Genomic DNA, 72,089 nt, shown 5'->3' on the forward strand with positions numbered 1-72,089 from the left:
TAGAAGGCTAGTAGATAATCTCGTTTATCCTTTCATATTAGTAGTCACATTATCACGCTATAGTTTCTTGTGCTTTGATTTCTGCTACTATTTGTTATTTCCTGTACCTTGATTATCTTATTTTATCTGCGGTAGCTACTGTCCCTTTGCAAACTGCTTCATCATGGCTTAGTTGCTTTCGTTATTTTCATTTTCATATCGCTTTGAATTTTTTGGCCTTATGTGACCTCTTTTTATGCTTTCAATTGAGCCGAGGGTCTTTCAGAAATAGCCGTCCTACCTTGGTAGGAGTAAGGTCTGCGTACACTCTACCCTCCCCACACCCCATGTTGTGGGATTTCACTGGGTTGTTGTTGTTGTTGTATGGTGGTCTCTCAACCACAAAAAAAAAATGTTTACTTCGATATACAATAATAACTACATCTTAATTCTAATCAAGTGCATTAATTATATGAACTTTCATTGATAATGTTTTTCCATTGGGCATGTTTAATCCAATACCCTTAACATTATTTATCAAAGTAAAGTAGATGTGGAGAGAGAAACTTGATTTTCTCAAAATTTTCAAACGTAGATTAATCTTTGTTCAACTTCTTATCAATATCACACACTGTATATGAATAATAAACTTCTTTGATAATGTAAGTATTATTTATTGAGTTTTTTTTTAGAGACTCATGGATATATATTTTATGATAGACTGGTGATTGTTTATTAATCTTAAAAGGGTAAAGTTACGTACCAAATTGTTCCTAATTGCAGATGCAATTTGAACTCTCTTGCTATAATTGTATAATTTTGTTAAATAAATGGACAAAGGTCGCTCTTTTGAAAATCTTTATCAAGTTGAAGAACATGTCAAACTTTTTGAGCACAAGTGATCCAAAGAAGAAATTTCTGCGAGGTCGTGAAAGGTTAAATAATACTACTAGTCTACTACCAACATTTAACTAAAAAGAATAAACAAGAAAATTTCTTTTTAGTGCCACAGTACTGATAAGATATGAAATTGAGATATAAGTTAACCTACACCATATAAATATTTTAATAATCAATAAATACATGGACATACACAAATCCGTATCCAAAAGGGGATTTGCTGACCAATTCAATAGAGCGTCCATAAATATAGCACTGAAGTTAGGTTTAGGGTTTTGATCATACCATGAAAGAATTCATATATTTACTTTTTGTTTAACCATGTGATATGTGAAACTCACCATATTAACTAATTCAGATTTGCGCCGCATAGAGTCCCTTAAAGGGAAGTGCTCCTTACTAGAGATTTCTTCTAGTAAATTGACATATAACCACTTTTTTGCCCCGTTTTTGAAAAATAGCTATTGACATAGAGTTTCAACTTCCACGGGTAAAGCTCAACATTGTTTGGGAGTTTCAGCTCTAGAAAATGAAATTTTATGACAGTGACCATTTTTTATTGACAAGGCAAAAAGCAGCTAGTGAACGCTATGTTCACAATATCTTCATTCCTGAGGCTGTAACCCAATACTTCTGGTTATTGGTGGAGCTAGGGATCTGGTCGATCACAACATATCCCTTAGGTCGTTTCATCAGTAGAATTTGAAACTTCATAATAATGATTATTCTTCAAAGACAGGTGTAAAGTAATGGAATGCTATTGTTCTAATATCTTCATTCTTAAGCCTAAACCCGACACTTCTGATTTATGGGGGAGGGAAACCATTATAGCACAATATCTCTTGGTAGTTCATATTTAACCAATTGAAAGCTTTCAATCATCTCATATAATTAGTACCTAGTGGCATTCCTGAAAAGAACAAACTTTTTGTGGTCCCAAATTTCCATAAATAAGATGAATTTGAACGGATTATACTCCCTATTTGTATTGCTTCATTCATACTCTGTCTCAATTTACATGACACTTTTAAGAAAAATAAAAAATTATGATTTATTTTAGACCACAAATTTCAAAGTCTTCATTTATTTTTTAAATTTCATATCAAGTCAAACACCTTCGTATAAAATGGGACGGAGGGAATACTTTCCTAAATTGCATGTCACCATCATCCAAATAAAGGTGAAACGCTTAATATAATTTATATAAAACATAGTCCCATCAAGTAGCCTTGCCTAGTATGACATGATCCGCCAGGCTGTAAGCAGAGCAAAAGAGGATACTTAGTAATGATTTTTTTTATGATTTTTTCTATCTACTTTAATTTTTCACCCAAGTAAAATCCAAACAAAGAAAGGGAAAATAATCTAATGGGGTGATTTTCCTGATAAGTGGATTTGTATACATAGTGACCGCAACATCAAACAAAATAAATTAACCAAAGTAAAAGTTAGCTATCTAATAGTATATCCTTATGCTTGATTCAGGAGACAATGACCTAATTGATTTAAGTTCTTGGACACCCTTTGAAAAAGACATTGAATAGACTTTAATTATAAGAATATTTGCAACTCCACACCCCCCCCAACGCCAACCACGTTTTAGCTTCTTTCAATAAGGACTGTTCAGGAAACACTCTAATTATTGGAACAGTAAGACCGAATTTGGAAGAAAAAGGTAATAAAAGCTTTTTTTTCTTTTAAATGTCAAATACTCCTATGTTTTATTCTTTCGGCAAAAGGTAGATTTTTTTCTTTTCTTTCCAGAAAAATGTTGCATCATGAATTAAGAAGCAGCCAATGAGTCTGCAAATGTGTGCTATAAAATATGGACAAGAAAGAGTCATTATTGTTTGCCTCAAGCAAATCAGATTTAATTAAATGACGATATCAAGTTAGTTCCACCTTATGGGAATTACTATTGAAACTAATGGATGCACCAAACTGATGCTGATGTTTAATGCAAATCAGTGGGATCTGACTGGTGAATCCATGCATTCCATTTATATGTACGGATAAGAATTTTATTCTATCTTAATAAATAAAAGATAATTGTGCTTTGGTAATCCATTAAGTTGGTGTTTCCAAATTTGTTCCTTGAGGTATACCACTAGGCACATTTAATGTTTAATTAATTTAAATATTTACTTTTGATCTCTCTTGTAAGTCCCCAGAAAATTTTCTCAAAATATTACGTATTTGCGCAAGCTCTAAATTAGGCATAGAGATGTTAGGAAAGTTGTGAGGATGTGGAATTCTAAATCTTACGTTCATACGGTTGTAAGGATGTTTAGAAGAAGGGAGAAGTAGTTTGAAACAAATTGAAATTGTTTAAGGGAAGAAGACGATCTAAGTTGAATATTCTGTAAATTCAAACAACTACAACTCCCAATAGATAATAAGGAGTTTAGTCATGAAATAATATAAATTAAATCCCTTGAAGTCTAGATTCTAATCTTTCAAACCTAGGCACTGGTTCGGGATACGATAATTAACAAGTCACAACATAGATAGAGAAAACAACTTTATTTTTCAGACCTTGGTCGGAAATTATATTTTGGAACGTTTTGACCTAGGCACTTCAAGATGCTCAAAAAGTGAGTAATTCTATCATTAAAGTTAGAATTTTTGGCCATATTACGATTATAGAAAGGACATATAAGACCTTGATGAAGGAATTTGGGTTGGATGAATAGTTTTGGGTTAACGATTTTAACCACTCAATTTTAGATTTTAGAGAGTTAACTATACGAATTGTTGAGAGAGGATATGAACAGTTTATTTTGAGGTAAGTTGAGCTTATTTTTTCCAAGTCAAGGACTTGATTATGATGTGAATATTAAGTGTTTGATAGATCACCTAAGTATATAGTCAAAGCCTCTATGTATTTACAGGCTAGTAAGCATTTGTAATTCGGGTGTTGGAACTACCAGCTTTACACTTCAGATTAAATAATATAAGGAACTCAACCATGTAAATACACTTAACCACACTACAGGAAAAAATATATCTGGCAACAAATTTTTTTTTGTTGCCATACATTGATTATTGTTGCAAAAAGTACTTTTCGCAACAAAAAAAAAAAAAATTGTTTCATAAACTTTTCCCAACGGCTGTTATTGCAACAACGTGCAACAATTTTTTTTTTGTTTGTTGCCAAAAGTAGTTTTTGCAACAATAGTCAATACTATGACAACAAAATTAAAATCTTTGGCAACAAAAAAATCATTTGTCAACAATAAAACTAAATTGTTGCCACATATAAAAAATTTTGTTGCGATTTCTATACTTTCTTGTAGTGCCAGTTAATTCAGAATATTAGAAAGTGATTAAATTGCATGATTTGATTGAATTACTTGTGTAAGCAAGTAATTATTTATATTGCTCAGACTGATCATCTTAGATTTATATAATATAATCACATACGATGTGGGAGAAGTAGCCAACCTCCCTTGGTGTGAGTGTGTAGAGGTCAACCCTAGCTACTCCAGACTTGCAGGTGCTAATATATATTTATTCGACATGGAAGAAATAGCCAAAACATGCAATGCTAAAATACTTCCGAGTTACCATACCACATGACTATTTACACAATTACCAGTTTATACTCCCCTAAATATCAGCTGAAAGGTTCAACGTACTTCATGAGATGTCTGAAGTGGAAATATTTGTCAATAAATTGAGGGACCAAAAGCACTTCCTAGAAAAAAGTGAGGGACCAAAATCAAATTGATTGTAAGCTCAACAAATTATTATTTTGAAATAAAATAAAAAAATTAAAAAGAAATACTATAGTTGGAGACAGGGCTACATTTCACAGGCCACGTGTTCCTTCCTTTAAAGAGAAAAATTGAAGGCTTACTTTTTTTGAGCAAGTAAATTACGTATCCATAGTGGTTGGATACGTAAGAAGTTTTAATATGATTCCTAAAAATCACTATAGATAAGTTAATACAGGTGGGACACATGCGCAATTGCATTTCAGAGTCAGTCAGTCTGGTAAAATTAAAGTAGGGTTTTTGAGCAATAAGAACAATACAAAATTCCAATTGTCACTACCTAAATTGCTTGGTTCATCAATTTTTGGGAGGAAAATGAATAGGACAAAAAAAGAAGTCTTTAAATTTTGTTTGGCTCATAAATTTTTTTGAGGAAAATAAAAGGACAAAGAAGAAGTCTTTTTTGCCATGCTCAGTATTGGGAATCCGCTGTGCTCGACTAATTTGCATTCGTGCCGGATACTTTCACTTTAGGAGGTAAAGTTCTTCGTACCAAAGGTGATTTCATTCCCAGGACTCGAATCTCAAACCTCTGGTTAAGGATGAAGGGGTTCTTTAGGTTGAGCCAGAATTTTTAGTCTATGAATTTTAAATTCTAGAAAGACAGCTTACTAATTTCTGGACAGGTTAGTTATACATATCATGTTGATTTTTAATTTAATACAGGGTTTGCGCTAAAATTACTAGTAAGATTTTACTGACAATATTTACCACATACCGCAACCTTTGATAATATAATTAAAAATACAAATTATATCTTTCATTCCTTTAGCGTGTTGGTCATGATGAGGATTAATGGTGTAAATTATTCTAGAGAATTAGGAAAGGTGGTGTTTTTTCATGTCGATTGCAAAATAGCAACCAAAAAGATGGTTAAAAGAGATAGGTGATGATGTTAACAGACATCTGATTGGGGAAAAAAGTGGTTCACATCTGGCATTTATATTTATTGAAATAAATATATAGCTTATTTGAAAGTTAAAGTCTTTAGTATTGAAATTATTTTATTTTCAACACACTTTTTTATGTGCGGGCATAATTCTTTTTCTTAAATTAAGGACGTGTATTTTTTTACCTATGGGTGGATAGTGAAATGAACCTAGCTACGACGTCCACCCACTTTATTACCATTAAATTGTATGACTATTCTTCTAAAAGTTACAGACAAATATAATCAATGTGATGAATACATGATGTCTTTATATGTATTTTTATCACTTAATTATTGTTAACATCATTTTATCACTTGCTCATAGTAAACTATTATAATTTGTGTAAATATCGAGTTTGGAGGTTTTCATATGCAATATCGAGTTTGGAGGTTTTCATATGCATTTTTATATCACTCAATCATGTCTTTATATGCATTTTTTCCCCTATAGTGCTCAGCAATTATGCGTAGGTCAATGAAGGTTTTTGACTTTTTGTCCCTTCTTTCTTTTTCCAGCTTTTATTTTTTGTTTTCAGGCCTAATTATGTATGGCGCTCCATCTCGAATAGTTGCTTTTCTTAAAAATAAATTAAACAAATAACATAAATAAAAGTTACCTGGTCTGCAATAAGGAGAAAGAGACTAAAAATAAAGATTAAAAATGGAGGAAAAAGGTCATTTAGCTATATGCAGAAAAATACAAGCAATTCCACCATTCAATATTCATGGGCAATTCTTATGGAGACAACAATGACAAATTCCTAATTGAGTAATGACTCACAGCTATTTTTTTTAACTGAAAAGGATAAAAAATGGGTAGAACCCAATAATTTTAGCCATAAATAAGCTATTCATAACCCAATAAACCTATTGATTGTATTAGAAAGAAAGCACAAACACACGAAATTATTTGCCCGACATTCTTAGAAGAGTTGCTTCTTATATCTCGTTCACCTTTTACCAAACTATATATTATAAATTATACTTTAACTTATCTCCAATTGGTCGAACGAAGTTTTAGAGACAGCTTTTCACAGCTCTGTTGAATTAAACTTCTTTTCTGGCAACCATTCAAGATGGGAAAAGACACACATAGTAAGTTATACATAGTGATAGTGTAACAATTTTTTTAATATCATTATTATAATTTAATATGTTAAGGTAAATTATTTACCATTTATTTTAAATTATTAATAATTTTAAAAAAAATAGAATTACATGCAATCACTTTTTATATTCTAATGAGAACGTTTACACAACTCTGCGTAATTAAGCTTCTTTCTTGGTAAACATTCGAGATGGGAAAAATCATACTACATAGGACACTTAGTGTAATTTAATCAATTATAATATGTACTATTTATGATTTATTATAGGTTATCAATTAATATTATATTATTAAATATAATTATTTATAATCATTTTTAAATAACATAACTATTTAAATATTTTTTATACAGTGGATAAATAGAAAAGCTCACGTTTGACACAATGAATCCAGGCTCCAGCTGTTAAAAGTCAAAAGTTGTAACAGTACTTTTGCTAAAAATAATTCCTAATTTGAACTTGTCTTTTCCTTCTGAATAATTAATACCTAACTCTTCCGCGATATCTTGTTCTTTGTCTCACTCCTTGTGCCAGTTGAATAAACATTAAACAAAATTCATTTGCAGCAAAATTTTAGCATAATCCACACATGGTCATGGACGTTCTATTATCCCATGGACGAGGGACGTTCATTTTATTTAGATGTCATTACCTAGTGGAAAAAACATTGATAAGTATAATTAACCCAACATAATCTGAAATAGGTGATTTCTATTTGTTTAATCTTGGTAAGAGTAGAGTCAGTGGAGAGGCTAGAAGGTTATGTACATGTTCGGCCGAATCCGATAGCTTTACCCCAAACTCTGCATTTGTACTAAAAATTCACAAAATACGTACAAAATTTTGATTCAGTTACTCACTACTTATGATGATGATAAAATGTTACAAATACCTCGTGAAATAGTAGAAACTTGCACAATTTGGCCCCAACACTACTGATGGATCAACCTATTGCTACTGATTCAAAACTTTTGTGTGGCTAAAATCACACTACTAACTCGCATTATTTCATTTGAACTGACTACTGGGAGGTCGGGAAATGTTTTTGGCATATTTGAATTTGTGGGAATACTTTTTGACAACTTGAGGTACAACCCTGGAAAAGGTACTGTTTGCCATTAACAGGGACGGATTAAGCATAAGGCAACTAAGGGATTGAGTTATTTTCTTAAAAAAGATGAGTATTTTTTTTAAAATGAAGAATTACAATATTTTTAACAGAAAATTATGTTTTAATTATGATTCCAATGGTTGAGTATTATTTTAGATTACATAAATAGTCTTTTGGGGTACAAGAAAACAGTTTTAGAGATGTTGTCTTGTGAAAATGCATTTCTATTTTGGACTATTTTGACAAGTGACTTACATTTTTACTTTTTAGGTACCATTCAGTTCTTTTTTCATTATAAAAACTGTATCACGTTCTATGCAAAAATAAGAAGAAAAGAGAGCCGCGTGAATTTTGAACTCCCCGTGTCAAAAATAAGAATAGAACCGATCAAGAACAAAGTACATTGAATTTTTTTCTTTCATATTTTCAAGTATTGTAACAAGCATTAAAGTAACGAGAAATTATCTTGTCATCAAAATATCAACCTTGAAATCTTAAAAAACTAGGAAAATAGGCGTCAATTAAAAATATATATAAGCGTAAAAAGATAAAGGTCTCCCGTCAAAGTTTCGCTTTAGGCCATAAATATTGTTGAGTCACCCCTCGCCATTAAGAAGGAAGAATAGAAGTGGTTCAGCATATTAGAATGTGTGATAGATTCTCTTACCTAAGTTAGGCTTGTCTGGGTTCGAAATCTGAGAATGTAAATAAGAAATACTTTTCCGTTTAACATATTTTATGCGGCACAAAGTGAATTAATCAGACCAGTAGATACAAGATATCGGATTGTTATACAAGAAAATTCAAATTGGGGCATCAATAACTTGAGATAATTAAGACACTTAGCTAAGGAAACTCTCGATTTAAGTTATATACACTAATAGTACAAAACGTTTTTATAATATTTTAACTTATGACAATAGTTTAGATTATCATTTTCATCAAGTTATCAATTAATGCTTATCAAAAAAACTTATTTATAGTTAGGGGTGTCAAATGGATGGGTTGAGGTGGTCAAAATAGATTGAGTTAATAAATGGGCGAGATATTGACCCACCCAAAAATTAATACGACTGAGCTGAAATGGGCTAAAAGGCATGCAATAACCCACCCCCGCTCAGTTCTGACTAAGTTTTAATTTCTTTGTTTGCTTTTTCATAGTACCTAATAAAACTATTTTTTTCTTTATTATGGCTATATCAATTAAAACAAAAAAATCTTGACAAGATTTCTCATGGGTCAATTTGGGATGTATGTCAACCCAATATTTTATGAGCTGAGCTAATAAATGGCCGGGCCAATGATCAGCCCAAAATTAGGCGGATTGAGGTGCCTATTTTCATGGGCTAATTTTGCCACTTCTATCAAGAATTACCTTATAATTAATCTGATAATGTATTTACTTTTTACACCATAAAACTTAAATTCTTTAGCCAAAAGTTGCAACACCCCTTCAATGAGAAACAGATAATCAACTTCTCAAAAGCAAGCATTCAATTCATTATCGTGCATAATAGCTTTGTCGACATTGATATAATTGAGCTGTACTCTTGATAATCAATTCTAGGTTTATCATCTTAAACATAAGGTAATGAAACATTTGATAAAACTAAAAATACATAAGTAAATTTGGGAAAGATATAAAAGGAAAAAACACTAAGAATTTAGGTAAATCTAGCAAACAAGTTTAATAAAGTGTCAGAATCGAAGTCTCTGTCCATTGTAACTAGGCCTCCAAAATCATTCAACAGAGCCTCACACTGAAGTGTTTCATGTGTCAAATCAACTCAACCCAACCAGTTGAGAGAATTAAGGAATGGACATTCAAATGGGATCCCAAAATAGTAGTATTTTTTTTTAAAATTTCCTACCCGTTATTCGTATCCGTTTTGGCCTAATTATCCGTTTTCACATCGGAACATCCTATTTTGAGCTAAAACGCTCTCTATCAAAGGCGACTCATAACCAGAGCTCGGAATCGAGACTTCTGATTAAGAATCGAGGAACACTTATCACTCCAACAAAATCTTTGGTAGTGACCAGCAATATCAGTTTTTGCTTTTTTATTTTTTTCACTCGACGTCTAGTATGCGCTTTAGAGCCCGACTAATTCGGATTCGCGCCGAAAAATTCTACCTTGAGAATAAAACACTCCTTACCAAAGGCGATCATACTCAAGACTCGAACTCTAGACCTTTGAACGGAGGAATGGAGTGGTGAACCTCAGTATCATTTGATGTGTCAGATCACAAACAAAAAGTAAGGCCCCTCCAATATCCCCTCTGCTTACGTCCAAAAATTGTGCCAATTCTTTTTCTTTCCTTCCTAATATCAAAAATCATTTTATTCTCCACTTAATTGGACTTAACACTCTCTAACTTCTATATATAGTTCCTCTCACTTGTATTTACTCACAAACTCCTCTCTTTCTTGGTTTCTTCTTCATCTTCCACCATTTACAACACCTCACTAATATACCAAATCTTTTAAGCAAACATTTGACTCATCATGTCAATGTCTTGCTTTCAACTCTCCAAAGAGGTTAGTAATATTCAACATCTAAGCATTAATTCTTCATTAAACTTTTTTCTGAAAAAAGGAATTTGATTTCTTATTGAATCTTCTTTTCTTAGATTAGATTAAGATATCATCATACCGATAAATTTAAGACGGAATGCATTGATTTTGTAATTCCTTCTTTTCGCTTAGGTATATCGTCTTAAAAATGCCCATGTCCTTTATGGATCTTTGTCTTGATCATCTTCACAAAGATTGTTAGTCATTATAACAAAAAAGAAACAGAGTGAAAAAAGAAAAGTAACTATTTCTTCCTAGTTCTTAGTGCCTACCCTTTACCAATCTTTGCTTTTTGAAGACAAAAGGGTGCCTATCCATTTTTTAAGGAAATGTTTTCTCATGCAAAAAATTGTACTCTCTCAGTCCCAAAAAAATTATCCTTCTTTCTTTTTTAGTCTGTTCAAAAAAAATTATTCCCTTTCTATATTTAAAAACAATTTAACTTTATGAGATAATTTACAGCCACACAAATATCTAAGATTTATTTTGGACCACACATTTCAAAAGTTTTCCTTTATTTTTTAAACTTTGTGTCAAGGCAAAAGAGGACAATCTTTTTGAGACAGAGGGAGTACATAAATATAGATTAACTTATTTATATTGGTAAAATATTTCATATTACTAGTTTATTTTTAACATGTGGTAGGCGACGTGGGTGATCTGCTTTTTTTTTCAGGTTATTAATATCATATTTTATGAACAGTTACTTTATAGAGTACTTTTTTTAGATGACGTAATAGTATTAATAGTATATAGTAAAAGTTATTTCTTTTTTTATGATAAGAAAACCTGCGGCCACTACCTTTGGGTGCGCACAGGTAAATCCCGTTCCTGTACAATAGCTAGTAAAAGTTATTTCTTGTAAAAGTTATTTCTTACACTAACTCTTTTTCAGATGAAGCTAAAAGGGGAAGAAATGGAGTTTACCAAGGATGGAAGTATTGATTTGGATGGAAAGCCAGCAATCAGAGAAACAAGTGGAAAATGGGTGGCTGGAACTGTGATACTTTGTAAGCCTTCTTTTCCTGAAATTAAATCATATTACAAAAATATTATTTATCTTTTGGAAAAAATGAAAAGGACATTAAAGTGTAGTGATATCTGCATCTGCTTATCTTTCTTTTGAGTTACATATTTCAACTATTATGAGTATTATTATACCATGTCCTTATACATGGTATATACCGCCAGCGTCCACATCAATTAGTAAGATTATTTTTACTAGCAATCAGTTTAAGATTCAATTTTTAGTTCATACAACTTTTTCACAATATTTATGGCATCTTCTTTATATAAATTATCTATACTTCTTTAAAATTATTGAGTTAATTAATTCAAATTTAGTCCAGAGTTAGACCTATTACAGATGCTAGACTATTTATATTAATATTGGATTATTCGTGTTTTATTAGTCCACACTTATCGGTAACAGTCTCTCTACCTTCACAAGGTAAGGGTAAAGTTGTGTGCACACCGCTCTCCTCATATCACACTTGTGAGATTACACTGAGTATGTTATTATTATTAATCCATACTCAATATAGGGTGCATTAAAGTTTCAAATACAAGTTAAATATCTAAATAATTGTTTTTATATGATCTTTCGCAATTTTCACTGCTTAAACTATATTTTAAGATTGAGTTAGAATCAAATTTTATGTTTAAAACATGTACATAAATATGCACTACTCTGCTTATTCCAATCCTTTTTTTTTTGTGGGGTGTAGAAAATAGATCTTTTAAAAAAAAAAAAAGAGATCATATAATTGTGGAGTAAATGAAGCCAGCTATCATACGTTAGGAAGCTAGAAAATGACAAGAGTAAGAAAAGGCCAAAGCCTAAACACTTGCAGTAAAGCAAAGACGTATGTCAAAAAAGACGTGAGTAGATTGCTAGAACCTTTTGACAGCTTTCAAATATGTTAAAACATATTTTGGCCCCTAGGGTTTTGTCCATCAGTAGAAGCGTAACACATGATATATAAGTTAAGTACACGTCACGAGTTTGAACTTATTATACTTCTATAAAAGTATGATATTAAGTGAAAAATATAAAAAATGAGTTCATTATATATTCGAGCAGCACGCTACTAACGCTAAGGAATTTGTTGATTATAAGAAAAATAGGTAATAGGTTTCTTTTCTTTAAGGTTTTATTTATTGGTAAGAGAATAATACGTGATATAGGTAAGGTTTTATTTATTGGTAAGAGAATAATACGTGATATAGGTATATATTAAGCGCATACTACAAGCTCGAATTTTATTGTAGATAATAGTCTGATATTTAAATGAAGAAAAATAAATAATCAGATTCATAATCTCTCTTTGAGTTTCGAACAGGACGCTACTAACTGTCGAAAATTTGTTGGTTACAAGAAAAACTGACTGATAAGTTTTTTGCTTGTACGGTTTTATCTACTATTCGACAAGAGAGCAATATGTGATATGTAGATTAATCGTAATTCAGAAATTCAAACTTTGCCACCGTAAAATGGAGAAGATAAAAGTTACTCTCCCTGTCTCAAAAAAATTATCCTCCTTTTCTTTTTAATCTAGCTCAAAAAGATTATCATCTTTCTATATTTAAAAATAATTTAACTTTATGAGATGATTTACAGCCACACAAATATCTAAAATTTATTTTGGACCACACATTTTAAAAGTCTTCATTTATTTCTTAAACTTTGTGTCATATTAAAAAATGATAATCTTTTTGGTACGGAGAGAGTAACTTATTACTTATCAATCTGAATGTCGAACAGTACGTTACTGACCTTCGAGAATTTGTCGCTTATAAGAAAATAAATGAGTATACTCGTTCCGTCCCAAAAAGATTTTTCTCTTTTAACTTGACACAAAGTTTAAAAAATAAAGAATTTTTTTTGAAATGTGTGATTCAAAATAAGCCTTAGATATTTGTATGACTGTAAATCATCTCATAAAGTTAAATTATTTTTAAATATAAAAAGGGAATAATTTTTTTGAGACAAATTAAAAAGAAAATGAGGATAATTTTTTTGGAACAAAGGGAGTATTTTTTATACATGTAAGCTTTGTCCGCACGGGGATAGGTATTTGTCAAGACTAGAATAGTAAAATTCGTGTGGAAAACAAAAGATGGGATAGTGAAGTGACGAGAAAAGCATGCACTATTGGGAAAAGACATCATTGACACATACCTAAGAAAATTGAGTGTGGTAGGGTTACTACGTCATCCTTGACAAAACTTGATGTGGTGGGGCAATTTATGTGATCTGGACAATCACTTATCCCTAGCTTTTTGCATTTTCATATAAATACAAATATACATGTATTTATACAATATATATACACACACTTGTGTTGATAATGATAGTGTCTGAGTTAGGTTTCTGAGCCTTTAATTATTTCATGTAAAAGATTTATTTATATTCGGTGTTTGAATTAAAAATGAATGCATGATATGTATGTTTTATGTAGACATTTATCGATCTGACCGTGATCAAACAATATATATTCCCACTTTAATTTTTAATTGCTAAGGTCAATTTGTTTGGCTAGTGTAAACAGTGAATGCAAATAAGTATATTAGAGACGGATCTAGCCTTAAGTTAACGTGAATCGCGTAATTTTTGTGCAAACTATTTATTTGTATTAAAAAAATCGCTAAATATATTTAAAAACTTCTTTTAATTGCGAACTCAATTATTATTGTATACTTGAGATCGTCGTAAAACCATAAACTTTAAATCTTGAATCTGCCTCCAACATACATAACGTATTTCATCAGATACTTGTATTTTCTGATCAGTAAATTTATTCAGTAATTTTGTTCATTAGTTCTGGATAGATATTAAATTTTTCTTTCTATTGAAATTTGAGTAATGATTTCCCATAAACTTCATTCAGATCTCATCAACGTCTAGGTTACTTTTGATGCATTTTGCTTACTTTTTCTCTAAAAAAGCAGTTCAATACGATTAACTTTTACATAAAAAGAATGACAGTTTTAGTTTTTTCTTTTTGGGTACACAATGAAAAGTTTAGTGCATGGTTATCAAGTCATATAATTTTTGTGGGCACTCATATGTTGATGATTTCATAATTTTTGGGAATAAAATTATCATAAATCATATCATTTGTTTTAAAATACTTCAATTATTAATGTCACCTTCTTATGATTATGTAGTGAATCAAGCTTTAGCAACTCTGGCATTTTTTGGAGTTGGAGTGAATTTGGTGTTGTTCCTCACGAGGGTGCTGCAAGAAAATAATGCTGATGCTGCTAATAGTGTGAGCAAATGGACTGGCACAGTCTATATTTGCTCCCTTGTTGGTGCTTTTCTTAGCGACTCTTATTGGGGAAGATTCAAAACTTGTGCCATTTTCCAAGTCATCTATGTAACTGTAAGTATCCATTACATCCAATCAATTTTTTTTCCTAATAACGGTAGTACCCGGACCAACTTACTCATACCTCAACTATTTCACTGCTACCTGCTATCTCCCACCAACGTAGGTACCAGAGAGTTAGGCACAAAAATCACCGATCGCCTTTTCTCTGCTGGTATTTGAAACCTTGTCTCCCATATATTTTCCCTAGCTTCATTAACCGCTACGCCACACCCCTTAGATGCACTTGCAGCTCCCAACATACTTGTTTAGATATTGAAGAACCATTTAGAAAACACTAGCACACATATTCACAATCTAGAAGATTTGATATTACTCCCATTATGTTGCACACATAAATCTTTGAACCCTTGTCTTCCATGAATATTTACCCACTTTGTTAACCGCTAGGTCACACCCTGGTTAAACTTGCAGCTCCCGACATACTTATGTTGTTATTGAAAAACCATTTAGAAGATACTAGCACATATATTTACAATCCAGAAGATTTGATATTGCTACCATTATCTTGATCTAGTGCTCCTCCTCTTAATCTTTAGTGTTGATTGTAGTAGTCCTTGATCTTATTCTTACTAAGTTTGGAACTTCATTGACAGGGATTGGCATTACTAGCACTAGCATCACAACTTTACTTGCTCAAACCTAAAGGTTGTGGGAATCGGACGACTCTATGTGGAGAGCATTCAACGATGGAGATTGGTCTATTCTACGTCTCAGTGTATATGATTGCTCTAGGATATGGAGGTTATCAGCCAAATATTGCTACTTTTGGGGCTGATCAATTCGACGAGCAGCATCCACAGGAGTCTGCATCTAAAGTTGCTTTCTTCAGCTACTTTTATCTGTTCATGAACCTTGGATCACTTTTCTCGAACACTATTTTAGACTACTTTGAGGATGAAGGAATGTGGGCTCTTGGTTTTTGGGCGTCTGCAGCATCTGCCTTTGCAGCATTAATGCTTTTTCTTGGAGGCACTGCTAGGTACAGACACTTCAAGTCTAGTGGCAACCCTCTTGCCAGGTTTGGTCAAGTTTTTGTTGCAGCAACAAAGAAAGGTAAAGTGGAGACACCGGAAAATGAAGACGACTTCTACCAAGGGGAAGACGACGATGACACAACCGGTGGTAGAAAAATGTTACACACCCATGGTTTCAAGTAAGTAGAATTGCACCACATAACAATTCAATCCAGTGTATATAAAAATATAGGTTTGTGACTTAACTTTGTCAATTAAACTATTGACAAAGTCTAGTCACATAGAGCATAAGGCGCGGACAGTCAAGTTTCCATTCTATAATGCACTAAACTGGATTTTCCATGTTGCAGATTCTTGGACAGAGCAGCTGTGGTGACATCAAGGGAACTAGTTGACAACGAGAAGCAGAGCAATCACAACCCTTGGCGTCTATGCCCTATTTCACAAGTTGAGGAGGTTAAATGCATTTTAAGACTGCTGCCAATTTGGTTATGTACCATTATTTACTCTGTAGTTTTCACGCAAATGGCCTCACTCTTTGTCGAGCAAGGTGATGCCATGAAAACTACAATAGCAAACTTCAGGATTCCAGCAGCAAGCATGTCTACCTTTGACATCCTTAGTGTAGCAGGTGTCATATTTCTCAACCGCAGAGTTCTTAATCCACTAGTCAGTAGGTTTAAGAAGTGCAAGGGTGACCAAGCCGGGCTAACTGAACTTCAAAGGATGGGTGTTGGACTAGTCATAGCAGTAATGGCTATGCTTTCAGCAGGAATTGTGGAGTGCTACAGGCTAAAGTATGCTAGTAATGACTGTAAACACTGTGAAGGCTCAAGCTCTCTTAACATCTTCTGGCAAGTCCCTCAATATGCTTTTATAGGAGCTTCGGAAGTATTCATGTATGTAGCCCAGCTAGAGTTCTTCAATGCACAAGCACCTGATGGACTAAAAAGCTTTGGAAGTGCACTATGCATGACATCGATATCATTGGGGAACTACGTGAGTAGCTTTCTAGTGAGCATAGTGATGAAAGTATCAGCAACTGACAACATGCCTGGATGGATACCAGGAAACCTTAACAAAGGTCATTTAGACAGATTCTATTTTCTATTAGCTGGTTTGACATTAATAGATTTGGTTGCATACATTGCATGTGCTAAGTGGTACAAGAATATTAAGCATAGTGAGAAGATTCAGGAAAACGAGGAAGAGGACAATTGTGAAGTCTAACATACCTGATATGGATAATACCTTAGGCATGTTTTGCCAGAGCCATATGAATAAGAGGAAGATACACAGTCACCACAACAACATTTTGTGTAGAGTTTCTGATTGGTATTAGGATTTCCTCCCTCTCCAATGCTCAAACTCAGTCACTTCAAAATACTCAGCTCTGCAGAATTCTCCATAGAGCTGGACTGCTCTTAACTTCCTAGTCCTTCCTTTCTCGTTGTTGCTGCTTTTGTTTGTCCCCTCGTGTTAGTGCTAGAATTGACAAGTATTTTGGATTGATATGTAAATGGATTGGCTTATCCTGTATCCAGGAAACTGTTGAAAAGTACTGCCGTACCCCAAAAATTCCATGTCTTAAAAGATCTCATTAATTTCATGTGTAATTTAGTTCCACCATGAACATAATTTCATCATTTACTTGTTGTAGAACATGACTATCCGAAGAGGGATTCAGGTCATAAAAAGGAATGCTAGTGCTGAGAAAAGAAACACAACACTAGAAATTCCACACAAAAGAAAAAGCCTTTATATTCCCCCGGTCTCTATAACTGTATAAGAACATATGCTAGCATCAAAGAAAGAAGCCAAACTAAACGTCAACCATGGACAATCAGATTTCCCACATTGTTGAAGACATTGTTTGATGCAGCAACCTAATTGATGTAACAATTATAAAAAAAACTCTGCCATCGCAAAAAATTACACCCTTAAGGAACTTCTATATTTCATCACAGAAGGAACAAGTTCAGCTAAAAAGGAAACTGTATGTAAGAGAAAATGACAAAACTATAGCCTAGATACCAACTACACAACACAACATGATTTCTACTTAAATAAAATGTTATGGCACAAAATCAACTTTTGACCTTACGAATTTGTATATGGTAAATAGATTTTCCACGCTAGATTGGTCGTGCTCCACTTTGGACAAGAGTGACATACTGTCCATCCTTCACTGAGCTTTTACTCTACAAGATGCAGGAAACAAAAAGATTATCCATGTGTATAAAAAGTAACTCAGGTCACAAATGTCACACCCTAATCTTGATCAGGGTGTGATGGGCACCCGGCCCCACATACGGAGCCGAGCGAACCCTCAGACTCCAATTTCATACATATTCCTTTCAAATTTCCAGATCAAATCACATGAAGCGTACAGAAAGACTTTCAAAGGAACTGATAACAGACATCGTCTTAGGCGGCCATGCGTATCAAACATAACGAACATATCAGATCAAATCCGTAGGCAGGCGGAATGTACATCGCCTGAACATACATACATGTACAAACATATAGGCCATTCACAGCCACCATAGCAAACAAGGCCGCTCAAAAACACGTATCTCGGACCCACGACTGCGTACGCAAAGTCTCTAACACAAATCGAAGTCACAACTCGTGTATGCTCGACTGGCGACACCGGAGGGAAACGGAGCTCGCCAATCTCGCCGAAACTCCTCCTAGCAAAGTCTTCTCGATCATCCGGGTGTACCTGCGTGGCATGAAACGCCCCGAAGAAAGCGGGGGCCGCACGGAATGTACCGAGTATGAAAGCAGTGAGAATACAATAAAAATCGTAATCATAATCGTAATCAAATGTATTTAAGTATAGCGAAGTACGAAATCATAACCGTATCCGTATGTACAGAACATATGTACGATATGCATTTATGTAAACAAATACGTAGTGACGGATCAAACTCGCCGCAATGCAAATGTACGGAATGCAAATAAAAATCATGCATGGGCTCGGGGAACGTGGTCACCCCGACGACGTCGGTGCCACAACACATCATACTCGAGAAGATTTCAAATCTCCGTACAAACTCCGAACACATCGTAACATCATACACATCATATCATCGAATATATCGAAGCCATATCACATCATAACACCATAGACGGTAACCGGCCCTATGGCGAGGTCTCGAAATCGTAACACATCATACCGCCGAATATGTCATAATGCGCACGAAATAAACCGGCCCGGACTCGCGAAGGAAATCGTAGCATATGCACGAACGAGTAGTGAGAAACTAAATGCACATAACCCAAGACCCGATGAAATAATCGACGTTCATAATGGATTATTCATAACTAATACTTATATCGAATCTTCTTATCGAATATTTATATCGAATACTTATATCGAAACACTTATGTCGAATATTTATATCAAGGTTAGGAATACTCATACTTATATCAGAATACTCAAATCAGAATACCTATTCCAAATTTCTTGTATCAGAATTTCTCATGTCAGAACACTTGTGTCAAATATTTACATCAGAATATCTATATCCAGATGCTTAGACCAGAATGTTTATATCAGGATACGTATACCAGAATGGTTAAATCAGAATTCGTCTGTCAGAATTATTAGATACTTAAATTAGGGGGGGAACATACGACTCCTAAACAGATTCGGAATCACAGAATAGAATAACCCGAATATACATATCAATATCACACCTTACTTGGCTCTAAGACATGCCAAAATAAAGAAAGGGTAAGCCTTACATACCTCGTCCGCTTCCTAAATTAATCCAAACTTACGTCACGCTTCTCCAAAATCTACAATAACATCATTTGGTATCAAACATTAGCCATAGATTCTTAAAACTTCAATTTCGACTAGCACTTAATTTTACGTAAATTAAAAGCATCTCCCCTGTTTATATGCCTAGCCCGAATTCTCAATTCAACAACCAACACAATCACAACAATACCAACATTAAACATAATATTTCCAACTTCAAAACACTTCATACACGCCCCATATGGTGTTTGTCCCATAATTCCATCACATAACCATTTTATCACAATTTTTCTCTCCTTCTTCGTAAATAAATCAATACGAACACAAATAGAAAGAGATTCATACCTTTCCGCGATAATAATGCTATATCTTCACTCCTTCACCTTGAACTTAAGCCACAACGCATTAATACACAATTTTGTAGTTGCAACTATACGTTATGCGTTGGACCAAATTTGGGAATTATACCCGGTTTTGGGTTAAAAATTCAAAGCGTGGTGGGTGGTTGGGGAATTTTTGGAGTTTTTGGGAAGGTTTTGGGTGGTTTGGGACGAAAATAGGGGTCTCCCTTTTTATAGAACGGTCCGGTGTTCTGCCTGGACCGACCTATTTTTCCTTCGGCCGCGTTCGCGCCCCATTCGGGGCGCGTTCGTGTCGGTTCGCTTTTTCCGATCGCACCTTTGTTCAGTAAAAAGGTCATAACTCTTGATTCCGCTATCGTGTGGGGGCCCACGACCTATGGTTGGAAATCTATTTCAATTATCTACAACTTTCTTTCTTTGCGTTTTTCCAAATTCCAAACTTATAATACCGTTGTTGCCCCTCCAAGTCAGATCATCCGAAAATGTTTCTTTAAATCGCCCTTTTGGAAGGCTTATGCCCATATTTGGCTTATGGGTCCTTCTTAGGACTTGCTCCACCTTTCATGCACTACTCATATGTCTCTTCATATGTCCTTTATAAAACTCCGACGTGTGGACCCCACTTAGCGTGCAAACGAGGTTTCTCATTAAGTGTCATACGAACCAATTCACCCCATATGGTCTCCAAATGTCATATATATATATATATATTATCACATTCTTATAATATAGCCTTCATCCTGAACCCGGGCTTATAATTTGTTCAGCGCGTTCGCGCGCTAGTGGCGCGTTCGCGCCGTTTTGGCCCTGGCCTTCGCGCGTTCGCGCCACTCCCAGCGCGTTCGCGCAGCATTTTCCGTCCGCCACCGGCGCGACTTGTAACGTCCATATCTCCTTACCCCGATGTCCGATTGAGGAGTGGTTTGTTGCGTTGGGAACTAAACTTCCCGAACTTCACTTTAGACTTTTGTTTCCCTCCAAAACTCTTAATATACTAAAACACATTCTTTCTTGAGCTTAGACCAAAATTTTTGTTCCAACCTTGCCCAACTTTCCTTCAAAGCCTCGGAAGCTTAATTCCCTTAGTTCACTGATCTCCCACTTCACGTATATCCTGTTACGCGAACTCGGACTCTTGTAATTGTAACGCGAGTACCTATGATCTTGCATTTCCTTGACCATAACTCTGATGTTTGCACTTGAATAGCTAATGCCTAATGAATTTCAACGTACCGAAACTACGGGGTATAACATCCTTCCCTCTTTAAAACATTCGTCCTCGAATGTTAAACTAGTCGCATAAGGTCTTATAAGGTTCTCGGGGGTTTCCTTTGTTACTATAGTATGCGATGCCTCATCTACCAATCATATTTCTTCTTCATCTTTTCTTCAAATTTCTCATATTATCTCCTCCCTGTTATTGTTCTGTCACAATACCTTAACAAAAGCCACGTCTTTAGTACGCAACCTTCTTACCCTACGAACAATGTAATAAGATCCAATATCTCTCGGGTTAAACTTCTCCCTTGTTAAGCATCCACTTTCCAACGTCGTATCGTTTACGATCTCCACTATTAACCCTCGACACTAGCTCAATTACCATCCTGACTTCTACCCCTCTATTGCTGACTTCCAGATCCTACTAACTTGTCTCAGCAAGGAGTCTTACCTGTAGCCCAAGTATCCGTATCCAAGATGTTGTGGTGTCAATTGTCTTCATCTTACATTTGCATCTCTCGCACTCGCTTCCCCCCTTTAGGGATGTACTTACACTATTACCTGATTATACTTCGCCTTCCGCCTGCATTTCCACTCTCAATGAGGCGGCACCTTTATTCCGGCATTTGGATTCCCTTGCCGTTTATTTACTCACTTTCTTTCTTTTCCCTAATATCATTGCATTAGAACTTTCCAAGCTTAACCTGTAGTGAAAACAGCACCAACTTGCCTTATAACATCCGTGCCATTTATATTTTTCTTCTCACTTGAACTTCGTTACCTTGTCCAATTACTATCTTCCAATATGTCTCAACATCGATTGCTGGGATCCAACATAGCCATAAAAGGGATATCATATACATACGTATATATAATTGCTATCATCTTGTTCACAAAATATTTCGAACGCTATTCAACTTACCCTGTTTTTAAAGCTATAATGCACCTCCCTCCATTTTCACTGGTTTAGTCTGCCTCGTTCTACGCGACCTCTCAAGGGTTCTGCCCGCTATGCAAACTCTAATTATTCCTTAGATTAACCGAGCTTCTCATTTGCTTCTCACGACTGAGTTTGTAAGACTTTAAGAAAACTTCCCAGGGGGGTCACCCATCCTAAAATTGCTCCCACCTGAGCACGCTTAACCTTGAAACTTTGGTGGATTTTAGGGCCTTAACGCTTCTGTAATCGCGTCCACCTCCGCGTATGACCTTTACTACACGAGTTGGGGTTAGTCGAGGCCCTACAAATTCCAGGGCACCCTCGTAACAAGTCCTTTCTTCCACAATTACCATTTTACCCTTTTTGACCCTCAGTGTTCACCTTTCACTTTCGTGTATAACTACCTTTCATCCTAGGTTCCCAGATCCCCGATGATAACAGATACACCTTTGTTGCCATTACTTCATAAATGCCCAGATATCAGTCCGTTCGAATTCCTACTCACTGCTTTCACCTAATATCCTGTAGCAAATTAAATTGTCAACTTTCCGAATCCTTCACCAAACCTTGTTCTTCTCATGCCATTCCCCTGTACACAGCGAATATCAATAATGCCTTACAGAACATATATATGTATATATATACCATATCCCAGCCACCCAGAACTTCCAACTTCAGATAACAGAACAATTATGTCAGTACTTACCCCTGCGACTTTCCATGTCACCACTTACCTTTTCCGTCGTATGTAAGGCTTACGTAAGAGATTTCATTTCCTATAGCTTGGCTCTATCGCACGATCTAGGACAGAAAGAAGGTCAACAATCCCTAGATGCCCCGTAGCCTCCGTTTATAAATGTGGTATTTCACACCATAAACATGTGGACACGACTTTGCACACCATATACCACAAAGACTCTGATCGTGTGATGGGCACCCGACTTACGGCCGAGCGAACTTACTCCAATTTCATACATATTCCTTTCAACGCATCAAATCATGAAGCGATAAAGACACTTTGTCGTCACGCGTATCAAACATAACGAACATATCGTATCAAGGTCCGTGCGGAATGGGCCGAACATACATACATGTACAAACATATAGGCCGCCACCATAGCAAACAAGGCCGCTCAAAACAACCCTCGTACCCACGACTTCCTAACACATATTCCTTCGACTTCAAATTTCCAGATCGAAATCCTCCAGCAAAGTCTTCTCGATCATCATCGGGTGTACCGTGGCATGAAACGCGACCCGAAGAAAGGGGGTCGACGGAATATGTACCGAGTATGAAAGGCGGAAATACAAAGAAATTAATCATAATCCAATCAAAGGAACGAAATCCGTATCCGGATGTACAACATATGTATCGATACATAATAAACAAATATCGTGACAGATCAAACGAACCGTAATGCAAATGTACAGAATGCAAATAAAAATCATGCATGGGCTCGGCGGAACGCGGTCACCCCGACGCCGGTGCCACAACACATCATACTCCGAATTTCAAATACAAGCTCCGAACACATCGTAACATCATACACATCATATCATCGAATATATCGAAGCCATATCACATCATAACACCAATCGTAACCTATTTACAAGCGAGGTCTCGGAAATCGTAACACATCATACCGCCGAATATGTCATAATGCGCACGAAATAAACCGGCCGGGACTCGGCGAAGGAAATCGTAGCATATGCACGAAAAGTAGTGAGAAACTAAATGCACATAACCAAGACCCATGAAAATAATCACGTTCATAACGGATTATTCATAACTAATACTTATATCGAATCTTCATCGAATATTTATATCGAATACTTATATCGAAACACTTATGTCGAGGGAATACTCATACTTATATCAATACTCAAATCGAATACCTATTCCAAATTTCTTGTATCGAAATTTCTCATGTCGAAAAGTCAAATATTTACATCGAATATCTATGAAAGCACCGAATGTTTATATCGGGATACGTATACCGAATGGTTAAATGCTTAATTATTAGATACTTAAATTAGGGGGGGAACATACGACTCCCGATTCTAATCACGAATAGAATAAACCGAATATACATATCAATATCACACCTTACTTGGCTCTAAGACATGCCAAAAGAAAGAAAGAAAGGGTAAGCCTTACATACCTCGTCCGCTTCCTAAATTAATCCAAACTTACGTCACGGCTTCTCCAAAATATACAATAACATCATTTGGTATCAAACATTAGCCATAGATTCTTAAAACTTCAATTTCGACTAGCACTTAATTTTCAAATGTTTATATACAGCCCGAATTCTCAATTCAACAACCAACACAATCACAACTATACCAACATTAAACATAATATTTCCAACTTCAAAACACTTCATACACGCCCCATATGGTGTTTGTCCCATAATTCCATGTACGGCCTCCTTCGTAAATAAATCAATACGAACACAAATAGAAAGAGATTCATACCTTTCCCGCGATAATAATGCTATATCTTCACTCCTTCACCTTGAACTTAAGCCACAACGCATTAATACACAATTTTGTAGTTGCAACTATACGCCGTCCGGGACCGAAATTTGGGAATTATGCGGTTTTGGGTTAAAAATGTGGGGAACATGGAGTTTTTGGGAAGGTTTTGGGTGGTTTGGGACGAAAAAAAAAATCATGCGACCTATTTTCCTTCGGGCGTTCGCTTCAGAACGTTCGTCGGTTCGCCGATTGCACCTTTGTTCAGTAAAAAGGTCATAACTCTTGATTCCGCTATCGTGTGGGGGCCCACGACCTATGGTTGGAAAGCTATTTCAATTATCTACAACTTTCTTTCTTTGCGTTTTTCCAAATTCCAAACTTATAATACCGTTGTTGCCCCTCCAAGTCGGATATCCGAAAATGTTTCTTTAAATCGCCTTTTGGAAGGCTTATGCCCATATTTGGCTTATGGGTCCTTCTTAGGACTTGCTCCACCTTTCATGCACTACTCATATGTCTCTCTTCATATGTCCTTTATAAAATCGTGGACCCCACTTAGTCGGGGTCGGGGAATCATACACATCATATCGAGAGAAGATTTCAAATCTCCGTACAAGCTCGAACACATCGTAACATATACACATCAGAAGCCATATCACATCATAACACCATAGACGGTAACCGGCCCTATGGCGAGGTCTCGGAAATCGTAACACATCATACTGCCGAATATGTCATAATGCGCACGAAATAAACCGGCCCGGGACTCGGCGAAGGAAATCGTAGCATATGCACGAACAGAGTAGTGAGAAACTAAATGCACATAACCCAAGACCCGATGAAATAATCAGACGTTCATAACGGATTATTCATAACGGAATACTTATATCAGAATCTTCTTATCAGAATATTTATATCAGAATACTTATATCGAAACACTTATGTCGGAATATTTATATCAAGGTTAGGAATACTCATACTTATATCAGAATACTCAAATCAGAATACCTATTCCAAATTTCTTGTATCAGAATTTCTCATGTCAGAACACTTGTGTCAAATATTTACATCAGAATATCTATATCCGGATGCTTAACCGAATGTTTATATCGGGATACGTATACCAATGGTTAAATCGAATTCGTCCGTCGTAATTATTAGATACTTAAATTAGGGGGGGAACATACGACTCTAAACGATTCGGAATCACAGAATAGAATAACCCGAATATACATATCAATATCACACCTTACTTGGCTCTAAGACATGCCAAAATAAAGAAAGGGTAAGCCTTACATACCTCGTCCGCTTCCTAAATTAATCCAAACTTACGTCACGGCTTCTCCAAAATCTACAATAACATCATTTGGTATCAAACATTAGCCATAGATTCTTAAAACTTCAATTTCGACTAGCACTTAATTTTACAGAAATTTGGGCAGCATCTCCCCTGTTTATATGCCTAGCCCGAATTCTCAATTCAACAACCAACACAATCACAACTATACCAACATTAAACATAATATTTCCAACTTCAAAACACTTCATACACGCCCCATATGGTGTTTGTCCCATAATTCCATCACATAACCATTTTATCACAATTTTATAGCTCCTTCTTCGTAAATAAATCAATACGAACACAAATAGAAAGAGATTCATACCTTTCCCGCGATAATAATGCTATATCTTCACTCCTTCACCTTGAACTTAAGCCACAACGCATTAATACACAATTTTGTAGTTGCAACTATACGCCGTCCGGACCGAAATTTGGGAATTATACCGGTTTTGGGTTAAAATTGGTGGTGGGTGGTTGGGGAATTTTTCGGAGTTTTTGGGAAGGTTTTGGGTGGTTTGGGACGAAAATAGGGGGTCTCCCCTTTTATAGAACGGTCCGTGTTCGCCTGGACCGACCTATTTTTCCTTCGGCGCGTTCGCGCCCCTTTCGGGGCGCGTTCGTCTTCGGTTTTCGACTGCACCTTTGTTCAGTAAAAAGGTCATAACTCTTGATTCCGATATCGTGTGGGGGCCCACGACCTATGGTTGGAAATCTATTTCAATTATCTACAACTTTCATTCTTTGTGTTTTTCCAAATTCCAAACTTATAATACCGTTTTTGCCCCTCCAAGTCAGATCATCCGAAAATTTTTCTTTAAATCGCCATTTTGGAAGGCTTATGCCCATATTTGGCTTATGGGTCCTTCTTAGGACTTGCTCCACCTTTCATGCACTACTCATATGTCTCTTCATATGTCCTTTATAAAACTCCGACGTGTGGACCCCACTTAGCGTGCAGCAACGAGGGTTTCTCATTAAGTGTCATACGAACCAATTCACCCCATATGGTCTATATATATATATATATATATATATATATATATATATATATATATATATATATATATATATATATATATAGCCTTCATTCACGAAGCCTTCCGGGCTTATAATTTGTTCGGCCGCGTTCGCGCCTCAGTGGCGCGTTCACGCGCTGTTTTGGCCCTTGGCCTTCGCGCGTTCGCGCCACTCCCGAGCGCGTTCGCGCGAGCATTTTCCCGTCCGCCGCCCCGCGACTTGTAACGTCCATATCTCCTTACCCCGATGTCCGATTGAGGAGTGGTTTGTTGCGTTGGGAACTAGACTTCCCTAACTTCACTTTGGACTTTTGTTTCCCTCCAAAACTCTTAATATACTAAAACACATTCTTTCTTCCAGTTAGACCAAAATTTTTGTTCCAACCTTGCCCAACTTTCCTTCAAAGCCTCGGAAGCTTAATTCCCTTAGTTCACGATCTCCCACTTCACGTATATCCTGTTACGCGAACTCGGACTCTTGTAATTGTAACGCGAGTACCTATGATCTTGCATTTCCTTGACCATAACTCTGATGTTTGCACTTGAATAGCTAATGCCTAATGAATTTCAACGTACCGAAACTACGGGGTATAACATCCTTCCCCCCTTTAAAACATTCGTCCTCGAATGTTAAACTAGTCGCATAAGGTCTTATAAGGTTCTCGGGGGGGTTTCCTTTGTTACTATAGTATGCAGGCTCATCTACCAATCATATTTCTTCTTCATCTTTTCTTCAGCTTCTCAAATTGTCTCCTCCCTTGCTTATTGGGTGTACAATACCTTAACAAAAGCCACGTCTTTTACGCAACCTTTGCCCTAAACCATGTAATAAGATCCAATCTCTCGGGTTAAACTTTTATTCCTTGTTAAGCATTCATTTACGTCGTATCTTTCCTTTCTCAAATATCGTTGTATTAACACTTTCGAAGCTTAACTTGTAGTGAAAACAACATCGACTCTGCTCTTGTGACATTCCGCATCCTACTTATATATTTTCCCACTTGACCTCGTTACTGCTCGTAGCCTAATGCCTTCCATATCCAAGATGTTGTGGTGTCAATTGTCTTCATCTTACATTTGCATCTCTCGCCGATCTAACCATGTATAGGGATGTACTTACACTATTACACGATTATAGTCCCTACTATCTTGCTTACAAGATATCTTCAAACACTTTATTCCGATTTGGATTCCCTAATTTATTTACTCACTTTCTTTCTTTTTCCTAATATCATTGCATTAGAACTTTCCAAGCTTAACCCGTAGTGAAAACGCGACCAACTTGCCTTATAACATCCGTGCCATTTATATTTTCTTCTCACTTGAACTTCGTTACCTTGTCCAATTTATCTTTTCCAATATGTCTCAACATCGATTCGGGATCCAACATAGCCACTTAACTTTGGGATATCATATACATACGTATATATAATTGCTATCATCTTGTTCACAAAATATTTCAACGCTATTCAACTTACCCGTTTTTAAAGCTATGTCGCACCTCCTCCACCGGTTTACGTCCCCGACATTTCTACGCGACCTCTCGATTGGTTACATTCCTATTCGTCACAATTTTTTTCTCATTATTCCTTAGATTAACCGAGCTTCTCTTTATCTAAACCGACCGAGTTTGTAAGACTTTAAAAAACTTCGCCTAGTACCCATCCTAAAGTCCTCCCAAATCGAGCACGCTTACTTGAAACTTTGGTGGATTTTAGGGCCTTAACGTCTTCTTAATCGCGTCCACCTCCGCGTATGACCTTAACTTATACACGAGTTGGGGTTAGTCGAGGCCTACAAATTCCGGGCAACTTTTATCAAGCTACTATTTCCACAACTCTTTCAAAATATTTTCCTTTTTGACCCTCGTGTTCACCTATTATTTCTAGTAATAACTACCTTTCATTGTAGGTTCCCTATCCCCGATGATAACGGGGAGACACCTTTGTTGCCATTATGGCCATCATCATATATACATATCACATCATATTGTCCGTATCATCCCACACGGCTCTCAATATTCACAATATCCGAAGCAAATTAAATTGTCAACTTTCCGAATCCTTCACCAAACCTTGTTCTTCTCATGCCATTCCCCTGTACACAGCGAATATCAATAATGCCTTACAGAACATATATATGTATATATATCTTTCATATCTTTACCACCGCGTGCTTTGTAACTTCCATACCGAACAATTATGTCGTACTTCCGCGACTTTCCATGTCACCACTTACCTTTTCCGTCGTATGTAAGGTCTTACGTAAGAGATTTCATTTCCTATAACTTGGCTCTATCGCACGATCTATGATGCCAAAGAAGAGTAACAATCCTAGATGCCCGTAGCCTCCTCGTTTATAAATGTGGCGCGCTTCACACCATAAACACGACTCTACCGGACACGACTTTGGTACAACCCCCTAGGACGACCTCGCTCGGATACCACTTTGTCACACCCTAATCTTCCGATCGGGTGTGATGGGCACCCGACCCCACATAGGAGCCGAGCGAACCCTCAAACTCCGTAATATTTCATACATATTCCTTTCAAATTTCCAAATCAAATCACATAATAAAAGCGTACGAAAAAGACTTTCTTTATATCGTTTCAAATCAAACATCGTCTTGCGGACGCGTATCAAACATAACGAACATACGATCAAATCCGTAGAGCCGCGGAATGTACATACACACGAACATACATACAGTGTACAAACATATAGGATATCGTGCCACCATAGCAAACAAGGCCGCTCAAAACACGGATCTCGGAACCCACGATTCTTCTTTCAAAGTCTCTAACAAACATCGAAGTCACATATATAGAAAATAGATCATATCATCGGCGACACTCGGAGGGAAATGGAGCTCGCCAATCTCGCCGAAACTATATATATATGTAACAGTAACGATGTCCGTGTACCCGCGTGAGGGACTCGCCCCCCGAAGAATCGGGGTCGATGCGTCATATCATCACATGAAAGGCAGAAATACAATCGTAATCATAATCGAGAATCAAATGTACAAGTATATCAGACGAAATCATAACCATATCCGGATGTACGAACATATGTACGATATGCATTGTAACGTAAACATTAATACGTATTTGACACATTATCAAATCATTATATCATAATGCAAATGAATAGCATATCATATATGCAAATAAAAATCATGCATGGGCTCAGGAACGTGGTCACCCCTGACGCTGGTGCCACAACACATCATACTCCAGAAGATTTCAAATCTCCGTACAAGCTCCGAACACATCGTAACATCATACACATCATATCATCAGAATATATCAGAAGCCATATCACATCATAACACCATGGACGAATCGGCCCTATGGCGAGGTCTCGGAAATCGTAACACATCATATACCGCCGAATATGTCATAATGCGCACGAAATAAACAATAGCCCGGGACTCGGCGAAGGAAATCGTAGCATATGCACGAACAGATTTAGCAATTGAGAAACTAAATGCACATAACCCAAGACCCGATGAAATAATCAGACGTTCATAACGGATTATTCATAACGGAATACTTATATCAGAATCTTCTTATCAGAATATTTATATCAGAATACTTATATCGAAACACTTATGTCGGAATATTTATATCAAGGTTAGGAATACTCATAATTATATCGAATACTCAAATCGGAATACCTATTCCAAATTTCTTGTATCGAATTTCTCATGTCAAGGAACACTTGTGTCAAATATTTACATCGGGAATATCTATATCCGGATGCTTAGAGCTCATATGTTTATATCGGGATACGTATTTCGAATGGTTAAATCGAATTCTGTTTAATTATTAGATACTTAAATTAGGGGGGGGGGGGGAACATAATTTGACTACCTATGCATACGGATGTCGGAATCACAGAATAGAATAACCCGAATATACATATCAATATCACACCTTACTTGGCATCTAAGACATGCCAAAATAAAGAAAGATGTAAGCTTTACATACCTCGTCCGCTTCCTAAATTAATCCAAACTTACGTCACGGCTTCTCCAAAATCTACAATAACATCATTTGGTATCAAACATTAGCCATAGATTCTTAAAACTTCAATTTCGACTAGCACTTAATTTTACAGAAATTTGGGCAGCATCTCCCCTGTTTATATGCCTAGCCCGAATTCTCAATTCAACAACCAACACAATCACAACAATACCAACATTAAACATAATATTTCCAACTTCAAAACACTTCATACACGCCCCATATGGTGTTTGTCCCATAATTCCATCACATAACCATTTTATCACAATTTTACAGCTCCTTCTTCGTAAATAAATCAATACAAACACAAATAGAAAGAGATTCATACCTTTCCCGTGATAATAATACTATATCTTCACTCCTTCACCTTGAACTTAAGCCACAACGCATTAATACATAATTTTGTAGTTGCAACTATACGCCGTCCGGACCGAAATTTGGGAATTATACCTGGTTTTGGGTTAAAAATTGGTGGTGGGTGGTTGGGGAATTTACTGGAGTTTTTGGGAAGGTTTTGGGTGGTTTGGGACGAAAATAGGGGGTCTCCCCCTTTCCCTTTTATAGAACGGTCCAGGTTCTGCCTGGACCGACCTATTTTTCCTTCAGCGCGTTCGAGCCCCATTTGGGCGCGTTCGCGCTGGTTCAGTTTTTCTGACTGCACCTTTGTTCAGTAAAAAGGTCATAACTATTGATTCCAATATTGTGTGGGGGCCCACGACCTATGGTTGGAAAGATATTTCAATTATCTACAACTTTAATTCTTTGCGTTTTTCCAAATTCCAAACTTATAATACCGTTTTTGCCCCTCCAAGTCAGATCATCCGAAAATGTTTCTTTAAATCGCCCTTTTGGAAGGCTTATGCCCATATTTGGCTTATGGGTCCTTCTTAGGACTTGCTCCACCTTTCATGCACTACTCATATGTCTCTTCATATGTCCTTTATAAAACTCCGACGTGTGGACCCCACTTAGCGTGCAGCAACGAGGGTTTCTCATTAAGTGTCATACGAACCAATTCACCCCATATGGTCTCCAAATGTCATATATATATATATATATATATATATATATGTTATTATCACATTCTTATAATATAGCCTTCATCCTGAACCCGGGCTTATAATTTGTTCAGCGCGTTCGTGCCTCATAGTGGCGCGTTCGCTCTGTTTTGGCCCTTGGCCTTCTGCGCGTTCGCGCCACTCCCAGGCGCGTTCGCGCAGAGCATTTTCCTGTCTGCCAGCGCGACTTGTAACGTCCATATCTCCTTACCCCGATGTCCGATTGAGGAGTGGTTTGTTGCGTTGGGAACTAGACTTCCCGAACTTCACTTTAGACTTTTGTTTCCCTCCAAAACTCTTAATATACTAAAACACATTCTTTCTTCCAGTTAGACCAAAATTTTTGTTCCAACCTTGCCCAACTTTCCTTCAAAGTCTCGGAAGCTTAATTCCCTTAGTTCACTGATCTCCCACTTCACGTATATCCTGTTACGCGAACTCGGACTCTTGTAATTGTAACGCGAGTACCTATGATCTTGCATTTCCTTGACCATAACTCTGATGTTTGCACTTGAATAGCTAATGCCTAATGAATTTCAACGTACCGAAACTACGGGGTATAACAACAAACATCAGACACAAGCTAAAAAAAGGAGAAGTGGTATCACAAACCAGTAAAACGCTTGAGAGCTCGAGAAAAGACTTCCTCATCTGAAACAACAACAATAACAATTACGCCTAATCCCAAGGTAGTTGGGGTCGGCTGTATGTATTCTCAATATCATAAATGCTCCGTTTGGGTCCATAATACTTCAGTACTCCATACCTAGAGACTATCTAACCTCAGCATCATCTGAAATCTCCACATAAGTTGCTCATCTTTTCTATTCCCGGGTAACCAAACAAGACATATACACTAGGAGGCACAACCAGTTGCAGCTATTCAAGGCACTTCCATCCATGCTAGAGAACTGCCCCGAAGTTATCCACCTTCCATCATCGGCATTGTATTCTGTAACACCCTGCTCTCCTTTTTCTATTCTGAAGTAACAAAAGAAGCAAGACCCTTAAATTAATGAAGAGGTAGTTTCAAAATGACTACTAATGGGGTCGCAACATCTCCGATTTTTCCAAATTGAGACTCCATACGCAAACTATAATAGCCTTATACCAGCATGACCTTCAACTGCCAATATACTAGCAGCTGAATGGTGTACTCATGCTTCTCCACACATAGAAAAGATATATAGCACGCAAGTAGTAACCACTCTTCATTTCTGAATCAAGAGGCAAACATAAGAAATAGTACATGATTTTAGAGAGCCATAAATGGCGAGATAGTATATACTATTCTCACATTTATCTAAGAAGTTAGCACAAGTTGTACAGAGCAAAAACCATTTTCTCAGAAAAAACTTTCATTCGATGCCAATTAACGCAACGTATAATTAAGTTCATAGCTTTCCTAATCTATTAAGCAACTTTTACAACTTCTTTTCCAATCTATTATCGCGCTCTTCGTATGCTACTCAAACTTCTACAACAACAACAACAACAACCCAGTAAAATCCCACAACGTGAGGTATGTTACTGTTATTAATCCACACTAAATATAGAGTGCATTAATATTTCAAATACAAGTTAACTATATAAATAATAGTGTTTTTATATGATCTTACGCAATTTTCACTGCTTAAACTATATTTTAAGATTGAGTTAGAATCAAATTTTATGCTTAAAACTGTTAGAAAATATTATTTTCTATTTAATATCTCAAAAATAAAATGATTATTTCTGAGGTTTTTTATTGGCTTTAATACAAAAGAAATATTTTTATTCTTTACTAGCCATGATCAAAAGTCATTAATCACCCCCATCTTGATTGGCCATTATTCTTCCTAATGACTATTGAATAGCTTTGATGGCCGCTCTAACGTTATCATCCCAACGTTAACTTTAGCCATGACAATGGCAATTAATCCATTAAAGAGTTTTCAATTTTCTTTGACAATTACCAACGAAACGTTATTGGCTATCATAATTGGCTGGGACTTAATCCTCCTATATATAGTCACAACTCTTTCTCTTTTATGAGAAAAAATATAATAAATCCTACTTTATTTTCTGGTGCTGGGTTTTCTTTTGGTTAATCTTTGTTAGATTCTGGCTCCTAGTTTTGTACTAGAAGAGCTTGTTGAATCTGGAGGATACACCCATACGGTGAAATCCATAAGGACAGTGCCATTGGCATGCCTCAAGCTACGAAGAATTCTCTACAATTGTTCGTGATCAAGTATTTTCTTCAAGCTTAGAAGAAGTTCCTACAAGTGTTCGTGTTGAAGAGAAGTCATTACAAGTGTTCGTGATGAAGAGAAGTCCCTACAAGTGTTCGTGATGAAGTATTTTCCGTAAGATTTCCCACAAAAACATGTACACAAATATGCACTTCTCTGCTTATTCCAATCCTTTTTTTTTTTGTGGGGTGTAGAAAATAGATTTTTTTTAAAAAAAGAGATCATATGATTGTGGAGTAAATGAAGCCAGCTATCATATGTTAGGAAGCTACAAAATGACAAGACTAAGAAAGGGCCAAAGCCTAACACTTTGCAGTAATACAAAGACGTCTATCAAAAAAGACGCGAGTATGATTGCTAGGCATTTTGACAGCTTTCAAATATGTTAAAACTTTGGCCCTTAAGAGTTTTTTTAATGTCGGTACGAGCGTAACACATGATATATAAGTTAAGGAGAGAATACATAAATACTCTCTTGGAGATGACATCTTTTTTTAATAAGACACCTTAACTTTGCGGGGATCCTATGACCCCCCTGAACAACTTCAAAATAGTATATATTCACGCTTTTTCGATCAACCCCAAGTATAAGAAGATTTGTGCAACTCATGCACCAATCATCACTTGCCACGTGTCAAATTGATTTTTAAATTTTTTTATTTTTTATTTTTCCTATTTGATTCCTTTTCTTTCTTTTCTTTTATTTTTCTTTCCCCCCTTCTTTTTCACCTCAACTTCTATAGAAGTTCCCCCCACCTTAGCCACCTCATAACCGCCACTGCACCACCAATTCCACCACAGCACCACCGAAAGTTGTCAAACTACCACCAAATAATTAAAATTAGCACCAAACCAAATCTGAAATTTAAATCGACATCTATCCAACTTCTTACCCCCAAATCAATATCCCTTAACCTCACCACTTTCAACCTCCATTTTTAGGAGGGAAAAAAAATTAATGAACCCAACTAAAAAAAAAGAATAAGATAGAAAACAAAAGTATTGTTTTTCAAACCGGCCAGAATTGGAAGAACCATCATTCCATCTCCAATCAAAATAGCATTAACCATCACCAAATCAAACTTTAAAAATTAGAAATCACCTTCAAACCACTATTCCATCTCCAATGACTTACCCCAATCTCCATAACAAAAATCAAAAGCAAAAAAAGACAGAGAATAAGGACGATTTGGAAAAGTCCATAGAAGAAAAAAAAGGGTAACCAATTGGGTCTTCTTCTTTGAAGAAGATAAGGGAAAAGAAAATATTAAATAAAATAAATAAAGTAAAAGGAAAAGGTATTTTTAATGAAACAAATGCTGAAATGAATTAAAAAAAAAAAACAAAAAAAAAACTTACCTCACGCGCTATTGGAGAGTGAATACACTCTATATGCCAAGTAGGCTCATAAGGGGGTGATAAATCCACTGTAAACAAGATTAAGGGGGTGTTAGGACCCCCGCAAAGTTTAGGTGTCTTATTGAAAAAATGTGTCATTTCCAAGGGGGTATTTATGTATTCTTCTCATAAGTTAAGTGCACGTCACAAGTTTGAACATATTATACTTCTATAAAAGTATGATATTAAGTGAAAAATATAAAAAATGAGTTCATTATATATTCGAACAGTATGCTACTAACGCTAAGGAATTTGTTGGTTATAAGAAAAATTGGTAATAGGTTTGTTTTCTTTAAGGTTTTATCTATTGGTAAGAGAATAATACGTGATATAGGTATATATTAAGCGCATACCACGAGCTCGAATTTTATTGTAGATAATAGTCTGATATTTAAATGAGGAATAAATAATCAGACTCATAATCTCTTTGAGTTTCGAATAGGACACTACTAATTGTCGAAACTTTGTTGGTTATAAGAAAAAATGACAAATAAGTTTTTTGCTTGTAGGGTTTTACTTCCTCTGTCTGCATTAGTTTAACTTGACACAAAGTTTAAAAAATAAAAGAAGACTTTTAAAATATATGGTCCAAAATAAATTTTAAATACTTATGTGGTTATAAATCATCTCATTAAGTTAAATAATTTCTAAATATAGAAATTTATCGATTTTTTGGGGACAAACTAATAAGAAAAATGAGACAGGAAATATCTATTAGATAAGATAGCAATATGCAGGGGCGGAGCTAGATAGGCTCCAGGGAGTTCGAATCCCCTCGGCGAATAATTACACTGTATATCTAAGGTTAAAGTTATTATCTTATATATATATAATAGATGTTGAACTCCCTTGGCTTCTTTGTATATTTACTTCTTCATATTTCTGAACCCCCTAAGTAAAAATTCTGATTCCGCCACTAATAATACGTGATATGATAATACGTACTTAAGAAATTCAAACTTTGCCGACTGTAAAATGGAGAAAGATAAAAGCGAACTTATTACTTATCGATCTGAATGTCGAACAGTACATTACTGACCTTCGAGAATTTGTCTGCTTATAAGAAAATAAATGAGTATATTTTTTTAAACATGTAATCTTTGTCCGTACGGGGATAGGGATTTGGCTAGACTCAAGAATAGCAAAATTCGTGTGGAAGAAAAAAGATGGGATGGTGAAGTGACGAGAAAAGCATGCACTATTGGCAAATGACATCATTGACACATACCTAGGAAAATTGAGTGTGGTAGGGTTACTACGTCATCCTTGACAAAACTATGATGTGGTGGGGCAATTTATGTGATCTGGACAATGACTTATCCCTAGCTTTTTGCATTTTCATGTAAATACAAATATACATGTATTTATACAATATATATACACAAATACTTGTTTGATAATGATATGTCTGAGTTAGGTGTCTGCCCCTTTAATTATTTCATGTAAAAAATTTATTTACATTCTGTGTTTGAATTAAAAATGAACGCATGATATGTATGTTTTATGTAGACATTTATCGATCTGACCGTGATCAAACAATATATATTCCCACTTTAATTTTTAATTGCTAAGGTCAATTTGTTTGGCTAGTGTAAACAGTGAATGCAAATAAGTATATTAGAGACGGATCTAGCCTTAAGTTAACGTGAATCGCGTAATTTTTGTGCAAACTATTTATTTGTATTAAAAAAAATCGCTAAATATATTTAAAAACTTCTTTTAATTGCGAACTCAATTATTATTGTATACTTGAGATCGTCGTAAGAACCATAAACTTTAAATCTTGAATCTGCCTCCAACATACATAACGTATTTCATCAGATACTTGTATTTTCTGATCAGTAAATTTATTCAGTAATTTTGTTCATTAGTTCTGGATAGATATTAAATTTTTCTTTCTATTGAAATTTGAGTAATGATTTCCCATAAACTTCATTCAGATCTCATCAACGTCTAGGTTACTTTTGATGCATTTTGCTTACTTTTTCTCTAAAAAAGCAGTTCAATACGATTAACTTTTACATAAAAAGAATGACAGTTTTAGTTTTTTCTTTTTGGGTACACAATGAAAAGTTTAGTGCATGGTTATCAAGTCATATAATTTTTGTGGGCACTCATATGTTGATGATTTCATAATTTTTGGGAATAAAATTATCATAAATCATATCATTTGTTTTAAAATACTTCAATTATTAATGTCACCTTCTTATGATTATGTAGTGAATCAAGCTTTAGCAACTCTGGCATTTTTGGAGTTGGAGTGAATTTGGTGTTGTTCCTCACGAGGGTGCTGCAAGAAAATAATGCTGATGCTGCTAATAGTGTGAGCAAATGGACTGGCACAGTCTATATTTGCTCCCTTGTTGGTGCTTTTCTTAGCGACTCTTATTGGGGAAGATTCAAAAGAGTCCGGAGCCTAAATGGCATAAATTTGCCACAAAAAAACCAAAATGGTATGCCTTTTTTTTTTCAAACCAAAATGGGTATTTCGTTGGATAACCTAACGAAATACCCGCATCTTACTTGTTCATACCCGAATTATTTCGGTCAAATAAATTTTTTTTTTTTTTAATTTTGGTGCATTTCGTGAAATCCAGGCTAAATGGCATTAAATTTTTTTTTTTTTTTTTAATTTCGTTTATACAAAAAACAAAAGTAAAAATAAAAATATTTTTGGCCTATTTCGTTGGACTACCAACGAAATAGGACAAAAATATTTTTTTTTTAATTTCGTTTTTGTTAGCCAAATTGTTAGCCAAATAAAAAAAAAAAAATTAATGCTATTTCGTTAAGCATTTCACGAAATGCAATCAAATTAAAGAATATTACTATATTTCCCTATTTCATTTTTGTATAAACGAAATAATTTTTTTTTTAAATTTCTTTTTTTGTGTAAAAGAAAAAAAAACTTTGTTTAGTTTATACAAAAATGAAATAGGATAAATTTTTTTCTAATTTCGTTCGTATAAAAAGGAAATTGGAAAATATATATATATATATATATATATATACATATATATATTTCATTCATGTACCAATGAAATATTTCATGGATTGTTCCACGAAATGCAAAATAAAAAATAAAAAAAAACATATTTCGTGGATTGTTCCACGAAATGCAAAAAAAAAAAAAAGTTTATTTATATTAACGAAAGCTGTTTTATTTTTTAATTTAAAAGTTTTTTTTTTTTTTTTTTTTTTTGCATTTCGTGGAACAATCCACGAAATATGTTTTTTTTTTTTTATTTTCGATTTTGCATTTCGTGGAACAATCCACGAAATATAAAAAAACTTTTTTTTATATATTTTTGAAATTGATTTATATATATATATATATATATATATATATATATATATATATATATATATATATATATATATATATATATATATATATATATATATATATATTCCAAATTGATTAAAAGCCATTTTTTAATTTTTTTTAAAATATATTTTTCAAAAAACTTAGTGTTTAACTGTAAGGTTATTTTAGTCAACTTTATATATCGAGAAAATTAGTCAGCTTTATTTTCAAAAATTGAAACCGCAGAAGTGAAATTGACATTCACAGATACATTACCCCTGGATTTTTACGTTGAAATCTATTGCGTATCATCATCTTATAAGTAAATAAAACTGAAAATTTCACGCCAATTTGGGAAACAATTGAAATTGAATGTGATAAAAGGCGTTTTTTTAAAAATCGGCTCGGCCAAACCGCCTTACGGCATTTGTGTGCATAGATCTCGGAAAAATACCCAAAATCAAAAAAAAAATCGCGTAAATCGGACGTCCGAGCGCAAAGTTATGACCATCTAAAGTTTGACGACTTTACAACTAGTTTTTCTCCCTATATTTTTTAGAATTATATTTATATTTAAAATAAAGTTATGTCTTGACTTTACAACTAGTTTTTTTTTCGTTTATTAAAAAACGAAATAAGATTTTTTTTTATTTCGTGAATATATAAATGTTTTTATAAATGAAACACAAATATATATATATATTCATCCTATTTCATTGGTACATGAATGAAATATATATATATATGTATGTATTCCTATTTCATTTTTATATAAACGAAATTAAAAAAAAATATATTTTTATCCTATTTCGTTGGACTACCAACGAAATAGGATAAAAAATATATAAATATTTTTTATCCTATTTCGTTTTTTATATATGAAAAACGAAATTAAAAAAAAAAAAAAACAAAATTGTTGCATTTCGTGAAATGTCCAACGAAATGCAACAATTTTTTTTTTTTCTAATTTCGTTTTTAATATGAAAAGCGAAATTAAAAAAAAAAAAAAACAAAATTGTTGCATTTCGTTGGACATTTCACGAAATGCAACAATTTTGTTTTTTTTTTTTTAATTTCGTTTTTCATATATAAAAAACGAAATAGGATAAAAAATATTTATATATTTTTTATCCTATTTCGTTGGTAGTCCAACGAAATAGGATAATTTTTTTTTTTTTAATTTCGTTTTTGTTAGCCAAATAAAAAAAAAAAATTTAATGCTATTTCGTTAAGCATTTCACGAAATGCAATCAAATTAAAGAATATTACTATATTTCCCTATTTCATTTTTGTATAAACTAAACAAAGTTTTTTTTTCTTTTACACAAAAAAAGAAATTTAAAAAAAAATTATTCCGTTTATACAAAAATGAAATAGGGAAATATAGTAATATTCTTTAATTTGATTGCATTTCGCATAAAATGCTTTAAAATAGCATTAATTTTTTTTTTTTTTTATTTGGCTAACAATTTGGCTAACAAAAACGAAATTAAAAAAAAAATATTTTTGTCCTATTTCGTTGGACTGCCAACGAAATAGGATAAAAAATATATAAATATTTTTTATCCTATTTCGTTGGTAGTCCAACGAAATAGGCCAAAAATATTTTTATTTTTACTTTCGTTTTTTGTATAAACGAAATTAAAAAAAAAAAAATTTAATGCCATTTCGTTCAGCATTTCACGAAATGCACCAAAATTAAAAAAAAAAAAAAAAAAAAATTGACTGAAATAATTCGGGTATGAACAGTAAGATGCGGGTATTTCGTTGGTTATCCAACGAAATACCCATTTTGGTTTGAAAAAAAAAAGGCATACCATTTTGGTTTTTTTGTGGCAAATTTATGCCATTTAGGCTCCGGACTTGTGCCATTTTCCAAGTCATCTATGTAACCGTAAGTATCCATTACATCCAATCAATTTTTTTTCCTAATAACGGTAGTACCCGGACCAACTTACTCATACCTCAACTATTTCACTGCTACCTGCTATCTCCCACCAACGTAGGCACCAGAGAGCTAGGCATAGAAATCACTGACCGCTTTTTCTCTGCTGGTATTTGAAACCTTGTCTCCCATATATTTTCCCTAGCTTCATTAACCGCTACGCTACACCCTTGTTGCACTTGCAGCTCCCAACATACTTGTTTAGATATTGAAGAACCATTTAGAAAACACTAGCACACATATTCACAATCCAGAAGATTTGATATTACTACCATTATGTTGCACACATAAATCTTTGAACCCTTGTCTTCCACGATTATTTACCCACTTTGTTAACCGCTAGGTTACACACAGTTACACTTGCAATTCTCCGACATACTTTTGACCTTACGAATTTGTATATGGTAAATAGATTTTCCTAGCTTGCCAAACAGGTTCTTCATCCCTAGCTTGCCAACTAGAAATTTATGTTGTGTTTTGCATAGGCTATTGGTTAGCAGATCAGCAACTTGCTCCTTAGTGCCAACACGTTGTGTTTGTATGTGCCCTTCCTGAATCTTTTCCCTTACAAAGTGGCAGTTAATGTCAAAATATTTTGTTCTCTCATGAAATGTAGGATGAGCTGCAATTTGAATTGCTATTTTGCTATCACATAAAAGTTGTATAGGTAGTGAAACATCAGTGCCAAGTTCCATAAACAGTCCAATTAACCAGGTGACTTCAGCCACAGTAGCTGCCATACTTCTGAACTCTGATTCAACTGAGCTCCTGGATACTGTACTCTGCTTCTTTGACTTCCATGATATAATAGCATCACTAAACTTGAAAATGTAACCAGTAACAGATTTCCTTGTCTATACCCAAGCACCCCAATCAAAATCTCAGTAGGCTAATAATTGATTTGTACTGCTGGCATGAACAAACCAAAACCTGATGTTCCTTTGATGTATTTGATGACCCTCACTGCTGCATCCATATGAGATTGTTTTGGTGCATGCATATGTTGGCTTAACACCTGAACTACAAAAGCAATGTCAGGCCTGGTCATAGTTAAGTACAATAGTCTCCTAACTACCCTTTGATACTTGCTCCTATCTTCAAGCAATTGAGCAGTCATAACAGAACCATCTTGAACAAACTTGTCAAACTCTACATATGTAAGTTTATGATTGAACTCTAATGGTGTGGATACTGGTTCGCTACCAGCTAATCCCATCTCAGCAACTAACTCAAGTGTATATTTCCTCTGGTTCATTAGTATGCCATCTTTGGATCTAGAAACTCAATATGCCATCTTTGGATCTAGAAACTCAATACCAAGGAAAATTTTTAGTTTTCCTATATCTTTCACTTTGAACTTCTTCTTGAGATCCTGTCTCACCATTTGAATGTGTGATTGACTAGTGCCAGTTACTAGCAAATCATCTACATATACCAGTACAACTACTAAGTCACCAGCAACTCTCAAAGTGAATAGTGAATAGTCATAGTGAGACTGCACAAATACTCACCAGAGCTTCAGTTAGCTTGATGTTCCATTGTCTAGAGGCTTGCTTAAGTCCATATAGGGACTTATGAAGCCTGCATACTTTTCCATACTCCCCCTGCCTTGCAAAGCCATCTGGAATAGTCATGTAAACCTCCTCAAGTAGATCCCCTTGCAAAAATACATTATGAACATCTATTTGGTAAATATACCAACCAGATGCTGCAGCAAGAGCAACTACAGACCTGACAGTCACCATCTTAGCAACAGGTGAAATAATTTCTTTGTAGTCCAACCCTTCAAGCTGACTATACCCTTTGGCTACTAACCTAGCTTTGTACCTCTCAACCTCACCAGATGCCTTAAACTTCACCTTGTACACCTATTAACAACTAATGGGGTTCTTACCAGGAGGAAGATCAACAATGGACCAAGTACAATTGTCCTTAAGAGTTGAAATTTCAGCTTTCATAGCATCAACCCACTGTGAATGTTTACTAGCCTCTTGATAAGTGGTGGGTTCAGAAACAACAGAATAAGCAGCTAATGAAGCTCTATAAGTAGAGGAAAGATGATCATAAGTAATATAGTCAGTGACAGAATACAGACGACTAGACTTGGTAGAGAGTAAACCAACATAATCATCCATCCAAATAGGAGGTTTATAAGCCCTAGAGGATTTTCTAGTAGCAAGTAAAATAGGAGGATCCTGAGAAGCAACAAGATCAGGATAAGGATTATTCATCATAGGAGGGTTGTCATTAGCAGAAGAAGAAAAAGAAGAGGACGTAAGAGGACAAGAAGAGGAAGAAGTAGCAAGAGTAGAAGAATTAGAGGAAATGGGAGGTAAAGAAGTAGTAAGGCTAGAAGAGGAAACCAGATCAGAATCAGTGAAATCTAGCACAGGAAATAAATGTGAAACATCATCTGAGACAAATTTGAAAGGAAAAATGTCTTCCTTCTTAGAGGACAGATCATATGGGAGATAGCTTTTTTGGACAGAAGAGTATCTTCAATGCACAGAAGGAACAACTCTGGGACTAAATTTATCCAATTTTCTTACTTTGGTGGCATAACACAAGCTTCCAAAGACTCTAAAGTGATCAACTGATGGTGCTTTATGAAAGAGCTTCTCAAAGAGAGAAAGGCTATGTAACAGAACAATGGGTTGCCTATTCAAAGCATAAACAGCACCAAACACACATTCCCCCCAGAATTGTAATAGTATAGATGCTTGAAATCTTAAAGCTCTGGCCATACCCAAAAAATATATGTGCCTTCTTTCCACAACTCTATTTTGTTGAGGAGTATAAACGCAAGATCTTTGATGAAGTACACCATGATCAATCAGAAGTCTGTGAACTTGTTCATTAAAGAACTCAGTTCCATTATCAAACCTCATGGTTTTAACACCACAATTAAACTGATTTCTGACAGAAAGAAGAAAATTTCTGAGAATTACTACTGATTCAGTTTTGTTGTTCATCAAATATATCCAAGTTGAGTAATCATCTACCATGGTTATAAAATATCTCTTACCGTCATGAGTTGGGACCCTATATTGACCCTTAACATTTGCACATGCAAAAGATCAAAAGAAAGAAGAGAAACAGAAGTACTTTGAGTAAAGGGCATCCTTGATTGTTTAGCAATAGGACAGACTGAACCGTCATGTTCATTTAGTTGCATACATTTCAAATCACTTATTCTTTTGAGTACTTTCAAAAGAGCATGATGTCATCTCCTAAGGCAGTCTTATCAGAATTATTTACAGATGAGCAACTCACAATAGTGCTAGTAGGGGAACAATACTTGTTATTAGCATTCAAACTACCAGGAAACACATCCACTAATGACATAGCATGTTTATTTGTATTTACAATATCTTGATCAGATCTTCCAGTCTGCAAAATATAGAGGCCTTAATCTTCCTTACCAATCCCCATCACCTTCCCATTTGTGAGTTCCTGAAACAAGCAAAAATAAGGATAAAAATACACCACAAAAAAACAACTCTTTTATTATCTTTGACACTGATAGTAGATTGTAACTGAATTCTGGGATATATAGGACATTCTGTATAGTTTTTTCCTTGAAGATAGAAGATTCACTAATATGGCTTATAGGAACTTGCTTACCAGTAGGTAGATTAACCTTGGTTTTAGCTAAGTTAACTATAGTGTTGTTTAACAATTGCTCATCATGCACCATATGATTAGATGCACCTGTATCTATAATCCAACTAGGACCAAGTAGATCAGATAATAAAGCAAATATAGTACCTGATGTACTCATTGTTGTTGCATTAGTTACACTTTTTGATTGTTTTCCTTTATTCAGCATTTGCACTATCTGGTTATACTGCTCCCGAATGAAAATAAGAGCTTGTGGAGTATTGGCAAAGCGATTTCCAGATGTGGATGTTGAAGGGCCAACTACTGCTGGAGTTACTTGAGATGCAAATTGTTAGCATAACTGACTGAGTGAGCTAAGTGTCCTTTCTTCTTATACTTGAGATCAGATGGATAGCCACGTAGTTTGTAACAGTTGTCCCTTGTATAACCTTTGAAATGACAGAAGTCACATTGTAGTGCACTCTTGTCAAAGTTGTTTCTAGGTCTGAAACCACCAGAGTTTCCATAAGGACCATTTCTACCAGATTGACCACCATAACCACTAGTCTGACCACCACCATAACCACTAGTTTGACCACCACAACCACTAGTCTGACCACCATTGCTATTGCTAGTCCGACCATTATAGCCACCTCTGTGTTGATTATTATAGCCATTATGTTGAGTTCCACTGTTGTAGCCATGATTATATCCACTATTATTCACTCTGTTACTCATTAAGGCTGTGGATTCTGAAAGCTCAGCATTACTAGAGGATCCTAGAGTGTTCAACCTTTAGCTTTCTACATTTAGTGTAATGGCATAAGCTTGATTAATACTAGGCAAGGGACTGATCATCAACACCTGGTTCTTAGAGTGTTCATATGATTCATTTAGTCCCATTAGAAATTGCCATATCTTTTGCTTCCTAAAATGGTCAGCATACTCTTTAGATTCAGGACATGCACAGTTAGGATATGGTGCTAAGGCTTCATACTCATCCCAGAGTTCTTTCAGTCTAGAAAAGTAAACTGTCACAGAAGATACTCATTGAGTTAATCTAGCAATTTCCTTATGCAAATAGAAAGACCTAGATGCATTGATCTTATCAAACCTTTCTCTCAAATCCTCCTAGATTTCATGAGCACTCGATGCATGTATAACACTGCTGGTTAAACTCTTAGAAACAGTGTTCATGATCCATGCCAAAACTATTGCATTGCATCTATCCCAAAGTTCATGTAAACTGGGATCATATGATTCCTTTTTACAAGTACCTATCACAAAATCTAGCTTATTCTTTCCAAGCAAAATAATGTGCAGAGATTTACTCCAAATTGAATAATTCTCAGAACCTTGCAACTGAATAGAAATAAGAAAAAAACCTTGTGTATCTGACGGATGAATATACAGTGGATGATTATGATGAACATGATCGTACTCTTGACCATTACTTGAAGTTGCAGCAATATTGGATCGATTTCCCTTTGTTTCTTCAGCATTCGTCATTGTTTTTCCCAAAAAACAACAATTAACAATAAATTTGTACTGACTTGAGTACAGAACAATCAGAATCTTCAAGATCTAGACTCTACGTCAATCGGTCTTTTTTTAATTAAAAACAAACAGAGGAATCAAACTTCAACTCAATTTATAGAGAATTAATTCATTGTTGAGCTAAAATGAGTTAATCTAAAGCTCTGATATCATGTTAAAGAATCTCAACAATGGCGGAAGCAAACATGAAAGGAAATGGAAGGAGAAAGAGAGTAAGGAAGAACTGAGTTTATTCAATGAAAGGAAATGCAAAAAACTCGTACATTTTCAATGACTTCACTCCTATTTATACATTGTGAACTAATCTAATAACTAGCTCTCAATCGGTGATCCATCTACACGATTTAACTTGATATCCTAACTAACTCTAACCAATCGTATACGGTAAATCCCAATCAAATATTCAGCTAAAATACATGAATTTAGTTGGAATGCCTCCTCATATGCACATTTAAGCACATAAAAATAGCATTATGAGATATAAATGCAAGAAAGAGTTTCAAATAAAATTCAAATGAATGCCCAGAAATGCCAACAAAGTTTAGCTTAACACATGAATTTACACGAAATGCCTTTCCATTATGTTTGCACTAGGTGTAGAGATGGGGAAGGATAATAGTGATGAGTGCTCAATGGTGATTTATGATGAACCAAGCATTAATTACTCAAAGTTCTTTTTTTTAAAAAAAAAAAATTCTTGTCAATTAATTCTTCAATTTTCCTTCTTGGCCATGGTGTGCGTGGTGGCAGGGATCAGGGCGGAGTGTGGGCAGTGGTCTGTGGCATTAGGGGGGAAATAATATGGATTGGGTGGGAGCTCATCCAGTCAAACTCCAAGTCAAGAGGAGAAACGGAATGCAATGTACTTTTCAGATAGCGGCAATGGATTGAATTGAAATCTCTTTTTTATTTGGGGTTTAGTGTTGTTGGAGTAAAGAAGATGACAAAGGCAAGGCTTCTGGCGCAGGCGGCATTCGCAGCTAGTGATGGAGAAGACAGTTACAAGTGTTGGGTAAGGAACATGCAAATTGGGTCGATTTTGCTAGATGGGTCGGGTTTTAATTTGACAAGATTTAATTTGTGAGAAATAATATCCACGTAGGCGCCTCGCAGGATAATAAAGGTGGTGACAAGAAAACTAACGGTTGTGTGTAAATGTGATCTTAAAGTTAGATGGGAAGGGCAAATATATCAAAAAAAAAAAAAATAAGAGGGGGAATTTAGCTTTTTTCTAAGAGTACAGGGGAATATATGACCCTTTTTCATTCCCATAATTATATACTACTAGAAAAGATTTATCATTGAAAATATTTTGCGAGAAAACGTTTTCTATCACATCAAATTTTTATCATTAAAGTTATTTATGGATTTTAATTTACAAAAACAAAATGACAAAAATGGTCTCTTATGTGAGGCGAAGCCAGTAATGTTGTAAGGGGTAAGGCTTCCTTCGACAAAAAATCACACTTTATATATCAAGTTAAAATTATTTTATATATATATATATATAGTAGATGTTGAAGCTTTTTAGCTTCTTCGTGTGTTTACTTCTTTATATTTTTCGGTAAATTGATTAAACGGAAAAGGGCCAAATATACCCCTGAACTATTGAAAAAGGGCTAAATATACCCTTCGTTATACTTTGGGGCTAAATATACCCCTACCGTTATACTTTGGGCTCAAATATACCCTTTATTTTAACGGAGGACACGTGTCATCGTATTATTGGCCTATTTTAACTATTTTCAAATTAACTAAAATTGAGGCAAGCTATATGAATGACGCCGCCGTCGCCTGCCTTCCGCCGCCGTCGCCTGCCACGGCGGCGCTAGTAAAAAACATATTCACCACCCACAGATATGTAGAGATCTTTAAGAGAGTTGAGAGGAGAGGAAAGCCTTCTTGGTACTTCAGTTTCACCTGCAACCAAGAACTACAGAGAAAATAAAGTTTCAGGCTAACTCAAAGCCCAAAAGATGGTACAGTTAATGAAAATGCATTACGATAAAGTTCTGAAGAAACGTGTACCTGTACGCTCTCACCTTCCAAGTAGAGATGCTCGAGAGGGGGCAGCGACTGGAATTTTTTCTCAAAATCACATTGTTCTGACTAGGTCGGCGCCGGCTCAAATTTTAATTAATTTGAAAATAGTTAAAATGAGCTAATAATACAATGACACGTGTCCTCCGTTAAAATAAAGGGTATATTTGAGCCCAAAGTATAACGGTAGGGGTATATTTGGCCCTTTTCCGTTGATTAAACGACCCTTTCAAAATTTAACAGATCGCTTCTGTGTTATGTCAAAATCGCCCATGTATACAGAGGTTTATATGAGGGTCATATACCTCTATTCTCCCAGACACAAGCAATTGGACTCGAGGAAGAATTGCCGGGAGAAATGTGCAAATAGCCACTTTTTCAACAGCTAATTAAACTTTTGAGTTTAAAAGAGGTATCATGGCTAAACTAATGCTTCTCGTATTACTTTGCATACCTATATATTTACACTATATGCTAATTAGGGTAAAATAATTACCCGTTTTAGCCCATATTTTTTTTTTATCCAAGCTAGCCCCCCCGCACCACCCCCACCCCCTTCAAACTGCCAGATGCGCCTATCTTACTGAAGTGATCACGCTTAATACTTTCTCTTGTTGTGATGTTTTTCTAGTCTATTTTACTCTATAACGATGAGGAATGATGAAAGCCTCTCAAATTATGTCATAAACCTACTATGTGGTTTGTGTCCTAATTTCAGTGTGACCAACGATCTTTAAGATGCTAGTTTGTACTGTCAGTCTGGAAGTCCTCCTTCCAACTTTGCATCTTTATTTGATATGGATTCTCTAACCTATTCGTTGCTTGTGTGTGGTTGCACAGTAATTAATATAGGCAATGTATTTTTCTTCTGGCGTTGCTTCTTTATTTTTTCAGTTTTCTCTTCTTCTTATTTACAATTTTATACGGTGTAGAAGTGTGTATAAACACCTTTTAATGTATAAACACCTCTTGTATAAGTTTTTATAATATTGTATACTAGTGTAAAAGTGTGTGTAAACACCTCTTATACATTATTATACACTTTTATGCAAGGTTGATACATTGTCTACAGTAGGTGTATAAAGTTATATATTGCTGTATAATATTGTATATCGTGAAGAAGTGGCAATGCGGATGTAAATTAAAAATATGGCTACGTGGATGTAATTTCTTATGCTGGATTGTATATTATTGAAATTTCCCCCCACCAAAGCAAATCTCTTAATTGAACAATAGAAATAAGCATTTTACAGTCGGATCTCCATCCCATGAGTTAATCTAAAAGAGCTGTTACTTCTATTCAGTTAGCCATTGCAAACACAAAAGATGTCTACTCTAAATGTGTACCAAGATATAACTTAATATTTTACAAAACCGTACAGCAAAAAAACTGGGGAAGAACAAAATTTACAATAAGGTACAATTCACTCAAATTTTACAATAAGGGAAAACTCACTCAAAAATTTGTCAAGACTGTCTTGATTACAGAACATTAAACACACTATGGTTCCAACTCTTCATTGCTCAGGTATATGTATGTATGTATGTTGCATCTGAAAAATACAAATTTCATCTTGTGTCTTATCAACTTTAAAATAACAGGATTTTGAAGACTTTGCAGGCTTGTCCGTCACACAAGAAACATTCTGAGTCCACTGACTCTAAAACCTGGACTTGCCTCTGCCTTAAAGTACATATGTACACGCTGCTCCATTTCTGATTCCTAACTGAAAGCACCAAATAATTTTGAAAATTCGTATCTTATCATCTTTAAAGTAATATGATTTTGAAGACTTTGCAAGCTTGTCCGTCATATAAGACATTCTGAATCGATTGACTCTAAATCCTGGATTCGCCTCTGCCTTGAAGTACATATGTACGCGATATTTCATTTCTGATTCCTAGCTGAAAACACCCAAATTTTCGTGTTATTAGTACCGACTCACCTACTGTCATGTTTGATGACCACTTATCTGAAGAAGGTTTAAGTCTTACTCTTCAATATCTAGCAGAATCTCAGGATGTACAGCGGCGCTGTTAACATTGAGGACTCTCTGAAGCTTTCTGTGATCGAATATTTCAACTTCTACCGAAAACATTGAGCTTACAGGCTTATGATCAGACATTTTTAATTCAGCTCGCTTGTAAAAGAGCTGCTTTATACCTTTCCCTAACCACAAAATACGGTCGCACCTGCAAGATATTAAGAAACACTCGTTTCAGCGTCCATTGTCAAAACAAATTTAACTTCTATGCACCATCAGTACACTGTAAGGTCATACAAAAAATAACTACATGTGATTGGCCATAATAAGTGAGTATTAGTAACCTGAAAAATAATGCAGGTGACATGATACAACAGGTTAAAATACACTGGTAATGTAAAAGTTCTTTTATAATGTCAGTGTAAGTTAAATCCTATCAAAATATGCTGAAAGATTGTGATTGTAACAATATTTTGTTTGACTTCAAGATTTTGCAATTTATCCATTTAAAGAAAAATTCACTTACCAAGCCGGTGATCTCTTCTTCTCCCCTTCTCTTGGAGTCTCCCCGACATATCTATCAGTGTTGATTTCATACTTGTATGTTGGTGCAAAGTTAATCGCCCCTTCCTTCCAATCAGCAAAAACATGGCCACTTCGGAGTTCGTTGATTAGCTGCCAATGTGATGAAATACTATTATACATTGACATCTCAAAGAATTTATATATATCTAGTGCAATCTTTAACCGGTTATTGCAGGTTATTTCACTGTTTTCTAATTACCATATCATGTTTGATTCGTAGAATTAACTATTGTTGTAGGTAAACTTAATCGGTAAGTGCACAAAACATAAACTTGTACTTTTCTCTACGAGTCTTACCTCGTCATTTTTGAGAAGATCATCCCACTGTTTTTTGGCAACAAGCTTCCGTACCTCAGCATCCAACATATTGATTCGATAATTTAAATCTCCAAACCAGAATATCTGACTGTTCACATTAAACGAAGGTGTATAAATCATGCGTATAAATACTTCATTACTTATTTGAAATTAAAAAATACAACTTTTTATTAGAACATCAATAACAACAGTCCCCCTGTATTCAAGATATCATATTTCTTGTAATAGAAAACACTGAGCAGTTATTCTTCATGTTTAGATCTAATATACTTCAAGAAAATCATCCATTCCACGAGAAATAATAATGTCAGAGTATCGGATACTATTACTTACTCATGAGATGGAATTGTTTGTCGTTGATCAGCATCAGTGTCGAATAAGTTTGAGAAATATGTGCGCCTCATAATTTCGCACACATCAGCATTACGCCTTTGATCCGCCCCATCCTTTTGGCCAGAAGTTAAATGTGAACAAACAAAGCATAGCCTTGACTGGAAAAGAGACATGCTCACAGAAACAGATCCCTGTATATAACCATAAATTCATCAGTTTTAGGTTTCATGTAATAAGCAATAGGTTCAATTTACTATATCATGATATATGCAAGCGGCCGAAATTATAGTAAAGGTACTCAAGAAAAATGCAAGAATGTCACACCTGGATTCGAACCTCCAACCTAAAACAATTTTTGAACCATCGACGCTAAAAGCTTCCCTAATGTTATGTGGATTCAACAAATTATATACTCACTCTGTCCCAATTTGTGTGACCCTCTTTCCTTTTTAATCAGTCCAAAAAAGAATGACACATTTCTATAATTAGTAACATTACCTTCAAACTTTCCATTTTACCCTTAATGAGATGATTTATAACCACACAAATATCTACTGCTTATTCTAAAACACAAGTTTCAAATGTTTTTCTTTATTTCTTAAACTTCGTGCCCAGTCAAGCACCTTCACATAAATTGGGACAAAGGGAGTATAAAAAAAGGGTTACTCGGTGCACGAAGCATCCCGCATGGACCGGGGAAGGGTCGCACCCAAAGGGAGTGTCATGTATGAAACCTAACCTGACGCAAGCATCACTGACTGATTCTACGGGTTTAACCCGTGACCTATAGGTCACATGAAGACAATTTTACCGTTGCTCTAAGGCTCCCCTTCATTCAACAGTTTATATATTCTATTTACACAATATAATTTTTCCGAAGGCAATTCAATTAAGCCCCTTCACTGCATATAAGAGAAGGGGAATACAACCTTCTAAAGTTCAAATGTGCTTTTTAAACTCCAATATTTCACTTTCTACAACTAGTGAATGCCTATATTTTATTCAATGAAATTCTTGAAAGAAGTAATACCTTGTTGCCCATGTATCCCATGAGACCGACTCCAACAGGGGAGACTTGCAAGTTGTTTATGTGCCTTCTCAACCTCCTACGGACCCAAATCGATACATATATCCCAACCATCTGCTTACTTACAATACGAATATAACTCGGATGTTTTAGAAGCGAACTTTCATCTTCTAACTCTGTGTATTCCTCGAAGAAGTCATTTTCCTCGTCAGAAAATTGATCGGAGCCATCAGATTGAGCATCAAGAAGTACTTCAGGCTCCTCTTGTTGATTAGTGCACAACGATCCTAAGTTCACAGAGCTTTGGTGTCCTTGTTTTAACCTGCTACCATCTAATCCCATATCATGATTGCTAAAAGCAAGAGCGCAGCTGCTCGATACTCTCCTCAACTTAAAAGTTGAAGAAAGGACCTGAGGCGTTGCGTCGAGTGAATGTTCAGGCCAATCCAATCGACTATCACAATCGATGCCATATATTCTCTTCAATTGCAAATTCTTCCTCAGGTTGATCATGTTATTTTCAGCAAAGCACGTGGGTTCCATCGATGCCTCTGCCATTATGTCTAGTGCAGTAGTAGTAGTTACCACATCAGAAATTATATCAGCTGCAGGCGAAGTCCTTAATACCGGAGACGGTGGAGCGCTATAACTCTTTAGCTTAGCCTCAGGTTCCACTGTTGTTCTGTTTAACGTTCTGCGAATGATAGCCTCCCATTTTGGAATCGGCCTTCTATTTTCTGCTCCCAGTACATTTCCAGCATTTAGAGGAACTACCTCTTGGAAGCTGTAAGGAGCAAATACAAATTCACAATAAGTTTGAACTCGATCGTGTAATGTAACTCTCAACAATGAAAAGTTCGGTACATCAGAAAGCTATTCTATGTGAAATGACTAGATGAATTAACAAGTGAAAGCAGAAATGAACTTTTGTTTCTTTTTTTAGATGTATATGCAGCTTTGAGAATGATTTTTAACTGTCTAGTCTCAAGCAAACACGAGCTGGACTTTAACTATGTTAAAACTTCTCTTCATTGATTTGTTTAGCTGATTTAGCACCAAAAGATCCCTTTGCTAGACAAAAGGTAAACGCAACGAGGCAAAAAGGGGACGGGAAAAATCATCATGGAAAAACATAAGAAAATTGCAGGAGATTATATGATGTTGCATCCCGTGACTTACTATACGATGGGTTTAGTGGCGGAGCCAAGAATTCTAACAAGAGGACTGACAAAATTCAATAATGCCACACCAAGGATATCAAACCTGCGATCTAAAGCAATTTTTGAGCTACTTTTGTCGCTACACTAGAAGTTTCATTTTTGTCAAGGGTATTCAACAATCTATATATACACAAAAATATTTGTTTTTACCACATTTACACATCCAACTACTACTAAAATAACAGGAATTAGCGACAGACAAATTCTGCAGCTAAACAGCAAAACAAAAAATTCATTGCTAGCCCTATTTAGTATTTAGTGACGGATTACCAGAAAATTCTGTTAGCTATGAGCTATTTAGCGACAGATTCGCGACAAACTTCCCAGTTAAAATCCAGTTTTTTGGGTCGTTACAAGGGAATTTAATTGAACCCCCTTCGAAGCATATAGTTCTGCTCATGGATGGATTTCACATAGGTAAAGGCAAAGAGGAAGAGCGACACACGGATCGATTGAAAAATGCCAAATTGATAAAACACTAACCCAAGGATATATATATCAGCTGGTTCATTCATACAAAGCCACTCATCAATATCAAGATCCTCATCCGGACGTCTTCCAGCAACATTCCAAGTTCCTATAGTAACTCTGAGGAAAATCAGGGCATATGTAAATCTCCCAGAAACGAAATCTTATAACTAGATACTGGTATCAGAAAAAGAAAATTGAAATGGACTGAATTTAAAGCCAAACCTCACTTCTTTTGTATTTATGTACTGAGCTCTTAGTGTTTCTGATTTCCCTCTCCTGTGTCTAGATGAATACTTGGTTGAAGTCTTCCCTGAGTAATTTCAACATAATTACATTTTACAGAACAGAAATTAAAGCTTAGTTGACATAAAATAGCTGCATATATTGAAAAAAATAGAATAGCTGAAATATCTAAGGGACATAATGGCAGTTGCACGCGCCTCGACTATTCCAATGGTTACTTGCACAGGTACAAGATAACTGTCAACCAAGGCTTAGACAGATAGAAATAAATCACTTACTATTTTTCTTAGTCAAAATTGCATCCTAACTTCTCATCAGATGCAAAATTTTAAGCATGAACATGAAATTCAGCACAATCAAACTCATGATTGTAGTAGAGTATATGTATGGCTTTCACTATTACACCGGTTACTTGCTACCTCCCACTTACATAGGTACCAGATAACTGTCCACCAAGGCTTACCCAGATAGGAATAAATCACCTAGTATTTCTTTTGTAGTCAAAATTGCATTATAACTTCTCATCATATGCAAAATTTAGGCATGATCATGAAATTCAGTACAATCAAAGTCATGATTGTAGAGTCTATAGAGTGGTGTGTGCTTTAATAATCAAGCTCAACTACAAGCATAGAGCAAAACAAAAAGAGATGATGTATTTACGTGAAAGGGTAAAATCAATTAAACACGAAAAAGATGAAAAATACACTAGGTGAATTCTTCCCATTTGACTAGTCTACTACAAGCATAGAGCAAAATAAAATAAGATGGTTTGTTTATGTGAAAGGGCCGTAAAATTACTTAAACACGAAAAAGATGAAAAGATGCCAGGTGATATCTTCCCGTCTGCCTAAGTCCAAGTAGGCAATGTTATTTGACGCCCGTGTTGGTTGGAGGTAGCAGTACTTGGTGGAAGAGTCGAGGTGCGCGCAAGCCGATCCTGACACCACCGTTATAAAAAAAATCAAACTGAAACAGAATTTCAAGAAGTACCTGAAGTTTGAGGCTGGCAATCCGTAGGTTTCCCTGGTGTTCTGTGCCAATGATCTTCATGCACCCTTTCATCATTTAGAGAGCAAGCTGGAAATTTTCCAAAAGAACAAATGATCAACCTCTTGAATTATTTTTAAAAAAAACACAAGAAACACATTTTTATGGTTTGTAAAAGAAAATCCTATACCATCATCCTCACTCTCTGCCTCAGTGTCAACTTCATCTTCACTAAAATCATAGAGCTTAGGCTGAATATTCAACCATTTCTTCATCACAATTGAGGGCCAAAATGCCTACAACCAAAACAAATCCCTCTTCACGATCAAACAAATAACAAAGAAATATACTATAGAACTTTTTTAGAAAAAAACACACCTCTGATCTTTTTCCTCTTCTGGTTTTCATTTGCACAAGAACGAAAAAATTGGAAACTTTATAACTTAATGAAGTTCAAGAAAAGAGTAAATGCTAAATGATTTGTTCCCAAGAATGACAAAAAAAGGAAGAAAGTGTCACAAAAGACTTGAGACTTTTTTTTGCCAGGCTTGGAGTTTCATAGGTATTTAAGGGCCTTCTCTAAGACCATTTAACAAGTTGATACCAACGAACGGTTGTGGCAGAGTGATAAGTACTACGTCATCCTTTACCAGAGGTTTCAGATTTAAGCCCTGGGTATGAAATTGACTTTGTTAGGGAATCAGGTTTTAATCCGGCCCTAATACAAATACGAAACACCAAGTGGAAAATCAAAAAACAAACAAGTTGCTAATTACAAAGAAGATTCTTACAAAGCCCAAATGGAATAGGACATAAAAAAGTTATGGCCAAGCTTAACAGGCATCCATTCCTCAACTTGCATTTGTAAAAAAAAAAAAAAAAAAAAAAGGAAAAAAACTCTATGGTCCCAAAAATTAGAGAAGAACAATGATATTGCTGAAACACAAAGAAAAAGCATATACAAATAGGAAAAGTCATTTTCAATCTTTATCAACTTTTTAATACTAAATTCAAACGATGGATCCATGTCTAGTGGGCTAACATAAGCCATTGAACCAATCTATTGATTTATACTAATGTTTATTTTTAAAATAAAATAAAATAAAACCACATGCAAAAGCTGCTTGTAGCATGATTTGAAACTAAAAAGACAAGAAGTGACAAAGTCCAAGAATCACATATTAATGGAATATTCAGAAAGATTAGGATCTAGGAAGAGTAATTAATCACTTGTCTAATTGAAGGTCAAAATTCAGCTAGGAAGAGTAATTAATCACTTGTCTAATTGAAGGACAAAATTCACTGTCAGGTGACCAAAATCTTGGCTGGCAAGTGGCAACCCTTATATATATAAAACTTATAACATGGTACTGCACGTATTTCGATTATTTCATCACTGCTACCTTCATCTCTATGCAGCCTCCTTTTTCTTTTACAAATGTATAGTTTATAACTTGGTGTCACAATTCTTGACGAAGTTAGAATTTTCACTAAAATGATTCAAAATATAAAGAAGTAAACACAAAAAGAAGTTAAGGAGATTCAACATCTATTATACACGCATAAAAAAGTTTGATCTTGTATAGAGGTATCAAATGGGCAGGTTGAACTGAATTTGGCTGGTTAAAATGGGATGAATTAATAAATACCCCGCCCAAAAACTTGGGCTGAAATGGGGAAAAACCCCCCCCCCCCCCCCCAAAAAAAAAAAAAAAAACTAGTGATGAAATGCGGGTCCACCAACCCGCCCAATTCTTACTAAGTTTTAATTGCTTTATTTGTTCTTTTATAGTAATATTTTAGTACCTTATAAAATTATTATTTTTCTTTATTATGACTATATATAACATATCCAATTAAAAATTGAAAATATTTTGACAAGAATTGTCATGAGTCAGGTTGGGCTACATATCAGCCCAAATTTTGATGGGCTGAAATGGGTTGGCGGGTCAATAACCCACCCAAACTTGAACAAGTTGGACGGGTTATGTTTTCATGGGCTAATTTTGCCACCTCTAATCTTGTATATACACGGTAATCTTCTAGCTAAGGGATTCAGATGAGCCTCTTGTGGCCCCCTAATCCACATGTCGGTAGTTGCACGCATCTCAACTAATTCACCAAATACCTTCTGTCTTCCGTTAGCACACGGTGAGTGGAGCTAGAATTTTCACACATGAAAAAGCTAAGGGATTCAACATCTACTATAGATACATAAAAAATAATTTTAACCTTATATATACAACGTAATTTTTAGATGAATGAGATTTGAAAGCACAGCCTTGCGACCCCCTAGCTCCGCTTCTTAACACACGAACACATGTAGTATTAGTTACCGAGCTTTAAACAAATGGGACAAAATTATTTAGGATTTTTGTTTCTGTTGAGACTAAAATCCGACTTTTCTTAATTTTCACCCACTTCATTATCGGATAAGTCACACACTCCATGCATGCACACCCCCCACCCCCCCCCCCCGGGGTCTTTCTTCCCTTAAGAAGAAGAAATATTTTAGAATAATCAAATCCGTGAATCAATTCGTTAAGCTACGATTAAGAATAACCTAAACACGGACTAAAACTTGCAACTTGTAAGAAAAGCCACCGACTATTTGCTAGACATTAAGATAATCAAGTTAATCGTGATCTTCCAGACCCCACAACTAAGAAATATGTAATGAACTTATTGAGACAAATGCTAAAAGACTAAAATAATTAAAAAAAATATATATTAAGTCAAATTGGGGATTAACAATTTGAATATCACTATAAAGCTTATGGGATAAAAACAGCTGTAGACTTATAGGTTGGACATTATACAAAAATAAGCATACGTGCATAAATGCTAGTCACAGAAAAATGTATAAAAAAAATTGTAAGTGGGATTAAGCATCACAAAGATGGACACACGAAAAAAAAAAAAGGATTAAACATCACCAAAAACAGGTTATATATATATATATATATTGTAGCCTAATCACAGAATATGGTGATGGGATGAAAAAGATCCTTCTATTTTTAATCAGAGATTTGAGTTCGAGCCTTGAGAATAAAAGAGATCATGATAAGGGTGGGTCTTACACGACACGAATCTGGAGTCGAGGGTCCAAAGCGGATGCCAAAGGGTAAAATTCAAGACCATGTAATTGAAAAATAGTCTCTTATAGTTTCAAATTATTCAAGTGAAATCTTGTCCTGAAATTTAACATGTGAAATTTAAAACTCAATAGCAATAGCTATTTTCAAAAACAAGGCCGAAAAGTAATCAACGAGCGCCATTTTTATATATGAAACCGAACGTCGGGTGAAAATAAAAAAAATATATAACTAGTTATGACCCAAGCCTTTGGTCTAGTGCTAATTAAGAATGCATTACCTGAAGTTTGAGGTAGATACATATTACAGATTCAAATCCTCTCACAAACAGAAATATGGTATTTAAGGAAGAACGGATATATGGAGGAGCGGATTCATTATTCATCGAGTTTCAAACCGTGCATCATTAGACCTCCACAATTTCTTTGTTATAAAAAGCTAAGTTAGTTTTTTTTTTTTCCCCTGCATTGATCAAGACTAATTCAGCTTTTTCTGCATAAGTTCATTTAAGAGGGAAGTGCTCCTTGCTAAAAAAAATTTATATCCTAGACTCGAAATCTCTAATTAAAAGTGGATGCACTTATCAATGAGGTAAGAGTGGAGGTATCTTATCGATGAGTTATTTTGCACTCTTTCAAAAATAGCTGCTTCTAGACAAACTTTCTAGTTGTCTCTGCACTCCTGCCTTGTTTATTATTGAGAGGTCATTTAGAGGTCTTAGCTGGAGATCTGGGATATTTCCCTCTCCACCATGAAGCTTATTCCCCATAATCTTCTTTGAAGATATTTCCCTCAACCCTGGGTGGATGTAAAAAATTGAAGCAGGGAATGAGGGAAATGCAGGTGTGGGTAGTGGGACCAGATACAAAGCACTATATGTGGAGGTAAATGAATGAAGATTTTCTTTGAAAAAAATAGTTATATTTAAGGTTGAGTTGGAAAGTTGACTTTTGATTACTGCCATGGTAGCGAAATAGTGGCTAGAAAGGTACTTATCAATATTTGACTATGACTAGATGCAAAAATTAATTTAATATAAGATGAGTTTAAGTTCTATGCAATATAAACTGTATGCACTATCGGAGAAAATTCACCTAACCCCCTGTTTGGATGGTGGTTTCCCATGGTTCGTTAATGTATGATTTTGTATGAAACCATGTTTGTTTCCATTATTCTTAAAATTATGTGGTATGGTGTTGTAAACCCGTGGTTCATCCTGGTTATATAATAAAAGTTTTAATTTTGTAACCACGGATTTGGTGGGTTTTTCCGTGGTTACATATTTCATTTCCCCATTATACCCCACCCTCCACCATCCACCCCACCCGACCCCCACCCTACGACTCACCCCCACCCTACCACCCACCCCCACCCTTATCCCACAACCACCCATGTCACCCCACCTACCCCTCCACCACCCACTACCCCTCACCAACACCCAACCCCACCCTACCACCCACTACCCCCATCCTTATCCCACAACCACCCACTACCTCTCACCACCACTACCCCCACCCTCATCCCACCCACCCCTTCACCATCCCCACTCACTACCTACTTATTTTTTAAAGTTTCTATTTTATTCTCTACCTGAGTTTTATTAATATATATAAACTAATTTCTAATTAAGAGTTAAGGGTATTTTAGTAAACTTACAAGTACCATACAGTTAAACCAAATAATACAAATGTTATTAAACCACAACAAACGATACAGTCTATCCAAAGATTGTGTTCATTAATACAGTACAATATAATACAACACCATATTATACCATACCATACTGTATATTAATGAACCACGGGAAACAACCATCCAAACAGAGGGTAAGAAGATAGCTCTTTATATTAAGCCTAAAAAGGTAAATCACATTGATAGCATAATTATTTTATACCATCAATCTTTATAACTTACTCCCTTATCCCAATTTAGGTAAAGAAATGTGTATTGAAAGTCAAAACACCTCATTTTTGGTGTGAATATGTACATTCTTCAAGTTTCTTTTTTTTTTTTTAATAAAAGTTATATATTTAATAATTCTGGAAAAAAAATATCACTCCCTCTATTTCAATTTATGTGTCTTACTCTCTTTTTGATCTGTTAAAAGAAGAATGTCATTTTTTATATTTAGTTTTTAACTCCAAAATGACATGTGACATATTTGAGAACGCAAAATTTCAAAAAGTATTTTCGTACATTAAACAAATCTTTAATTGAAGGCCTTACGGTTCAAAATTTTCTCTTAGTTTTTAAAATTTCGATTTCAATTAAACTAACGGATAAAATGAAACAATAGGAATATAAATCAACATAGTTAATTCTTTAAAATATTTAAAAAGAATTTAAAAAAAATATTTGATTCCTTAAATAATTAATAACTTCACATAAAATAGGAGAAGAAAGTAAATTTAATATTCATTGAATATCATCAGATAAATTGATTTCTTAAAGGGTAGGGTTGAGGAAAAAAATGACAGAACAATCATTGTGGGACAAGATGGCGGAAACTATAGAATCTCATTTCTTTATTTATTAATTGCAAGATTTTTGCACTTATTAGTACTGTATGTATGCATTAAATTCTGCACTTTTGACACGAGTTATTGACGAATATGTGTTTGACTAGAGAGTTCTGACAACTGTCACCTACCTTCTCCATTTGACAACTGTCCGTTCATCGATCAAATCAGATTGGACAGGGCGGCTCAACTTGATTGGTGACCTAGAGTCAAATTTCTATCTGAGGCGCTAAAGTATTTTTTTTTTTTGTTGATAAAAGTCGTGCATATATATTATTTAATGTGTATTTTTTCTAGCCTTTTAAATACAAAATTGTTAATTGTTATTTCGGGATGGACTAATAAGAAAAGTGTGTCACATATATTGAAAAGCAAAAAATAAAAAAATTTAAATTAAAAAGAAAAGAAACTGAAAGAAATCAATAGCAAGTTAAAACAATAGAACCTAATTATAGAATTTGATAATCGGATATTACAACAAAATTTCACTATTTCGATTTGCTTGCTGCTATGCCCAAGAACCCGAGAAAAAAATGAAAAAGAGTGCAACTTGATGTATTACAACCCTTGTTTTCATGAGAATAAATAATTTAATAGTAGGAAGAAAAGAGAGCATAAATATACAATTTTTTTTATGAGAATAGATAAAAGAATACTTATTTGGATTCTATAGGCAAATTACCTCAAATATATATAAATACACTTTAAATTACATCAAAAATTGTTCTACAGACCTTATATCCTTTTATTGAAATATTTACTATTTTTTTTATAAAAAAAATAACACAAAAGACCAACTTTTAAGGGGTAGTCATTAATATGGGGCCTAAAATATTTGGGGGCCTAAAGCGGTCGCTTCATCCGCTTGACCCTTGAGCCGGCTCTGGGATCGGATTGAGCACATTTCAGATTATAATTTTAATTCTCAAATTTTGCATATTAGACAGAAAATTATTTCAGATTTCGGATAACTTGAAAATTATTTGTGTCTAATATGAAGAAAATTAAATAGTTTTAGAAAAGCATTTATAATTTTCAAAAATTTGGTTGATGAGTAAAAAAATTATTTTCTTTTTGTTTCTCACCCGGTGTCCAGTACTCGTATAGGAGCCCGACATTATCCGAATTCGCGTCTCTTAGGGCCCATTCGAGGGAACCACTCCCTACCAAAGATTTTTTCATATAGATAATAAATTTTAATTCCAGTTATGTTCATATTCATTACCGTAAGAATTAGGCTCAAGTTTTTCCCTACCCATTCTCATCAATGGACTCTTCAATATAAAGGAATGCGGTTCGTTCGAGAAATTTTGACCTGTCTATTTATCGATTTTTAAAAATTTCATGGACGTGTAGAAGAGAAATATTATCCCGCCTCAGATCAAGACAAAATTTTAACTTGCTAAGATAACAATCAAGGTGAAGCAGGATAAGGGCGAATCTCTTTATGATAAACAAATCTAGTTTGCGAGTTTGTTATTACAGGTAGTTCCTAAAAAGAATCAGACTAATATGACATATACAATACTTGAAATCCCGATTTGGATGCTATATAGTTGGTTATCTTCCTTCAGAGACTTGTAAATGTAATAAAAGCATCCGTCAACAAAAGGATCTATAGATGATCCTCTCGTGGTTATTGAGAAAAATTAAATCAGATGGCTGTACTTCTCAATCTTTTAGACTTGCTCCTACAATATTATGGTCGAAAAGTGAAAAAATCAATTATTCACAACCACTGATGAAGAATTTCTCGAAAAATTAAGGATTATTAACCTTTTTTAGGAATCAAATGAATTTGGTCTTATACATACGTGAGACAGGTAAAAAAAAGAGTTCTTCTTTCTTTTATCACTTAAGAGTTATGTAAAATGAAAGTCTCATCATGATTTTGAATGCTACAAAGAAGTGAGGAATCCTCTTTTCAACTCAATGATCTCTCCCATTCTCAGACGTTGTTTTTCTTTCTGTTACTTCGAAAATAGTTGCTTCAGCTATGCGGATTATCAATTATTTCTCATCAAACAAACGTCATCTTTTTCTAAAAACCCTAACTAGCTATTCTTAGCCTGAATTGAAAAAATAAAGCTCATTGCTATTACTCAAACATGAAACTTAAACTGGCATATTCATCCATAGGCTAAATCGGGAGTATATATATGTAATTATTGGAATAATTGTTGTTGACTCAAATGATGGATATGCAAGTATAATAACTTATATGTGTTTCAATATCTCTATGAATTTAGAAACTTTTGCTTGCATTACATTATTTGATATATGTACTGGAATAACATTTGAGATTGTGCAAAATTATACACACAAAAAATTCTTTTTTGGCTCTCCCTGAGCCTCGTGTCTCTTATCCCTAGGAGGTATTCCCACACTAATTAACGAGTTTAATTTTTAAGAAAACTCTACTTGTTAGTGTTGATGGAAGGCATGCCTATATTTCTTGATTATAATAGGACAACTTATAATCGTTGTTCCTATCTCCTATTAACCAAACATAATCAAGCTATTAATGACGGGATTAAAAAAATCCTCATAAATTATAGAAGATCTCCATTAAGATCAAACAATTTCATCGAATTGATTATGATTGGATGCGTGATAGCATCTATTATATCATGAATAATATCAATGAACCAGATTATTGTAATTGCTCAAGATAGCATCAATCTTTTAACTGATATATTTCTAATTCAAGATCCCTCTTACTAATTGAAATCGAAGAATTAGTATATATATATTCCATCCGAAAAGCAATTACTAGAGCAAGAAGACGGCCAACGTAACTTTAAACAACAACGGAGACTTCAGAACTCGATCTCCACAGTTCAAACTTCATGATACTAGCCTGAATTTCGAATTGCCAAAATTGTACATTTATCTTGAAGTTTGAAAAAAACAAATTTATATCACTCTTTTTAAATTGTGACAATATTTAAAATATTTTACAAACATTAATTATACTTTAAATAGCAGCCGTAAAATGGCCGGTGCTGCACTTAAGTCGACACCATATATATATATAGACTCAACAATGGCACAATGGCACAGCTGTTCTCACATTAGATGATTGCATTCAAATCTTTTACTCTAATTTTCTTTCGGTTTTTGTGTATGTCTAACATGTTGTCAATATCAGAATCTTTTATCTAGCTAATTGCAAAACTGGTCATGTAAGCAGTTACATCGTCTAAAAAGAGAGAAGAGAAAAAAGGGAAACCAAAACCATTTTGTCTTCTTTTTAGTAGTTTTTTCTTCATTTTGGAAGAAATATCTTTCCTAGAATTTCTTCAAACATAAGTCCCGTTTTCTTTTTTGAAATTATAAAAAGGGGCTTACATTAGCTTAAAAATTTATTTATATTTTAACTATTACATATTGTATGATAGTTCTTAAACATGAGTCGAGTTGGCAATTATAAGTGTCATAATTAGCTATTAAATCGTACTTTTTATGTGTTTGATGAGTCACTAAGTGTGGACTTAGCCGAAAGAGAGCCGTAATGTATTGTTAGGGTTACAAATTTCCATGGTCACAACTAACTCCCTCTCTATCTCTTATGTAAGGAACACTTTTGTCTTCTTCATGCAGCCATACTTTACGATTAATTTTTTCGAGACTGACAGATAAGTGCGAGGTAGTATACTATTGACGCCACCATCTTGGAAAAAAGGTTATAGCTAGAGAGGAAGAAATATTCCTGCGTTAATTACATCCGACCAAAATAGGTACGCCTATCCACTTACAAATTTTGTGGCATGTTATCATGTTGGACTTTGGAGTTTATTATACTCCTTCCATTTCAATTTGTTGTTTGTCTGACTTTAACTTGACACTGAATTTAAGAAAGTAACGAAGACTTTTGAATCTTATGGTCGTAAACTAAAGATATTTAGAATGTACAAAATTGTCATTTAAACATATCATAAGGAAAGTTGGAATTAAAGAGTTCCCAAAAAAGGATAGAGACATTCATTTTAAACAAACAAAAAAGAAAGTAAGACAAACAAATTGAAACGGACAGAGTATAAAATATCTAACACCTTTCTCCAATGACATTAACAAATAATCGAAAAGGATTGTAAATTAGATGTAGAGTAGCAATCACACCAGCTTAGCACAATATATTTTAGTAGCCCCAATTGCATGAAGGTGAATAATACATAACTCAAAAGTGATAGATCAAAGAAAGCACAAGAAGCCGACCCATTAGCTTTGATCATAGAGGAATATTATTTGAATCTTTTGTTAAACTATCATACTCCAAGTTGGTCCTTTTCGAGGGAAATTTCCATTCACTATTGGTATTTGTTTCCCCAATTTTTTTTCTTTTTTTGGTGGTGGGGTGAGGGGGGGAGGGGGGTTAATAGCTCCTTTAGTTTCTTAGTTATTGGTAAATTCTAATTTTAATCCTTTTGATATCTGACTAAACACATTCTACCTTCAATATCTTGAAATGTGCACTTTGATCCCTTTGTTTATGAATATTCGATTTATAATTATTGATTGTTCCCTGTTTAATTGCTCATGTATTGTGTTGAGGGTAATTATATACTTCTAAAGTACTAGTTCAAAATATAACACATTTCCTATATAGAGAGACCAAAGAATACACATTTTTATTAATTAAAGATTAAATGTGTTAAGTCATATGTTACAAGGACCAAAATCAAAATATTGAAGGACGGAAAGTGTTATTCTCTCCCCCTTTTTACAGTACGGCTTGTATTTCCTCTTCATGTTTTTCTTTAACTGAAATACGACATAGTTTTAGAATAATTAAGTTGCATAAACTGCCATAAAATATAACTTAAAAAAATACGCTGCCAACATCAAATATTAATTTCACACTATACTACCCCAATTTTGGGTTGACAATTCATTGCAAAAAGATATACGCCACCTTGGGACACAATTGCCCACCTGTTCCGCATGACTAAAAGTAAATGAAAAAAGAAAAAAAGAAAAAAAAAGAGGTTCAAATTATTATTATTATTATTATTATTATTATTATTATTATTATTATTATTATTATTATTATTATTTTACCCCTCCCTCAGGAGTTTCTCTTTTTTACTCTCTTAGTGATTTGAACCCACAATTTTCGGATTGAATGTAGAAGGTACTTACTATCTGAGCAACCCTCTCTTGTCAGGCTCAAATTCTATTTTAGCTCCACTAAGAAAGTTGTTTTATATTTTTAAAAAATCACTTTATGAGAAAAAGATCCGATGTAATATTATGTGGATACTACCAAGAGAGATAGAGTAACATTTAAGTAGGTCCTTACAATTATGTCAAAGGGCATATAATTTATCTACATAAGTAGTCTTTTTTTTTTTTTTTTGGTTATTCTCAATGATCTCGTTAAGATATCTAAAATGGTTATATTGCAAACCTCATCGACTATGTACCCCCCAATGGGATGGCTTACTGATTAAGGCACATCAATAATAACCTATAGATCGCATGTTCGATCTCAGTTAACAATACTTGGCTGATCATGTGAATCTTCTTATTTTAATCGTGGTCATCACTGGACAGGGTTGTCTTCATAACATCTGCTCGTATGCTGAATAGGCTACTTGATGAATTAATCGAGGTGCGTCTAAGGTATTAGATACAATAATAACATAAAAGACGCATCATATAGAATAGGGGTGTCTGAAAAGAAAACCGACAAACCGCACCAAACCGATAAATCGAGTAAAATCGAGAAAAAAACTTGATTAGAGATTTGGTTTGACTTGGTTTGGTGTTGAAAAAAATAACCCCATCATAATTGGTTTTAGCTTAAAAATATCAAACCGAACCAAACCAACCCGTCATTACATATATTCAATTTGTAAAAATGTTTATTTGTAATGTAATTTATAAATACTTCTTAAATTTTTCATAGTTTTTTGTCTTTTGTCATACTATTTCAAGCTTGGACTTAGATTGAATGTCAGTAAGTTTTATATCTCATGGATGAAAGTAACTCAAATAATGTCCAAACCAAAACCCACGCAACACTAATGCTAATAAAAGAAATTCAATTCTAACACTAGGAATGACAATAATGTTGGATATCTATTATTTAGTTTTGCATACACGGCCGGCCTAAGGGTAAGGCAAATGAAGCCTTTGCCTTAGGCCCCAAAATTACTACAAATACTAGGTATTATATTATTATATATAACACATAATTTATGTATTATTATTAATATTAATAATTAAAAAATGTAAACTTTTATTTTAGTTTGATTGAAGTTGTACAAATGAGTGAGTAAATAACGGTAAAAAAAAATCATTAAGTATATTAATATTCCTTGTTGATTCTAATTTTTCTTTCTCTATGTACACTCATTTCTCTTTCACGTTTTTAACGATTTTACTTTCGATTTTTCTAAATTCGCTGCTTAATTTTTTCATGTTTGATCCATGCATCAGAAATCAAGTACATTTGTCATCTTTTTTAACTGAAAAATCACTAAAAGTAAGTGACGCAAAGTTAGAAACTCGATGGATAATAGGTCTGTTTTTCTACCTTGCTACACTTAATTACCATGCTTTTGCCTACGGTAAAGTTCGAAATTGTGATGTGCGTGCCTTACCATTAGATAAAAAATTTTGGGGTTCTTTTGTGTCTCATTATAAATTATATGAATTTTATGAAATAAGTTTAGGGCCCTTTTGATATATTTTCGATTTAGGCCACCACCATCATTGAGCCGCCCCTGTTTGCATAATTGGTTTAGAGAGTGAAAATACATAACTTAATTTTATTTTTTCGTTGTCATGTAATTAATACTTATTAGCCGTACTTATTTTAGCATGACTTAGATTTTTTAGATTACGATCATTTTCTTTATGGCTTATTGATTAGTAATATTTATGTTAACCGATTTTATTATCTTTTTTGTTGAATATTTTAATATAATGTCATCACTAATCTTACATTTTGTGTTGTTTTCTTTAGAAACACCTCAATTATATAGTTGTATCTTACTAGGACTAAAAAATATTTGAAGTAAAAGTTATATGTTTTGTATGAAGATTTTTCCGGAAAAAAACCCGAGAAAACCGAATAACCCGGGAAAATCCGAGGTTAAAAAACCCGAATTATTGGTTTGGTTTGATTTATAAATTTAAAAACCCGACACAATTGGTTTGGTTTGATATTTGAATAATCCGAACCAACCCGGTCCATGTACACCCCTAATATATAATACAAATCCATCGGAGTAATTCTTGGAGCCAAGGGTACAACACAAATTAGTCCTATTATTGGATAATGAATTGGTGAAACTGTTCATCTTGTTAAAATAGGTCACGCTTAAAATTAAAATCATATGATATTTTCGACTAAACCAAATCTATATATATTATTCCATTTAAGTAAAGCAACTTGCACTTTTCCCTCTTTAATATCTTATGTCTCTTTCCTAATTTGAAGATAGGAATTAGTTGGATACATTACTATTTCCAAGAAACCAACATTTATTTGGTACATCTCTTTATCTCTATTGTTTTTTTAACCAAAATACAAGTGAGAAAACTATGTTTGGTGAGATGAGTACACCTGACCAATCAGAAAAGAGAAAACTGAAGTTGGAATGTGATAGGACCAATGAAGATGCAAGCGGAACCAATGAGAAGAAGATCTTAACAAAAAAATTCATAGGACCACAAGCACACTAATATGAGTAGTGAATAGATAGATATGGTCTACAGTCTATGTAAAGAAAGAAAAGAATATTTCTTCTAGAGAAAGATAGACTAGGGGTAAAGAACAATGATATTTTTTTGTTTCTTATTTGTTGTCTGATACCCGCTTTAGGGCTCCGATTAATCTAAATTTGTGTTGCGCAAAGTTCTTAAAAGGGAAAGCGCTCTTTATTAGACTTATTCATTTCCAATCTCAAATTCAAAATCTCTGATTAAAATGAAGGAATTCTATCTATACCATATTGCTACAACCGTTCGTGGCTAAAATAATGACTCTGGGCAAATAAAGTAATTGGTCGACATACACTATCTCTTTACGTGAGTATATCATTACATTCGATTTCATTTCGTTAAAAATATGAACAGTAATTTCAAAAGAAAACTTTACATAAATAACAAATCGTCACAACTAAAAAATAATGTAAAATAACTATGTATTTAAGACAAAAGGTAAAGCTTTAGAATCTCTAAAATTTCATATTTAAGAACACATTAAGAAGAAACGGATCCAACATTTGAAGATTATGGGTTTCTACAATGCAAGTTAATACTATGGTAATAACTAGTTTTATAATCAAATATTAATCTGTTGGATTCACGTGAACCCATAACTGAGTCTCTTAATCTGCCCCTGCATACAACCCTACGTCGCTTGTCATGAGTAAGCCAATGAGTTAATTAAGAATATATACCAATGGGAAAAAAGCTACAAGAAAACAAATATTGAATAGGACATGTACAGATGCACTTACGAACGCTCTCAAATCTCCAACTGGAAGAGTACTTTGAGACGTCTCTATACGTTTAATAGTGGAATATTGAATAACATATATAGTAATGATGCCTACTAAAAATAGTAATATTATATTAAAATAACACCGTCCATTAATTTGAAATCCATTATTACCTTAATCTAGAATTTTCAGTTATTCAGGCAATAAAACGTTATATTAGATATGAGTTCAATGGTGGTCCTTCATGTACGAATTGAATTTTTAATATGCATGAGATGCACATTTGTATATTTTAAGCCAATATTTTTGTTGTGACGGTTCTATAATTGAAGACCACTTTTTATCTTCCTACATTATACTAGTTTTCAATGTTATTATGCCTCTATAATTGAAGACCACTTTTTATCTTCCTACATTATACTAGTTTTCAATGTTATTATGGCATGAATATATACACGCTACGCTCTTGATTTTTTGCCAAAAACACACCTCAAGTATCATTTTTTTTTAATTTCCTACCTAAACTATCAGGTATGAGAGTTTCCTGCCTAAACTAACACCAACTAGTTAGTAAAACACACATCAACTATCAATTGCTATTAGGTAGGAAAAGTGAACAACTAATAGTTGAGGTGTGTTTTGCTAACTAGTTGGTGATAGTTTAGGCAGGAAACTCTAACACCTGATAATTCAGGTAGAAAACTCAAAAAAAAAAGTGATACTTGAGGTGTGTTTTTGACCCATATCTCAATGCTTATTAGAAAAATAGAAGTTATTCTATTCATTGTAAAGTCTAAATAGTACTTAGATATTTTTCTTATAATAAAGATATTAAGTTCTTTTCATTGTAAAGTCTAAATAGTGCTTAGACATTTTTCTTATAGGAAAGATAAAAAGTTCTTTTCATTGTAAAGTCCACTAGTAGTAGATGCCAATAGTGTTACCAATAGGAAACAAGGTGGCGCATACATTAGCCACCTATGGAAATGCACACATTGGCACTAGCATCGAAATAGGAGAAACTAAATTCTGGAACGTTCCTCTTGTCTTTAATTTAAAATGTCTAAACAATGATTTTTTAGAAATAATACTGTTTACATTTATTTCCGTATTTTAAAGACAATTTACTTTTCCCTGCCTTTAATGTTTATATAATCTTCGTTTCAGCAGAAAAAAAAAATTGTGTTACAAAAGTGACAGACATAATAATAAGAGTTGACACGTTTGGACTCTCTGTTATTAGTTCTAATTTTAGTTTTTGTAATATCTAACTGAGCACATTTAATCTTCAATTACTTAAAATGTGCACTTTTAATGTCTTTGATTGTGAATATTCATAAATTTTCAGAATTATTAACCGTTCCACCATTTAATTAACCACTTGCTATGTTAAGTTTGTACTGTAACTACAATATTTGACGGTAATATACTTCTAACAGTAATCCAAATATAACATATTTTCTACATAAAGAGATCACAAAGCCACATTTCAAATGATTGAAGATTATATATGTTGAATCATATATAATAAGGATCAAAATTTTATTAATAACTGTAGTACCAAAAAGTATTAATTGTTGGTTATTTTTGTTTTTGCTTAAAAGTTATAAAGTTATAGGGAGAATAAATCTACACCGACTTGTATCGTGGGATAAATATCTATCAGTGTATTAATTACTATCTCAACTTAATAGTCGACAAGAATTAACTGTGAACTTCATCAATATATAGTTTGTGGTTAACATTATTCTTATGATCAATTTTAAAAAAGATTAACGATAAATCTTTATGTTTAGCGATAAAGGTTATTTGTCGTTAATTCCTATTTTTTATAGTAAAAATGATAATCGACCTCCACTTCATTTTTTATTGGTTATCTTTAGGTTTCCTTCAAATAAAAATCATATTAGATTTAATTTGTTTTGATCCAATAATAATAACCGAGAATGAGTTCAATTTCATAGATTCTTGATTTGACCTCTTGTAATGGCGGCCCTTATTGAAAGGGAGACAATTGATATATATTACAACCAAATTTCAGAAATATCAGACCGTTTGTAATTACTGATTTTTAATGCATTTGAACACCAATTTGTTTAGCTATTTCTGAGGTTTGAAATTCATAAAGACCTCAACACTTGATATCATACATCTTCCTCCTATATACTCCCTCTTTTTCAATTAGTGACACACTTTTCTTTTTAGTCTGCTCTAAAAAGAATATTACCTTTCTATATCTAAAAATAATTTAACTTTATGAGATGATTTACAGCTACATAAATATCTAAGGCTTGTATTGTATCACAAACTTTAAAAGTCTTCTTATATTTCTTAAATTCCAAGTCAAGTTAAATGGTGGCACATAATTGGGAACGGAGGGAGTATCACTTGTTATGTCCTAGGTGTTTTCTAGGGTTTTTGGTGCTTTTTTCTTTCAGATTTATTCTAATTCAAGTAGGATCATTTTTGTTACGGTAAATATTCATGAGAGTAAATGACAAAAAAGAGAATATGTACGTTATCATCTTAATCTCTTACGAACATGATCATCATCTCTTACGTCCATGGGTTTTTTTTTTTTTTTTTGGTAAATCAGATCCCATATTATATATTTAACAAAACAACTACAGGAGAGCAATTTGTTGTGGCCCAGCCACCATATTATACTTTGTGTTTTATTTGACAAAAAAAAAAAAGGTTTGACATAACTCGTGACGAATTATAAATGTCTGGAAAAGTTTCGAGTAGTAAGTTAAATATTTCTTTCTCCTCCCATCCCAAAAAGATTGTTTTGATG

General features: G+C 34.4%; 2 protein-coding genes and 1 long non-coding RNA gene across 5 annotated transcripts; 1 reads left to right on the forward strand and 2 right to left on the reverse strand.

The window, feature by feature from the left end:
* The first annotated feature begins 10,193 nt into the window (after window positions 1-10,193).
* LOC132058892 (protein NRT1/ PTR FAMILY 7.3-like) lies at window positions 10,194-17,376 on the forward strand. Of its 2 annotated transcripts, none has more exons than XM_059451312.1 (5): window positions 10,194-10,345; window positions 11,283-11,391; window positions 14,552-14,769; window positions 15,372-15,931; window positions 16,103-17,376. In XM_059451312.1, exons 1-5 carry the CDS (start codon window positions 10,313-10,315, stop codon window positions 16,980-16,982), a joined length of 1,800 nt encoding a protein of 599 aa, XP_059307295.1. In that variant the 5' UTR covers window positions 10,194-10,312; the 3' UTR covers window positions 16,983-17,376. The 2 variants fall into 2 exon arrangements, with proteins under 2 accessions (XP_059307295.1, XP_059307287.1); XM_059451304.1 differs by having other exon boundaries at window positions 10,202-10,345; window positions 11,277-11,391.
* A 199-nt stretch (window positions 17,377-17,575) lies between these two features.
* On the reverse strand, window positions 17,576-37,756 carry LOC132058900 (uncharacterized). Of its 2 annotated transcripts, XR_009415452.1 has the most exons (3): window positions 35,306-37,756; window positions 32,582-33,186; window positions 17,576-17,953 (listed from the first exon to the last, which is right to left on the reverse strand). It is a non-coding gene; the product is annotated as an uncharacterized LOC132058900 (long non-coding RNA). The 2 variants fall into 2 exon arrangements; XR_009415443.1 differs by lacking the exon at window positions 35,306-37,756 and having other exon boundaries at window positions 32,582-33,645.
* An 11,623-nt stretch (window positions 37,757-49,379) lies between these two features.
* Window positions 49,380-56,092, reverse strand: LOC132058909 (type I inositol polyphosphate 5-phosphatase 2-like). Its single transcript, XM_059451317.1, has 11 exons — window positions 55,601-56,092; window positions 55,413-55,518; window positions 55,226-55,312; window positions 54,212-54,299; window positions 54,002-54,106; window positions 52,302-53,082; window positions 51,272-51,462; window positions 50,918-51,026; window positions 50,562-50,710; window positions 50,046-50,243; window positions 49,380-49,955 (listed from the first exon to the last, which is right to left on the reverse strand). Exons 1-11 carry the CDS (start codon window positions 55,628-55,630, stop codon window positions 49,952-49,954), a joined length of 1,848 nt encoding a protein of 615 aa, XP_059307300.1. The 5' UTR covers window positions 55,631-56,092; the 3' UTR covers window positions 49,380-49,951.
* Window positions 56,093-72,089: the final 15,997 nt, after the last annotated feature.

Source organism: Lycium ferocissimum, chromosome 1 (genome assembly GCF_029784015.1).
Source record: "Lycium ferocissimum isolate CSIRO_LF1 chromosome 1, AGI_CSIRO_Lferr_CH_V1, whole genome shotgun sequence".
NCBI lineage: Eukaryota > Viridiplantae > Streptophyta > Magnoliopsida > Solanales > Solanaceae > Lycium > Lycium ferocissimum.

Coding starts and splice junctions, on each gene's coding strand:
- LOC132058892 (XM_059451304.1), top strand. CDS start 10,313: ATGTCAATGTCTTGCTTTCAACTCTCCAAAGAG. Junction 10,346..11,276: donor GCTTTCAACTCTCCAAAGAG/GTTAGTAATATT, acceptor ACTCTTTTTCAG/ATGAAGCTAAAAGGGGAAGA. Junction 11,392..14,551: donor GGCTGGAACTGTGATACTTT/GTAAGCCTTCTT, acceptor ATGATTATGTAG/TGAATCAAGCTTTAGCAACT.
- LOC132058909 (XM_059451317.1), bottom strand. CDS start 55,630: ATGAAAACCAGAAGAGGAAAAAGATCAGAG. Junction 54,300..55,225: donor TTGCCAGCCTCAAACTTCAG/GTACTTCTTGAA, acceptor GAAATTACTCAG/GGAAGACTTCAACCAAGTAT. Junction 50,244..50,561: donor AAGAAGAGATCACCGGCTTG/GTAAGTGAATTT, acceptor AATATCTTGCAG/GTGCGACCGTATTTTGTGGT.